General features: G+C 38.2%; 2 long non-coding RNA genes across 2 annotated transcripts, besides 2 other annotated features; one reads left to right on the forward strand and one right to left on the reverse strand.

The window, feature by feature from the left end:
* Nucleotides 1–5,568: 5,568 nt before the first annotated feature.
* LOC105378394 (uncharacterized) lies at nucleotides 5,569–32,145 on the reverse strand. Its single transcript, XR_946141.2, has 3 exons — nucleotides 31,969–32,145; nucleotides 7,354–7,810; nucleotides 5,569–5,707 (listed from the first exon to the last, which is right to left on the reverse strand). It is a non-coding gene; the product is annotated as an uncharacterized LOC105378394 (long non-coding RNA).
* On the forward strand, nucleotides 30,375–32,039 carry LOC105378393 (uncharacterized). Its single transcript, XR_946140.1, has 3 exons — nucleotides 30,375–30,513; nucleotides 31,137–31,297; nucleotides 31,966–32,039. It is a non-coding gene; the product is annotated as an uncharacterized LOC105378393 (long non-coding RNA).
* Nucleotides 48,597–49,098: an enhancer, noted in NCBI's record as "H3K4me1 hESC enhancer chr10:85324293-85324794 (GRCh37/hg19 assembly coordinates)". NCBI's record gives its function as "activates a minimal SCP1, AML or CMV promoter by ChIP-STARR-seq in naive H9 embryonic stem cells {active_cell/tissue: H9 hESC(naive)}" and the evidence as "EXISTENCE:reporter gene assay evidence [ECO:0000049][PMID:30033119]".
* Nucleotides 49,099–49,598: an enhancer, noted in NCBI's record as "H3K4me1 hESC enhancer chr10:85324795-85325294 (GRCh37/hg19 assembly coordinates)". NCBI's record gives its function as "activates a minimal SCP1, AML or CMV promoter by ChIP-STARR-seq in naive H9 embryonic stem cells {active_cell/tissue: H9 hESC(naive)}" and the evidence as "EXISTENCE:reporter gene assay evidence [ECO:0000049][PMID:30033119]".

A 63,699-nucleotide genomic window follows, 5' to 3' on the forward strand; every position in this document is an offset into this window, starting at 1 on the left:
AAGTGATTCACCCACCTCAGGCTCCCAAAGTGCTGGGATTACAGGCATGAGCCACCACACCCAGCCTTCTGGTCCCAGGCATTTGGATAAGAGATACTGAACCTGTACTACAGTTTTGGAAGACTTTACTATTGAAGAAAACCAAGTAAAGTATATGTTGGAATTTTGTACATTATTCCTTACAACAGAATAATCTACACTTGTTTAAAAATAAAACATTTAATTAAATAAATAAGCAGAGGATTGCAGACATAACAAATTAGAAGATAGTGTGTAGTGTGAAAGATTAACCATATAGGTAAAGCTTTATTGAACTGAGGAATCTAATGAAACTTAATTGACAAGGTTTAGAGAAGGCATCACAGAAGACTTGCTTAGAACTAGATCTGAAGAAGTAATAGGATCCTGAAAAGCAGAGGTTAATGGCCAAATGAAACCAAAAACAGCATCAGAGGAACATGAGGACAGGTGGAGCAATTAAAAACAAGGATTTACTAAGGATACAGTAGAGGCAGTATGGTGTGGAGGGAGGAATGGCAAAGGCATTTCTGTGAGGTAGCATCCACAGAGTTAGAAGAGACACAAAACTGGAAATATCACAGGTTTAGAAGAATATGTTCAGCGTTGAAAGGTATATCAGAACTCTGAGTTGTGAATGCTTTTAGAATAAGGACATTTCTTAATCAATATTGTGTCACCAAATCACAGTCTAATATCTGGTGCATAACAAACGATTCATTAAATGCTGTTGCTGATTTCACTGAAAACAATTTTAGTGTAGTGACGGGGGAAGTAGACAGATTTCAGTGTGTCGAAGAGTAAAAGAGAAGTAGAAAATAAACGATTCTTCTTAAAAGGCTTAGTTCTGAAGGTAAGAGGCAAAAAAAAAAAAAAAAGAGGCAAGGACACATTTTATATTACATTCTTTTTGTCATTTTAAGATGTGAGAAACTTGTATATACATCTTTGTTAGAAAAGGAGATTGAAAACCCAGGAGAAAAGATAAAGGTACATATGGAAATGAACCTTACGGAGGTAAATGGATACAGATGTTTGTAGGTGGAGTGGTAGGAGTGCACGCCAGATGGCCTCTATTTTTCAATTAAGTGGGAGGTGGTTCGTGCTCTGCTAAGAGAGAGGAGAAAGAATGGGGGCCAGAAGTCAGTCTCGAGTTTGGAATAGATGGAAAATGGGAATGGAAACTGAGCTATCAACATAAGCCCATTCCTCTTAAATATTTGTCTCCATGTGGGCAGCACCTTTATTCATTGAAGTGTTCTTCCTCACTTTGAAGCTGATATTTTCAACCCCAAATTATGCACTTCTCTTCTCAGCCAGGCTTTCTGCTAAGAATAACTAAAAACTATGTATAAATGTCTCTATATCCCAAATCATATTTAATCAGCATAGTATATTTTTGAACTTATATACACATGTTAATTTTTTAGAGACATTTCAACATTATGCTTTCTTCAAGGACAAAATGAATGAAAAAGCCTAGAGATGTGTTTTCTCACCTTTTGCATGCACTCTATTGAACACAGAATATCTTATAAGTCATAGGAGAGTGTTACCTATTTTTAGACAAGTGCTTTTGTAAATTTCATACACAATGGTAGAAGAATATTTTAAACCCTAATTGAACTAAACCATCTCATTATCTGGCTCTACTGACCAAAGCGTGTTGCCATGGTGATAAGGGAATCAAGTCAGCAGGTCCTACTGTGAGAATTTTCCACTCCAGATGCTTCATCAGTTCCATCTTGCTCATCTCCAGACACATTGTGATCAATTTAATGGCAGAGAAACAGGCTCTACAAAGGGGGAGAAAAGGAGTGTTTTTAGCAAACCTTATGCCAAAATATGTTGACATATAATTTACAAAATAAGCACTTTCTAAATACAATAACACTTTAGGTTTTTCAAGAACAAATGAAAACCTTTAAAGATATATGTATTAATTTAACAGTTTATGAATTTTTATACATATCCAGGTAAAAATCAAAGCTCAAGCAATAAAATGTTTCGTTGTCTGCATAACTGGTCTTAAATATAATTAAAGCTTATTTACATAAAAGGTTTGGAGCCCAAATAAGACTTACAGATTGGCGGAATTCAGGTTTTGGCTAAGGATAGGTAATTTCTATACTGAAAGATAAAATCTAAGAGCAAAAATTCAAAGTAGTTTCAATTTATGTCTCAAAATGGAACTTGGAACTATAAAGCAATGTTTTAGACTATAAAAAATGTTAAAATTTTGTTACTTCTACATGTTTGCTATTATTGCTGTTTGCTTAGCCGAAGTGGCATTACAAAGTCTCAAATTCTAAGGCATTATGAAATTGTGTTTAAGAGAAGAAACAAGAGACAGAACTAGAAAAACTGCCTCCCCGCTCCCCGTTTTTTGTCACTTGTGGTATGGGAGGAAAACCACATGGAATAAAATGCTTGTGACAGGATTTAAGTAAAAAAATTCTGGATAAAAATGGCAAGAGGCTAACCAAACCAATATGTGTCTTTCAAATTTCTTATTAAAGTGTTCATGAAGGTATACTAAAACATGATGCAAAGATGTACCATATTCTAAACCAAAAATAACACAAAACAATATCCCAGAATCTGGAATTAATTTATACTTGCTGGATTTTATCTGTTATACAGTTAGGTGTCTTCTCTGTTTTATTTTGCTAGTCTGTGCCCCAAGTCTAGGATATTCCTTGGCACTTATCAGGTGCTCAAAAACATTTGTTTTCCTCATTGTTAACTGTACAGTTTTTGGATATTGATTGAGAAGAACTTTTTAGACTACATACCATGTTTGGTCCTTTGGAAAATAACATCATAATGTGACAGTGGGTAGCTAGTGAGACACAAACAGGGCAGGAGACGGCCCCCACACCCCACCAGGAAAGTCAGGCGACCATCAGGTGATGATCAGGCAGTTGTCACACTGTCTCTCTAAAATAATTGGTCACACCAGTGCCAGGGAAAGTAGTTTCCCTATAAATAGGAAACACCTGAAACTGATGACCAGCAGTTTCCTGTAAGATCACAGGAGCTGGGTAAGTGGGTGCACACATATGCACTAAGAAGAGAAATGGCAGAATTTAACTCATATATGACCTTCCAGGGGCATTCTGTCAGAAAAGAGAAAAACACCTCAGGTGAGCATGCGTACAACTCCAGTAAACACACTGCACATGCATCCCGCCCAAGCACTAGTGGCCACCAGGCATGCGGACAGCCCACCCCAACAAAAGAATCAAGGGAAAAGGGATGCAAGACCCCAGAAGTATGCCAGCATATAAAGCCCCAAGTCAAAAGGTCAAACCTGGCACTTGTCCTTCAAGTCACCCACCTGACCCTCTCCCAAGTGTACTTTCCTTCCTCTTGTTCTTGCTCTAAAGCTTTTTAATAAACTTTCACTCCTGCTCTAAAACTTGCCTCTATCTCTTCTTCTGCCTTATTACGCCCCTCAGTTGAATTCTTTCTTCTGAGGAGGCAAGAAGTGAGGTTGCTGCAGACCTGTATGGATTCCCTGCCGCTAACAATAAGCTTCCAAAGAAAGTAGGTAAACAGAATGCCTCATCTCAGTGTACACAGGGACACACTAAGGAAAACCTACTATGTAAGTGCCATCGTCTGGGCCAGTCAGAACGAGAATCATCTCCCTATTTCTTTTTCATATTTTTTCTCATGTATACTCGTCTTCACAACTGCCAAGGTTCCACACAGCAGGAACAAGAGAGAGATGTAAGGTAGTAGGTTGCAACTTGGCAAACAGAAGCAGAGTTTGAGGTAAAATTTAGGAGCAATCCTTTCTGGGTTATTTAGATTTTCATATCCTGCATGACACAAAGGGGATTATAAACATTTGCTTCTTTGGATTACTCATAGAATTCGACTATCAGAGCAAAGTAGGTGCAACTAAAATTAATTCAACATACAAACACACAAAAAATAATATCCAGTGACATGCAAACTAAAATGGGGTGAAATACCCATTACACGTCACCCAAAGACCTAGCTCTAAGTAGGAAAATGTGACAGCATATATGTGTGCAGTAAGCACTGAAGGTAGGGTCTCTTTTTAAATGCTTTCTAAAGGCCAACATCAGAATTAAAAAGCATGATTGAAACAGAATAGTGCCAGGTATGGTTGCTCATGCCTGTAATCCCAGCATTTTGGGAGGCTGAGGCAGGAGAATCGCTTGAGCCCAGGAGTTCCATACAAGCCTGAGCACCAGAGTGAGACCCTGTCTCTAAAAAGAAAAAAAAAAAAGGATGAATACTGACCAAAACAATGCTAAATGGAACTGGTGAAATACTACTTTAAAACAAGAAATGATTCACATACAAAAAAATAAAATTGAAAATAATTTTTCTAAAAGAAAATGTATATGTGTATACGTGTATATACACACATATAATGTCTTATCAATGAAATGTATTATTTTCATCCAATTACTTTCACCCTCTAAACATAAGTTTATGAGTTTATTCAATAATAATTACAATGTAACATGCACTATAAAATTTAAACTCCCTTAGGTGAGGAGCGTCTCTGCCCAGCTGCCCCGTCTGGGAAGTGAGGAGCGCCTCTGCCTGGCCGCCCCGTCTGGGAGGTGAGGAGCGCCTCTGCCCAGCTGCCCCGTCTGGGATGTGAGGAGCACCTCTGCCTGGCCGCTGTGCAACCTTCCAAGTGTGAAGTGACAGCCTTTCTGCAGGTGTACCCAACAGCTCCGAAGAGACAGCAACCATCGAGAACGGGCCATGATGAGGATGGTGGTTTTGTTGAAAGGAAAAGGGGAAATTGTGGGGAAAAGAAAGAGAGATCAGATTGTTACTGTGTCTGTGTAGAAAGAAGTAGACATAGGAGACTCCATTTTGCTCTGTACTAAGAAAAATTCTTCTGCCTTGGGATGCTGTTAATCTATAACCTTACCCCCAACCCCGTGCTCTGAAACATGTGCTGTGTCAACTCAGGGTTAAATGGATTAAGGGCAGTGCAAGATGTGCTTTGTTAAACAGATGCTTGAAGGCAGCATGCTAGTTAAGGGTCATCACCACTCCCTAATCTCAAGTACCCAGGGACACAAACACTGCGGAAGGCCACAGGGACCTCTCCCTAGGAAAACTAGAGATCTTTGTTCACGTGTTTATCTGCTGGCCTTCTCTCCACTATTATCCTATGACCCTGCCATATCCCCCTCTCCAAGAAACACCCAAGAATGATCAATAAATACTAAAAAAAAAAAAAAAAAAAAAAAAATTAAACTCCCTTAAAATATCATTTTCGTAAAAATGATATTATAAATGTCCAAAGCACTGGTTCTTTGATCATTGATAAAACTCATCATCACCGTCTAATTATCAATGCTATTTCATGGAAATTTTGGCAACTTTATATAGCTTTTTACCATCTTTTAGATGTATTTTCCTCATTTCAACAAAGCACCCTTAGCAAAATGTGGCATATCATGAACAAAGAGAAGGAAAGATCTCAGTCAAAAATTGAAGGTGGTAGAGGCATTTTTATCACTGATCTATTTTAGCACCTACTGGCCTGTGTCCCCGAGAGGTACATCTTTATCCCCTCAGTCCAACCAATTTTCCATTCCTTTTCTCTGTGACAGCAACTGTGGCATGTTCTTTCCTTTCTTCCTTTCTCACTTCATTGTCTCACCGAGAAAGCCAAGAGGAATACCTGTTTGCCGTTTGGATTAGGAAACATTAATATAACTCACGTAAGGAAGAATAAAATGTTAATTTTCTTATCTCCTTACTTTCTCCTTGTTTTCTTATCTCCTTACTTTTCTATCTGGAATCACGTTTTCCCCCCATCTTTCAACTCACACCCTCTCCAAATTGTTATATGTAAATTTATTATCAACCTATCCATTCTTATTTTCTAATTTTCTCTATCTCCTCATAAATCTCCATAATTTGGGTTTTCTATTAGGCTTGTTTACATTCTTATTTGGATGACTATTTTAACACATCAGGTAACCTTTTCCAAAAATTTCTGTAACAGTAAGACAATTTCCTAGATTTTCCTAGGATATGAGGTAAAATTATCTCGTTTTTTTTTTTTTTAAGACAGAGTTTCACTCTTGTTGCTCAGGCTGGAGTGCAATGTCATGATTTCGGCTCACTGCATCCCCTGCCTCCCGGGTTCAAGCAATTCTCCTGCCTCAGCCTCCTGTGTAGCTGGGATTTCAAATGCCCCACCCCATGTCTGGCTAATTTTTTGTATTTTTAGTAGAGACGGGGTTTCACCATGTTGGCCAGGCTGGTCTTGAACTCCTGACCTCAGGTGATCCACCCACCTCGGCCTCACAAAGTGTTCTAAAAAATTTATTTTTCTGTCTCCACTCTGCTAAGCATCAAAAATATTCCTACAAAAATTCAGAGCAATAGCTCAGTTATAAAACCTAACTTTTTAAACTTTTTCTTATTCCTTTCCTCTGAACCCAAAAATCTATTAGGCTAAATAGTTCTTACAACTGATACTAACCTTGCAGTAAATAAAATTTTGAAAACATTTCTGGAATTAGTTTTATGAGACATAAAATTCAGGACTAAGTACTCCTTCAGAATCACCCAGGCTAGTCAATCTTTCTGATTTGGGAAAGTAAGCTCCCTTCTGATCTCATGATTTACAGTAATAACTTTGTGGTAAGAGCCAACAAATACTTAATTAGCCTACTTGTCATAAATGTGCTCTGTGGACAATTAAGCATGTCAAGTTTATACAGTAGGGGTGACTTACAGAGATAGAAAATGTGACTTTAAAGATTGTGAATCCATGGGGGAATTCTTTATGAGATGGCTTACTGCATTAGAAAAATGCAAACAAATCTTGCTAACAGCCCAATAAAATCTATGGGGCCATATTTCTGACTTGCAGTGAAAATCTTTAATTCTAAAATTTCTTGTCTCCTATGCACACCCTTGTTTCATTCTTCATATTAGCAAACTTTCCCCTACACCAGAGTGCTGGCTTGTGCCAGGCACAGCTTTTTCAAGGCTGCCTCCCTGCTGATTTGTCTCCCCTGACAAGATCCAGTTGGCTTCATAAAATGCTGTCTGCATAGTTTTGAACTTGATCGATTTCTTTGAGACATTAGCTCACATAAGAAATATGTCTTCCCAGATGCTGAGGCACATGCTTTCTCTTTCTGGATCCCTGTGAGGCATGAACTCTGGCGACCCAGCTTGGCAATTGGAATTTCTGAAGCAATGTATCATCAGCTGTCTTCAAATCATGGCAGCATCCAAATGCTCAAGCATTTGCCTACTAAAGTAAGAGAAATGTCCTTAGACCCATTGATACACCCTGACATCACTCACCGGCAGTGCCTTTTCTGTGAGGTCAGAGAGAACAGTCAGTGTCCCAGGCTGAGCCTCTGGTTGTCACAGAACCAGGCATAATCATAGCAGGTTTCTTTCATCACCCTCAGCCAGATGTTAGCCTCAGGATCTCCATTGTTTACTAAATGTAGTATCTTCTTAGTATTAGTAAAAGAAAACTATTTTTTAGAGCAGATATTATATATTAGGCACAGGATATAAGAAATGTGCTTATGTTAATACATTAATATCAATGACTTTTTGTTTTAGTCTGTTTTTGTATTGTTAAAAAGGGAGACCTGAGGCTGAGTAATTTACAAAGAAAGCAGGTTCATTTAGCTCACAGCTCTATAGGCTGTATAGGAATCATGGTGCCAGAATCTGCTTCTGGAGAGGGACTCAGGCTGCTTCCACTCATGGCAGATGGTAAAGGAGAGCCAGCATGTACAGAGATCACCTGGTGGGAAAAGAGGCGAGAGAAAGCTGAGAAGGTGTCAGACTCTTTTCAACAACCAGTTCTTGTGGGAACTAAGGGTGGGAACTCACTCACTTTCATGAGAATAATACCAAGACATTCTTGAGGGATCTGCTCCCATGATCCAAACACCACCCCCCAGCCCCCACCTCCCACAATGAGGATCAAATTTTAACCTAAGACTTGGTGGGGTCAAGCAAATGATATTCAAACCATAGCACATTTGCAAGAAAATATGATTACGATTTTACAGATAGAAAAACCAGAGCTCGGTGGTATTAATAGCTGAATCAACCACACCACTCCCCATTTTGAATATAGTTTCATCTGTTGTTACCATTTTTAAGGCTCCACCATCCTCTCCAACATTCCCTGGAAGCTTCAAAATCCCATTAACAATTTTTATTTCAACCTCAACCCCTATAATTATCCTGAGACATTTCAATGCTTAGAATTACCCCTCATCTCAATCATTACATCCCCTTAAACTCCTTAAATCTAGCAAACTTTATATTCGCTCCTTGGAAATTCACTAACTATATTGGCATCTGGATGTGCTCCACTTTAGAATTTCACACTACTGTTTTAATTTTGGCCATGACCTTTCATCCTGACCTTTCATCCTGCTCATTCTCTTTTCCTTCACTCACATCCATGTGCACACAACTGCATCATGCCCTCCAGCACCTCAACTCTTCTATTGCTGTCTAGTCTTCCAGATGGATAAATCATCTCACTGCTTCAGCCTTCTCTCCAGAGACCTACCTCTGTAACTGCCCTTTGTTGATCTCTGTCAACTTCTTTATGCATTAACACCTTTGCTGTTCCTGCTACAAAACCCTGGCCCTGTTTACCGGACGTTTGTTCCTACTCACCACTTCTGGAGAACAGAGACATCCTAGTGAAAGTGACTAAACTGACCAGCCAGGCTCCAATACAAACACGTGGTTTCCAAGTCTTTTGAAACTCAAAATTAGATTATCTGGTTCTTTATTTTGTAAATCTATGTTCTCTCTCAATATATGCTTCCAATTGGCATAAGCATGCTCCTGTTTCCCCCTTAATAAAATACCCACAAAAATATTGGAATTCTATAATTTTTTCTAGTCCCTGTTATTTGTCTCCTTTGCTTTGCATCCAAATTTCTCAACTGTTCATACATATTTGATGTACTTATATGTATTCTGGATTTCTCTCCCACTCTTTTGTTAAAACAACTTCTGATTATGTCACCTGTTGTTGAATCCAGCAGGTGTTTTTAATCTTCATCTTATGGCATCTATGGCATTTTGTACCATGAACTCCTTTAGTCACCCATGAAACAGCACTCTACTGAATGTCTTTCTAGCTTTCAGTCCTTTCCCTTGCCTCCTTTTTAGGCTCATTCTATTCCTCACTGTTATTAAGTGTTGGAGTTCCTCAATATAAGGCCATATTGTAACTATTTACTTTCTCCTAGCAAGCACATCAATACCTATCTTTTCAATTTCCCTTGTATACAACTGACTGGCAAATAAAACCTCTATACAGATCTGCTCAATAAAACTATTTGCAATGTTGAAATGTTCTATAATCTTTGCCACCTAATATGGTACATATATTGAATAAACCTTTCCATTTCTCCAGCTGCTCAAGATAATCACCTTAGCATACATTCAAGATCCTGTGGGGTCATGTCTCATTATGCTCCATCTTCCTTTAGCAGCTTATGCTAACTTTTTTTTCTGGAAACATCATAACCAATTTTCCCCCCATTGAAAACCTTTGGACACTTCCTTGAAGTAACCTTTCTCAACTCCTGGTATCAATTTTCTCAATTATCTTCTGGAAATGTATATTAATTTGTGTGATTCTTTGATTAATATCTGACTCTTTAAAATAAGAGCAGAGGCCTTTGCTTTTTGTAGATGTTTTGTTCACCATTTTAATCCCAGGGCCTAGTTAAGTTGCTGGAATATAACAGATGTACATTAAATATGTGTTGAAATAGCATTTTCCTAAGTTCTGGATTTGTAGATAGCTCCAACTTCTTCTTAGATATTTTTATATGTTCCAAAGCCATCTTAAAATGATTTTACTACTCTGCCCCATACCTCTTACTATTACTACACACACACACACACACACAAACAACCCTATACAGACATACTTAAGATATATGACAACATACTTAAGATATATGACACATTCGGTTCCAGGCCAGAGCAATAAAATGAATATGCAATAAAGCTAATCCCACAACTTTTTTTGTTTCCCAATGCATAAGAAAGTTATGTTTTAGGGGGCTTTAAGATGGCTGGCTAGAGGCATCTGGCACTCACCTCCCCCACAAAACAAACCCCAAAATAGTAAGTAGGTAATCACACTTCACATAGATCACCTAAGGCAGAACAGTGGAATTCAGCAGAGAAGTGACAGGAAACACTAAGGCATAGAAGGAGAGAGAAGCAAGGCAGCCAGCTGGGCCAGGATTGGGTGGGAGACTGGAGAGGCTCCTTGATGCAAGGAAAGGGTGAGTAAAAGATTCACAGTGATCCAAATTCCCACCACAGACTCATGCCTGGAGTTTGGGCGATGGCATTGCTCCAGAGAGGGAGCTCATGCTAGGGGGAGCTCATGCTAGGTCCCACATCCCCCTACCAAACCCAAGCAGCTGTATAGCGCCATCCTGACAGTCCAGACCCTACAACATTGCATCTTGCCCTGGGGTCTAACAGCCCCTGCACCTCTATATCCCTGAATCCCCACTGATATACCCTCCACATCCACCTGGAGGACTACAGTGGTGCCATTGCCCATTGGACCCAGCAGTGTGGCAGGGACCTCAACACTGCAGCCCACACAATGTCCTACTGGGAACAGGTGGTGCAGCACACCAGGGAGGCTGCTCCAGACAAAGGGAGTCTAAGTGTGCACTCCCCAGAGCCTGAAAACCACTTGCCTGGGGCTGTTGCCACTGATGGCAACCCTGTCTCCCACCAGCAGCAGAGCCACTGCACTCTTGCACATATCCTGAGAGTCCTGAGAAGAGGCTCTCCCCGCCCATTACTGCTGCTGTTGCTGCCACCTGAACACACCACTGGGCCCTGGAAATAGCCTTGTCCTGCCCACCACAACCCGGTGGGATTGCATCAGCAAGGCGAGTGAGAATAGGCCCACCCAGCCTGGTACAATCCCCTCAGCACCACCCGCTAGGGGCTTGAGATTGCCCTTCTCTGTCAATGGCCTTGGGCATGCATACAGAACATTAGAGGGCCCAACAACAGTCTCAGAAAACTAGCTGCTGGTGCCCAAACACATGGTCTGAAAGTCTGGGGATTGGCTTGGCCCATCCTCCACCACTGGTATCTGTTCACTCCTTCCAAAAGATTGAGGATGGGCACCCACTCTGCCGCCACCACAACTGCGGGCACCTACCTGCACAGGCCACCTGACAGCCTGGGAACTGGCCTGCCCAGCCAGTTGCAGCCACTCTTAACACCAGCACAGGCTACATGGGAGCCTGAGTGTTGCCCTGCTACTGCTACGGCCATCACACATGTACCACACATGCTGCCTAGGGGCCTGAAGATCCACCCACCAGTCCAGCTTACTGATGCCATTGCTGGCACCTGAGCAAGCCACATACAGGCCCAAGAATTGGCCTTCCTGGACCCATTAACTCCAGTAACTCCACACGCCACCTGGGGGCCCAAAGATAGGCACACTTCACACACCACTGCCACCAATGGAGCTGAAGAATTGGCCCACTTGGCATCCTCATCCCCAGCACCCAGCCTCACCACATCCTCCACTGACAACTGTAGTTCAAACCACTGAGGAAATCACAGACATCAATGATACTGTTTGCAGCTGAAGAAATCATTAGGGGATTACACCATAGCATGCACCCAGAATCAAGGCCAAAGGGCCATACTCAACCAACACCATAATATATCTATAGAGAAAAGTCTTCTCCTATTAAAGCCAATCCAAAAAATACAAAGAAGGAATTGTTACATCAGATACACAGATATCAACATAAGGACACAAGAAAAATAAAAAAACAAGGAAATATGACACCTTTAAAAGAACAATAATTCTCCAGCAACAGATTGCAATGAAAAAGAAATTATGAAATGTCCGAAAAAGAATTAAAAACATTTATATTAAAGAAGCACAGGCAGATGTAAGAGAACACAGATAAGCATTACAAATAGATCTGAAAAACAATTCAGAATATAATGAGAAATTCACCAAAAAGATAGATATTACAAAGAAAAAAAACAAACAGAAATTCTGGAACTGAATAATTCAATGAATAAAATATAAAATACAGTTGAAAGCTTCAACAATACAGTAGACTAAGTAGAAAAAAGAATTTCAGAACTTGAAAACAGATATTTTGAAATAACCCCATCAGAAAAAAGCAATAAAAAGAATAAAATCAATGAATAAAGACTGAATGTCATATAAGAGACCACAAAGCAATGAAATATTTAAATGCTGGGTGTTCCAGAAGGAGAAAAGAATGGCAAAACTTAAAAATCCATTTAATGGAATAATATTGCATGTTTTCACTCATATGTGGGAGCTAAGATAGTTGATTTCATGGAGGCAGAGTATAGAATGATAGTTACCAGAAGCTGGAAAGGGGAAGTATATATGGGGAAGCAGAGGAGTGAGGTTGGTTAATTGGCACAAACATGCAGTTAGAGAGAAGGAATAAATTTTACTATTCAACAGCAGAGAAGAATGACTATAGATAGAAACAATATATTGTTTATTTCAAAATAGCTAGAAGAGAGCACTTGAAATGTTTCCAACACATAGAAATAATAAATGCTCAAGGTAATGAATACCCTAAATACCCTGACTTGATCAATACACAATTAGTGCATGCAATGAAATATCACATGCAACTTAAAAATATTAGGTATACATTTAAAATATAATGTATACATTTAAAATTTTAAAATATATGAAAGTTATGTTTACGTTATTCTGTAGTCTACTAAGTGTGCAATAGTATTATGTCTAAAACAAAAATGTACATACCTTAACTAAAAATGCTTTATTGATTAAAAAATGCTAACAACCATCCAAGGCTTCAGCAAGTCATATTCTTTGCTGGTGGAGGGTGTTGCCTTGATGTTGATGGCTGCTGACTGATCAAGTTGTTGGTTGCGAAAGGTTGCAGGGCTTGTGGAAAGTTCTTAAGATGAAACAACAATAATGTTTGCCACAGAGAAATTTTTTCTTTTCATAAAAATTTTTCTGCAGTATGTGATGTTTTTTGATAACTTTTACATGCAATAGAAATTCTTTCAGAATTGGAGTCAATGATCTCAAATATTGCTGTTGATTTATCAAATTATGTAATAGTTGTCATCTTAACAATGTTAACAGTATCTTAACCAGAACTAGATTTCATCTCAAGAAATCAGTTTCTTTGCCCATCAGTAAGAAGCAACTCTGCATCTCTTCAAGTTTTATCATGAAATTGCAGCAATGCAGTCATATCCTCAGGCTGCACTTCTAATTCTAGTTGTCTTGTTATTTCCTCGACATCTGAAGTTACTTCTTCCACTGAAACCTTTAGTACCTCAAAGTCTTCCATGAGGGTTGAAAGCTTCTTCCAAACTGCTGTTAATGTTGATATTTTGACCTCCTTTCATAAATCACAAATGTATTGAATGATATCTAGAATGACGAATCTTTTCCAGAAGGTTTTCAATTTACTTTTCCCATATCCATCAGAGGGATCACTATCTATGAAAACAAGAGCCTTGTAAATAATAAGATTTACAGGTCAAAATTACTTCTTGATCAATGGGCTGCAGAATGGATAGTGTGTTGGCATGCATGAAAACAATATTAGTCTCTCTGTACATCTCCATCAGAACTTGAGGGTAACCAGATGTGTTGTCAAAGAGCAGTAATATTTTTTAAAAGTTTTTTTTTCTGAGCAGTAGGTCTTAATAGCAGGCATAAAATATTCAGTAAACCAGGCTATAAACAGATGTGCCATCCCCCAGGCTATGTTGTTTCATGTATAGATCTCATGCAGAGTACATTTAGCATATTTCTTAAAGGCCCTTAGATCATCAGAATGGTAGATGAGCATTGATTCAACTTAAAGTCACCGGCTGCATTAGCCCCTAACAAGAAAGTCAGAAAGTCCTTTGAAGCTTTGAAACTAGTCAGTGATTTCTCTTCTCTAGCTATGAAAGTCCTACATGGCATCTTCTTCCAGTAGAAGGCTGTTTTGTGTACATTGAAAATCTGCTGTTTTGTGTAGCCACCTTCATCCATTACCTTAGCCAGATCTTCTGGATAATTTACTGCAGCTTCCACAGAAGCACTTACTGATTCACCTTGAACTTTTATGTTATGGAAATGGCTTCTCTCCTCAAACATCATAAACCATCTTCTGTTAGCTTCTAGCTTTTCTTCTGCAGCTTCCTCACCTCTCTCAAGTTTCCTATGAAGAGAGTTAGGGCCTTGCTAATTCTCTAAAGAAATAGGCCCTAGGGTCTCTATCCAGACCACTCAAACTTTCTCCATACCAGCAATAAGTCTGTTTTACTTTCTTATCACTCTTGTATTCAGTGGAATAGCACATCTGATTTCCTTCAAGAACCTTTTCTTTGCATTCACAACTTAGCTAAGCGTTTGGTGCAAGAGGCCCAGCTTTCAGCCTATCTCAGCATTCAACATGCTTTCCTCACTAAGCTTAATCATTTCTAGATTTTCTGCTAAAGTGAGAGATGTGTGACTCTTTCTTTAACTTGAACACTTAGAGGTTATTTTGGGGTTATTAATTGGCCTGATTTGAATATTGTTGCTTCTCAGGAAATAGGGAGGTCTGAGAAGAGAGAGAGTGATGGGAAACAGCCAGTTGATGGAGCTGTCAGAAAAAACTGAACATAAAATAAATCAACATTTATGATTAAGTTTGCCATTTTTATGCATATTTTTGTGGTGCCCCCAAACAATTACAATGGTAACAAAAAAGATCACCGACCACAGATGACCAAAACAGATATAATAATTACAAAAAGGTTTAAAATATTTTGAGAATTACCAAAATGTGACACAGAGACACAAAGTGAGCACATACTGTGGAAAAATGGCACTGATAGACTTGCTGAAACAGGATTGCCACAAACCTTTGATTTGTAATAAGATACAATATTTGCAAAGTGCAATAAAACAAGATATGCCTGTAGAACAGCATCATGGACCTTGTCATTCAGAACCAAAATTTGCAAGTTTTCTTTAAATTTGCTCTGTCTTTAGGCAGCTACAAAAAAAATTACAAATCATTATTGAAAATAATTAAATAAAGAATGGAGGAATATACCATGTACATAATTTAGTACTGTAACTAATGCTGTATAATTTACCCCTAAATGACCTATGGATTCAATGCAATCTCAAACATTATACCAGCAGGTCTGTTGTTACTGTTGGGTAGGAGTTGACGCCTGATACCCAAATTGACACTGAAATACAAAGGTCAGGAAATATTCAGAAAAGAAAAAAATGTTGAAGAAGAAAAAGTTTAGAGTAATTACAATAGTAGATATTAAGCTATGGGCCAGGTGTGGCTCATGCCTGTAATTCCAGCACTTTGGGAGACTGAGATGAGAGGATCATTTGAGGCCAGGAGTTGAAGACCAGCCCGGGCAACATAGTCAGACCCTGTCCCTACTAAAAAATAAAAGGGGGGGTGGGGGAGAGAGATATATAAAGTTCTTACACTTAAGACAGTCGTATTAACAGAGGGATAGCTACATCATTTAATGGAAGAGAACAGACTACAGAAATATACCAACATATACACAGACCCCCCAATTTATGAAAAAGATGTCATTTCACAGTGGTCTTTTATGCTATGATCCTTTAAAAATGTGGTCCTGAGTCAGACAGTTATGCATATTAAAAAATCTGTGCCCCTATATATACAATTCAACTCAAGGGAGATTATACACCTAAATGTAAAACTTGAAACACATTTTTTCTAGAAGAAAACATAGAAAAAGAGCTTTATGACTTAGAAGATAGGAAAAGATGGTACAAATAGGGCACAGAAAGCACTAACCTTAATGATAATCATTGATAAATTAGTCTACATCAAAATTTTGCTTATCAAACATCAGCAAGAGCATAAAGGAGCAACCCAAAAAATGAGACAGAATAGGAGAAACGTAACTGACCAAGGGATCTCACACAGAATATATAGAGAGAATTAAGAAAAAGATAGACACACAACAGATAAATGAGCGAAAGATGCAGGCATTTTAGCAAAAGTGATATTCAACTGGCAAATAAACATACGAAAGTTGTTCAATGTTAATGCAAACTGGAAACACAATGATACCACTATATCCCCACAAGAATGGTTAAAATGAAAAAGACCCATTACATCAATTGTGGAAATGTGAGGCAACCCAACTCTCATAGTGCTAAAGAGTGGGGGTGTATTTTATAAAATTGTGTGAAGTTTTCACTGTGTATACTAAAGCACATGCATGACCTAAAAATTTCATTTGTTGCTATTTTATAGAATTGCATGCATATTTATAACAAAAGATATATACAAAAATATTCATATCAGGCTTATATATTATATTTAATATATTGTATAATATATTCTGTATATATAATATATAACAGAAGAGCATGCATATTTATAATATATACACAGAATATATATAATAAATATATTACAGAATTGCATGCATATTTATAACAAAAGATATATACAAAAATATTCATATCATCAGGTTTATTATATATACACATATATATGTGTGTGTGTATATATATATATATATTCTAGTCAGGGTCTCCTTCTGTTGCCCAGACTGGAGCACAGTGGCACAGTTATAGCTCACTGTAACCTCAAACTCCTGGTTTCAAGCAATCCTCCTGTATCCTGAGTAGCTGGGAAGACAGGTGCACACAACACACCCAGGTAATTTTTCATTTTTAATTTTTTGTAAAGATGGGGACTCTTTATGTTGTTTTGCAGGCCTATCTTGAACTCCTGGCATCAAGCAATTCTCCCACCTCAGCCTCCCAAAGCGCTGGGATGACAGAAATGAGGCACCACACCCAGCCCATATCATCAGTTTTTACAAGAGTTCCCAACTGAAAGCTACCAAAAATGTCCATAAACAATAGAATAGATAAACATGTTGTGTGATATTTACACAATGAAGGAAACTATGAGAAGGAACTGTCTATCACAATGCACAAAATCCTTGAATTTGTCAAACATAATTTTGAGCCAAACAAGTCTTACACAAAAGAGTATGTTTTGTATGATTACATTCATGTAAATGCAAAACCAGATAAAACTAATCTATGATTTTGGAGGTTCAGTTGGTGGATAGTGACTAGAAGAGGGCACAAAAAACACTGCTGAGGGCTGGAATCTTCTAGTTATTGGTTTCGGTGTTAGTTACATGACTGTGTTCACTTTGTGAAAATTCACAAACTATACACTCGTGATTTGTGTATTTTTTGGTCTATATAATACTAAAACGACATAGTTTATTTAAATTAAAAAAATCAAACTCATTTTTCTCAATTTACCACATGCACATTAGTTGAATTCACACTGTAATATTCTACTGTCATTGTCTGAAGTCTCTCATGATCTCTCACCTTCAAAATAGTAGTAGCTTGACCACTGGTCTCCCTCTACTCAAAGCTATCCTTATGCAAAACCCTTCTGAAAGCCATCTAATGACAAACATAACCACTCCTGTGGCCTATGTGAAACATCTTAGTGATTGTCTACTTACAAAATCTAGCATTCAAGCTCCTTGCTGACAAATCCTACATTGTTTTGATTTGCCTCAAACTGCCTATAAGGCCAGTACTCATCTTCCTGTTTGTATACTCAGTATATACTAGGAACTGACATATACTATTTTATAATGATCAATAGCTAATAATAACCAAGTTGGCATCTGAAACTACATCTGTATAGATCCATAACCCATGCTCTTTCTATAACATTACAATGCCCACTGCTGTACACGTGGGGAACAACTTGCTTATTATAGCATCAGTGTTCTTTAGCTTAGCAATCTCTAACTTGAAAGAGCTGGATGAAAAGGAGTGAAAGGAAATTACATGTTATCATTATTTGCTAATGCACATTGCATACAATCATAAATTGGTATTGTTCTTTCTTAAGGCAATAGGGAAATGCAATTTCAAGGATGTTTACTTTTTAATGTAAAAGTAATCATACTTAATATAATTAATATCCGTGATATTCATGTTACTGAAGAAAAAAAAGTATAAAAAACTTGTTTCACATAGAACAATCTAGGAAAGAAGAGCAATAAAGCCTAAAAATGTGAAGTATATAATAAAAGGGCAAAATTATAATAAAACCACCAGTTATCAGAGTTGTTATAAATTAATTAAACTCCTCTTGTATTGGTAAAAGAACCTAAATTAATTATATAATCTTGATAACAGACTCAATAAAATGAAATTAAGAAGAAAAGCAAAACATTAAAAGAGGGAGAATTGTATACCAGGCAATAACAAATGCAAAGAAAACAGCCTTGGCAATATCAGTATTACAGAATCCAAGACAAGAGCATGAAATAAGAAAATGAATGTGCTTTATATGACTACCAAATGAATGAATAAATATTTATGGCAATTATTAACATTTATGTATCAAATAATTTGACACTAAAATATTTAAAGGAAAACTTATAAATGTAAGGTACAGTTGACAAAATTAGAGTCATGGGGAGAACTTGAATATATCTTAATATTTAATACAGAAAACAGAAAATATCAGTAAGCATAGATGACTTGAATAATATACCACAATGAAAAATAACACCTATAGTGTTTACCATGTCAGGCACTGCTGTATTTATTATATATATCATTATATTTACTAGCTCATTTACTGCTCACAATAAATCTATAGAAAGATATTATTAGATACTACTACAATCTCATTTACAGATGAGAGAATTAATTCAAAGAAGGTTTAGTAGCTGGACTAACGTTACATAGTTTGAAATTGATTGAGCCAAATATTGAACATAGGCAAAATGTTTCCAGAGCTTTAGCTCTTAATCACTTTGCAATGCTCTCTTAATTAATAAGCCAGACTGAAGAGGTATGAATAGGATTTGTGCCTAGATGCCCATTATACATATTCTTTTAAATGTCTGTAATACATTTACATAAATAATCAAAAAATTTCAAAACATGAAAAATATGCAATCTTTTTTGCCTCAAAGCAATAAACAAAAAATACAAGCAAAACTAAAAACATGAAATACATTAAAATATGCCTTGATAAATAAGTGTTGGGGCAAAGAGGAAATTAAAACTGGTATTACAGACACTTTACAATGTGAAAGCAACAAAATGTTGGGTTCTAGTCAAAAAAATCCTCAGAAAAAATAAATAAACTTAAATAAATTTAATATTGGATAAGACAAAATATATGAGAGAAAGAGAGGTAGGGAGAAATCAATATAAACAAATAATATCCAATCTCAAAAATAATAAAAATAATATTTATATATATATTAGTGTAGGAACAAAACTACTGAAAAAATGAATATTTAATAATTTAGAAAATACAACGCAATATCAAGTGAGAAAGAAGAATGTATGTCTATATGCATGATTCCAATTGTAATTTTATAAGTAAACAATGTATACAGATTTTTAAAAACTGTGACAGGAAAACATTAAATTCACTGTGGTAATATTGTTAATGAAATTATCAGTAATTATAATTTTTTTTTTGCTTTAAAATACTTTTCTTTCTTTTCTTTTTCTTTTTTTTTTTTTGGGGAGACAGTCTCACTCTGTCATCCAGGCTGGAGTGCAGTGGCGCAATCTCGGCTCGCAGCTACCTCTGCCGCCTGGGCTCAAGCGATTCTCCTGCCTCAGCCTTCTGGGTAGCTTGGACTATAGGCATGCACCACCAAGCCTGGCTAATTATTTTGCGTTTTTAGTAGAGGCAGGGTTTCACCATGTTGGCCAGGCTGGTCTTGAACTCCTGATCTCAAGTGATCCGCCAGCCTCGGCCTCCCAAAGTGCTAGAATTACAGGCGTGAGTCACCGTGCCTGGCCTAAAACACATTTTAAATGCTCTATGATGAATATTCTGTCTCATTCAATTTGCATGTAAAGTCATTACTGGTTGCATAATGCTGGGATCAGCATGGGTACACAACAATGAATGTAAAGGAAAACAAAAACTAGAATATGAAGAAAAAATTAAAAAAGGAAACCAATAAACTTAAAAGAACATGTATGCATGCAACAGTATGGATTATTCTGAAACACATGATAGTAAAGAAAAGAGACAGAAATGAATTTTTGATTTTGTGTATCCAAAAATATACCAACACTTACAGTGTTAGGAATCAGAAGGTGGTCTCCTGAATAAATAGGAGGTGGTGAGAAAAGGAATCAACAGAGAACACAGGAGAAATTTCTGGGTTGATGGAAATGTTTTATGCATAGTTTGGAAGGCAGTGATCAGGCATTTCCAATTTTCAGTAGAACGCTTAAGAGATATCTATTCTTCCAGTCCTTGAATCTAGGCTGGCCTTGTTATTTGCTTTAGCCAACAGAATTATGCTGAAATGATGCTGTGCCGGTTGTGAGTCCAGGCATCAAGAGGCACTTTTCTTTCTCAGAGCCCTGCTGCTGTCATCTGAACAAGCTCAAATTAATCTTTTAGGCAATGAAAGATCATGGGAAGGAGAGCCTAGTTTTCTCAACCTTCCTAAGAGTGGCCATCCTAGACTAAATTGCTCACAGTTGGCTCACAGCTGACCGTAGATGCCTGATTCTTTCAGAGACCAGAACTATGCAGCAGACCAATAGACTAGTAAGCAGTAATAAATGCTTATTCATTTACGTCATCGAGTTCTAGCCTGGCTTACTGTGCAGCAATCACCAGCAAATACCTATGAGAACAAAATTTACAGTCTTTCAGTTTTGTCGTAAAGAATAAATGGGCTAAAGGACTTAAAGGAGCATTGAAAACTGAAAAGTACTAAAAATATAAGAATTGATCAGACATATGTCTATTTTACAATTTTCCCTGGGCCAAAAAAAGTTATAAGGAAAATAATCATAAAATGTTAGGGCTATATTTGAGATCTACTATTGATCAATAACACATGGATTTTATATCTTAGGCAAAATCTCATTGAATAGTGATAGCTTCCTGAGTGCTGAGCTATGAAAGATTGTTCAGTTACATCTACATTCAGGAGAAAAAATGAACTAGTAATGCTTGCATTAGGCATAGAATATACAACTTGCTTCTGTTCTGATGTTGTCCAATCTTCTCATTTTGGGATTAGAAACTCAGATTTTGAGAGAGATGATGTTTTTAAAAAGTCATTCAGAAAATTAGTGGCAGATGCGAGTTTTTAACCAATGTGTTTTGAGTAAACTAATTGAAAGTTTACCGTATCCATGGGTAGTTTTAAAACATTGAAGTCCAGGCAATGGTTCCTATCTAATACTTTTTGAAAATAATTAATTCTTGAATATTAGAAATATTATTGCTAAGAAACTTGAAGTTTTGTCAAGCAATCAACCAGCTCCCCTATCCCCTCCCACCTCCATGGTTTAAGCCTATTATAGAAAAAAGGATAAGCAGAGATATGAAAGAACAGCTCACCTACAACCCCCAAGTAGTGTGTGTTGAGACTATCGTCCATTTCTGAGGACAATTGGTCCAACATTTATCATGATCAATACATTTGTTAACAAGCAGAAGCCCATTCTTACCTCTGACAGATTTATTTGTAGAAGATGCTGTGTCACCCCAATGTCCTGGCTGCTGGTCAATTCAAGTTTTCATCCCATAACTAGTAGAGCCCAAGGCAATCAGTAAAGAGGACTCTTAGAAAATCATTGACTTTGGGCACAGGAGGAAAGCAAGGAGAGGCCTAAAGGAAAATTGAGCCTGAAAAGTCAAACGGATTTTAGCTGAGCAAGTTTTAAATTTGGAGAGAGATATCAATTTATAGGCAATCTTTGTGGTGTCCTCAAAAAATATGCCACAGAAATTGGCCAAGTTTGGGTTAAAAAAAAAAAGAAAAAAATCCCTGTGATAGTCAGGCTCCGGGGTGATAGTGATTAACAGAATACATTATGGTATTCAACAAATTGGACCCCAGATCATATCATCTCATCTCCTCTGAGTATGAATAACTTTTCACATAAAAGGCAACCAGAGGAAACCATAAACAGGGATTCATCTAAGGTCTCTTCATCTCAGAGAATAGCAAGATGTCCTACCAGGAGTCCCAATTTGGATGGGAGGAACCCTGAAGTAAAACATTTAAGGATATTATTCTCAGCTGCCTGTTTAATCATAGGTGAGAAAGAACAGGCCTTCTTGCCTTGTCATATAGTCTTACAGTGGGATAGCCTCATTCATCAAAGTTATAGATTTCAGATATGAAGACATCAAAGACAATTTGCAGGCCTCTTGGCAGAAGCCATTCATATATTCCATCTAGTCTGCCAACAGGTAACAGATGTGTCCAGTGTCTAGTCCTGGCACATACTCTTGTTCTTGCATGGGATCTGGCAGATGTCATGTACTTCTTCAAAGTGATGAAGTGGAAACACTGTTGACTTGAGATCAAACAGACATGGATTTAATTCTAGCTCTGACATAAACTATATGACTTTGCTCAAGTATATTAACCTCTTGGAACTTCATCATTTGCACAATGTGAAAAATACTTCATAAGGCTGCTTTGAATGTCAATAAGTTAATGTAAGTAATGCAAGTCAGCAGTGAATATGCATACAAAAAATCTAACTTATATTGTGTGGTCAATAATGTCAGTGCTCTTCCATCTAAAAGGCCAAAAAGCATGCCCCTTCCATCATTTCTTTCACTGATTGATAGAATGAAATATATCCAATATTTAACTAATAACAAAACAGCTGTCTCTATTTCAAACATTCATACTTTCATTTGAACATGGGAGGTTCTGAATTTTCATCTTTCTGAATCCCTTATTAACTATAAAATCAGTTGAGTGGAGTTTCACCTTAAACTCTGATTGGATAAACATCTAGACCTCAATCATGTTATATGTGGCCAGTGTGCTTGTTGTTGTTATAAGTTAGAGTTGTTAATTTATGAAAACACTGCATATGTTTTGGGACTAAATCAGAAATCATTTTTCAGTATCCAGAGCAGTCAAGTAATAGCATAAAGAGATGGTTTACAGAAATAAAAGAAAGAAAATTGTTTCAATTAGCTACCTCCTGTATGCTTTTCTAAATAAATACCAAGATTCACCCTATCATATAGTTTCACATTATGATAGTCTCATTCTTCATTTATAGATATTATATATGAAGATACCAAAAAGAATATGCAGGATCCTCAGTAGAAGCTGTTGGTGTGTTGTTACTCATAGGTACACTATGGTAGAAGAACACCCACGTCCAGCTGAAGGGCCATTGGGCTAACATCCTGGCACACCCTGGCCCAGGTGCAACCCAGAATCTTTGCATCCCTTCCACCCAGCTTGTCTAATTCCTGTCCCTATCCTTAACTCAATAGGAGCCCAGGATATAGCTGCTCCCTTTTGATAACCATGAACCATTGACATTTCTTTCTTCTTAACTTCCCATTGTTGTAATATTTTCAGAGATAAGTAAGGGTGATCTTGACCACAAAAATCAGGCTAGATTTAAGATTCATTGATTCCTCTTCATCTTGAAATTTTTGGGGTCTCAATGAGTAAATCAATTAGCAAATCAATTAGCTGATCTAGATTAATTTACTTTTCTGAGCCTCAGTTTCCCCAAATGTAAAGACAGTGAAAAGACTAAACTCTTTGGTGTTGAACCAGTTCTGAGGTCTTTTATGATTCATCACAGCTTCCAGCTGTGGGCAGCTGGGGGCAGGCATAGAAGAGCCATTCTATGATGTTTTCCTCTTGGCATAAGCTACTCAGTCACATATTAAGAAATCTCTGCTACCAAATTTTCCAAACCCAGATAGGCTTCCCTTTGGTACCTTAGTACCTCTCTTTCAGTCTCCACTCTGAAATTCTGGGTTTTGATCATACTTCTATTTTCACATAGATTGTCGCACATTCTTTTTGCCCAAGCTCTTTACTCCGGGTTGTTACAAGCTGTTCTGAAAGCTCTGAGTACACTTTTCAGAAACAGCTGTTCTGAGTCAAGGTTGTTTCTGTTCCACAGCAGTGATTTAGCTCAGACTAACTTTTCTCCCCACAATTATGAGCTCATTGCAGTCATCCTGTGGGACCTGTATCTGGCAGGGGAAAGTCTGTTGGAAGAGCAAGAAGAGGATATGGAACAAGCCTGCAGCCCTGGATGACAGGTCTCCCCAGAGATCCCTCCCCCAGCTGGAGCCAGCCAAGCCTAGCCTTTCTGCTGACAGTCATTCCTGCTTCCTGCTTCACCCATGTGGCTCCTGACATGCTGTTTGAAAAGATCTGTAAGGTAGCTGTGTGGCCTCATTTCTGTAAGGATCTCCAGGGAAGCCAGCTTTCTTGGTAACTGCATAATTTATGTCATTCACCTGCTTAAAGGCTCTCAGAGGCTCCCTATCACTGAAAGAATAATATGTAAACCTTTTAAATGACTCCCAAGGCCAGCTTTCTCAACTGTAAAATGCGGTTCAAAACACCTAATTTGTGGGGTGGTTCTGAAAAGTAAATAATTAAATATGCCTAGGTTTCTGTGTAGTAAATAGGGTACAAAACAATTATCAGTTTTCTTCCCCTTCCTGATCTGGTCCTTATCTATGTTATAGGATTATCTCTTATTACTCTCATTCTTCATTTCAGTTATCCAGTCTACTTTCATTCTTCAAGTATTCTTTAATATTTTTATTCAGATTGTATGTGCCTGTTCATATACAATCTTTCTTGAAACTTATGCTTCCCTTTTCTTTTCAGAAAAAACAGCTCATACCACAGCACTCATTTTCACTCTCTTTCAAAGTATAGGTAGTCCCTCTCTTCTTTTCCTCCAGTGTTCCACTGCCCTGGTACAGTTCTGTGACCGTGTTTGGTATTTTGTCATTAATGTAATGATAATAATAGCTATCATTCCTAACATGCTTATTATATACCCAAGACTGCATTTTCCCTTTACAAACATTAGCTTTACTTTTCAAAGCCAGCCTACAATTGTTGATATTTAGCCTCCAATTTAGATGAGAAAAATGACACTGAAAGGGGATGATGTTGCCCAAATATACAGCCTAGTTTGACATGTGCCATGTTGACTAGACAGTACTTCTTAAATAACTATATAAGAGACCTGGCCCTCAGCAAATAACTGCTAAGAGATGAATGACTCAGAAAAGTCTCCCCTTTGATTCTTGATTCTTTTCTCACCAGCATCATGAGCTTCTCTTTTCCTTAAAGGACACATCTGTTCAACCCAGTCGTGTTTCAGTATGTACCATCAAAGAATTGCAGAGGAATGCAATAGATCATTCAAATAAAACTTTTGTTTGTATTACAGACATTGAAACAGACTTGGAGTCATTCAAACCTTTCCTGAGGTCAAAAGTGAAGCAGTGAGGGAACTGGAATTCCAATGACATTCACTTTATTCTCAAGCTGGTGTTCTTTGCACAGCTCTGTTTAGCAGGTTGGGGAAATGACTGGCTGGTTTTCAAATCTATAAAAGCTGGAGCACAACTAGAGAGGCTTCAAAACCCAACACAAGCATCACTTCCTCCAGGAAGCTGTCTGTTTAGAGCTGATCTAAGTCAATATGGCCATTTATATTTAGATCTTTGGTAAATATTGGTATCTTCTCCAAACTTAGAAGAAGGTAGAAACTATATGTCAGCTCTTTCCACAAGCTCAATTGAGTGGTATACAATGAAAGAAAGTATACCACTTGCTTTCAGACCAAATACTGACACCCAAAGTGATGTTTATTATCTAAGCAGGCATATAACAACTTTACAACCAATTCTTGTAGACTTGTTGAAGTCTTGACTTTCTGTCAAACACAGAGAATGTGTTTGAAAGACTGACCCAAGGCAAATACAACAAATATTTTGATAGCAAGATCAACCATTATTCTTGTAAGGTTCAGTGGCAGAATCTTTTTTAAGTGGAATAAAACAAGACCAAATGAAATTCTAGTTCTATAGCACTAGTGTGAGGGACTCAAGTGCCTGGTTCATCAAATTCTTATTTACCCATTAAACAAAAGTGATGTAAGGACACAATTATTCTAGTCAAATAGCCACGCACATATCTTAAACACTGTTTCACTCATAAAAACATTATTTCTAATCTATATTATGTAGTTAGCAATCCCCTTTGAGCATGTTCTGATACCAGCATTTGAAATGCATGCCCTAGAGTGTAAACCTCTCTGTGTAGAGGTAACTCAATATACATAGAACCTAGATTCTTCATTAGAATTATTTGGGTGTTCTTCCAAAGAACCCCTGATCTTCATAGGGTACAAATTAAATAGATTTATATACACATGCATTACCTTGTCTGTAGACAAATAAATCACAGATGATATACCACCACCTCCTTTGTGGTCCTGCTGCAAGGTTCATACTTGTTAGAACCTTCAGTGCATGGAGTAATTGTTCAGGTCAGGCATTTGCCTCTGCCACCAAACACTAGTTATTTCCATTCTACTAAGCACCCGTTTTGCATGGTGACTGGCATAAAGTTCACATGCAATAAGTGTATGTGATCTTTTAATAAATGACTGGATCAGTTAATAAATTAGAATAAGCAGATGTTGGAATTATCACTCCCACCTATTGCCTCCACTGTGGTTATTCTGACTAAAGACAAAGCAAAAATGGTGGGGAAGGAACTTTTCTCTGTTATAGCATAGCTTGTGACACAGAACTAGATGGGAAAAACTAGAGTCCCATATAAAGTTAGGTTCTACCTGCATCTGACTTTCTCTTCCATCAGGCAAGCCAATATACCCCTTAGAGGGCTGGTCCTTTAAGGCAGGCTGACCTCACTAGAGAAGGCAGAATCTTTGTGGTCAGCTGTGACTTGCAGCTGAGGTATATGCTAGGGAAGAAAGAGGGCCTAGGTTAGTAGACAACCTCCCCACTCAAAAACCAACTTTGCGCATTCTCGCTGTGTTTGCTTTACTTCAAAGGCTGTTTTTATTGTCACCCAGGCATAGAAACTAGCCTTCAGGGTTTACTGCATGTCCTGACATGAAGCTTCTCACTGTCTAATTTGCATTCTAAATAGGTGCACAATTGATTCACAAAACCTCTGTGCTGCTTAACAGGACAAATGAATCATTTACTTTCCAAATTGCAGGGAGCTTTGAGGTCAGTCAGCCTGGGAAGCCACAGAGCCTCTCCCTCAGAGACACAGAGGAATACAAACAAGCAGGCTCCAGCTTTGGGAACCATCTCCATTTGAGTGGCCAGTGCCATCATCCTCTTACAACACTCAGGGGATGCAGGGTATTAGCATGCTCAAGCCAGCATATGGTACACATCTTATTAACGTAATCGCAGGACTCCAGCAAGCTGTTTTCCAGATGATTTGGACCCCTGTGAATATTCATCTCTATTCTCTGCCTCTGCTCATCTCTGGAAGGAATAATGCATACACATTCCTTTTGCCCAGTGGACTCCAAAGAAATCTTTCCAGTGTTTATAATACCTGTAAAACCCCTCTGTAAATAACACTCAGGCCACACTGAGCAGATTGAAGCCAAGAAGCTCAGTTCTGCCTGACAGCTTTTCCCCAATTGGTTATTTTTAATGTTAGAAAAGAAGAACGGCTCCTGAACAGAAGATTCACACTAACCTTAACTTAGACATTTTTTATGGCTCTTTAGTGAAAGGCTATTTTTACATTTTTGAAAGATTAAGTGAATTCAGCTTCTTCATCTAAAAAACTGTTTCTTTTTATGCTGGCCAGTGACAAGTTTAAATTTAAAAACAAAGAATAAGAATAATGATAAAAGTGGGCCTTAATTAGAAGATGTACGTTGTTTTCTGTTCAGCCAAGACCTCCCTCCCTCACCCCAGTCTCTGTCTCTCCCCTCAATCCTTCCAACCATGAATGCCAAGCATTGCAAAAGATTCTTTAGCTAACAGTGACCTGGGAAACATCTGGTCTGGAAATTAAGAAATATATTGGGGATATATCTTTAAGATGAAATGAGAGGCTTCATTCAGACTGCAGAAGAATTATTTGTGACTCATTCATAAAAGTGAGAAAGAAGATCAACAAGGATGTTTTAGTACCCACCAGTAGGGAGAAATGGAAATGCAGAAGAAGCTAATATTTATTAAGTACTTACTTATGGAAATAAACAAAGACCAACCAAATGAGAACAAGCATAGCTATTTTATTCAGAGCTTGCAAAAGCAAGGGAGTCAGCCATCTTGCATTTGGCACAGACTCAAAGGGAAAGCAGCAGGGTGGGAAAGCTTTATAATGGAACAAAGGGAAGGCTTCCTATGTGCCCTGATTGGAAGTTGTTGGCGTGGGGAGGCTGAAGGAGGGCTGACTAGATGTGGGGCATCCTATGTGATTGGTTTGGAAAACATATTTGGCTTGCTCTGGTTGGTCCTGAGTTGGCAGCAGAGACAAAAATTAGAGAAGCTGGCAATCATTGAGCAAGCCTGTATTCTGGACTGATTGCTGCAGAGGCTACAATCTGGCTTCCTAGACAGGTTGCTGAAGAGATTGTGGGTCAGGGTTGGTTCTATAGTCATATATTTTGTCCTTTTATCATGTTGTCTCGATTGCTATATACATTTTATATTTGTATATTCATTCCCTTTTTGGATGAATTTTTTTCTTTATTGCATTATATTTGAATGTAGTTATTCATCAAATCATAATTAAGACTGATATGCAGACCTAATTCATTACCATAGCACTTACTGGAACTCAACATGTGACTTGTTAATATTCGTTCTAATTTAAGGGCAAACAGAATTATTCCATTTCAGATATTGAAAGGTATTTTAAATACTTGAACAAACTGAGATTGCTCTATTTTGCCTTAAATTTATTTTCCTTCAGCTAAATATCCATAGAAGTTTAATCTAATATGGTTCACAGATTATAATATCAATTTGACTTTTTTCTGTTTGTATGGAATTTCAATGAGAATTTGTGATACATATTTTATTATTGCCTCTAGAAAATTTTATTTTACAGCAGAGGAGAAAAACATGTTTTGCTTTTTTATCCCCAGGCAAATAGTTTAATATATATACATACATATATAATATATATTAGTTTAATATATATATTATATATTAGTTATAGCTATATATTTCAATAGCTTTGGGAGTACAAGTGATTTTTGGTTACATGGATAAGTTCTTTAGTGGTGATTTCTGATATTTTGGTGCACCCATCACCTGAGCAGTGTACACTGTAAACTGTACCCAATATGCAGTCTTTTATCCCTCACTTTCCTCCAACTCTCCTCCCCCAAGGAGAGTTCCCAACATCTATTATATCATTCTTATGCCTTTGCATCCTCATAGCTTAGCTCCCACTTATAAATGAGAACATAGAATTTTTGGTTTTCCATTCCTCAGTTACTTCACTTAGAATAATGGCCTCCAGCACCATCCGATTTGCTGCAAAAGACATTATTTTGTTCCTTTTTGTGGCTGAGTAGTATTTCATGGTGTATGTATACCACATTTTCTTTATCCACTCATTGGTTGATGGGCACTTTGGTTGGCTCCATATTTTTGCAATTGCAAATGTGCTGCTATAAACTTATACCAAAAGCCAGGTACTGTAATTTCATTTAATTACCACAGAAATCCTATGGTGGGGGAAAAGACATTGTTTTACTGTCTCAAAAGGTTAAAACCTGAAACAAGTGGCTCAATATATTGAGCTAGTGTTGCAGTCTTGCAAATGCACCTTTATGTAGCAGTTTCTCTTGTGAGGTATCACCCTGAGTCCTTCATCTCACCTCCAAGATGACTGAGGAGCACTGACACACGGGTGAGGTTGGAGCAAAACTTTTATAAGCGAAAGGAGAAAGCTCTCTGCAGAAGAGTCTGAGTGGATTGCCGGGTCACAGCTGAATGCAAAAAGCTTTTATAAAAAACTGCTCTCCTCCCTGTAATTGTTTGAGGAGTAACTTTTCTTATCAGTAACGCTGTCTGTGCAACTCCCTTTATCCAGCTGTGGGATGTTTCTAAGTAAGCACAAAGTGCTGCTTCTCTTGTTCATGTAACTGTGGGTTTGTTTTAGGTAAGCCTCCTTCCTCCCTGTGCAAGTTCCCACGGAGCCCACTGTGTATATGCCTGAAAAGGGGAGGAAACGTTTTCCTGGAGCTAATTATACAAAGAACAAAAATGCTTCTATGCCTCACTGGCTCCTTATCAGCCCCTGAGCTTATCTGTGCAGCTGCAGCAGCTGTGATTTTTCAGGCAGGCATTTCCCCCGGGGCCCAGCCTTAACTATTTACCTAACTGGTTTTTCCCTACCTTCTCCCTCACTAGTGAGTGGCAGGACTAGGTTTTGCATATTAGGAAAGGCTGATTGAGAAGCTCACACTCTTTCCCACAAGTCCAGTAAGCCTCATTGGCTCAGGTGGAGATGATGTTTACTCCTGGAGGTCCGTGTTGGGAGCATCTGCAGAGATCACAGAGATTTAGGGTATGGCCAACTTTTATGTTTCTGTAATGTTCAGTCTAGCCTCGGCTTCAACATGGCTTTTGCTTCCATGAGCTGGAGACGAGGCTCCAAAGTTTACATGGAGATATCTGGTTGAAAATTACAATGAATAGCTAGCCAAGTATGGAATGCCTATTCTTGAGGTCATTTTCACAAATAACATGCCATTAAGATCTTTTTTAAATAATTGTACTTTTATAAACTGGATTATGCTTTAAATTGCATTAGTAGAAAGAAATATCTTAAAAATAATATCCCTTAAGAAAATTCACAGGAGACTAAAAGATACAACCAATTATTTGCCCAGGGGACTAAAAAATACACCCAAAATATATGCAAAAAATTATGCATATGAGCATGTTTGCATTTTTTGCCTGAATAAAATGTTGACATCTTCATAAGATTCTGAGAATATTTATTTTCTTCCAAAAGAAAAATTCTGAGCATCTGTAATTTAAATAAAACAATAACAAAAGCACTCCTCCATCTATGGTGATGTGCAGTCAAAATTGAAAACAGCTGCTCTAAAAGAGAAAATCATCTTTAAAATAGCCATTTAAAATACGGCTAACTGTGTCATGTCTCTGCCATCTTTGTTAGTATAGAACGTTGCAAGTAGAGTCATCTCCAAGATACCCAGGAGGTATCAGCCATACACTGTTGCAGACACCGCTGACAAGGAACGAGCTTCTTTCTGCTTTGGTCCTAGATACGTGGAAGAGTTTTCAGCTTCCTAGTTTGCATTAAATTTCCAGAATACATCATGGTAAGAAGGGAACTTGGAATTCTAGCTAAGATACCTAATAGCTGGGGAGCTTGGACAAGTCACTTCCTCTTTTGAATCTTTGTTTTTATATCCTTACAGAGATCTGCTGAATAACAGCTTTTTTTTTTTTTTTTTTTGAGACAGAGTCTCGCTCTGTTGCCCAGGATGGAGTGCAGTGGCTCGATCTCGGCTCACTGCAAGCTCCTCCTCCTGGGTTCGTGCCATTCTCCTGCCTCAGCTTCCCAAGTAGCTGGGACTACAGGCGCCCACCACCACGCCTGGCTAATTTTTGTATTTTTAATAGAGACGGGGTTTCACTGTGTTAGCCAGGATGATCTCGATCTCCTGACCTCGTGTTCGGCCCACCTCGGCCTCCCAAAGTGCTGGGATTACAGGCGTGAGCCACCGCGCCCAGCCTGAATAAAGGCTTTTTGACAATGGTCCAGGCAGCCCTAGGTTTTAGATATGTTTTTCTACAGTTATAGAAGGGCACTCTTATCCTGGCATTGATGAGAACAGTATCACATGTGTTGGCCTTATGTATTTAAGTTTTAGGTAAGATTGTATTTGAAAAGTGAGCTCTAGTGCAAATAAAAACTTTGAAAACTATTAAATGAAATGAGCCTTAAGGAGTCTTTTAACTTTTTAAGAAATATTACGTTTTACAGCACCTCTTCTTTAGTTTCACCCATGGAAGCACCAGATGAAGAACCTTCCCAGAGAACAATGTGTGTGACATGTCCATCCATTCTGCCTTCTCCTAAGAGTTTGGACAGCTAATCCGTTCACCGTCTAAAGGAGGGAAGGTAGAGGGTTAGATTCTGCTGCTGGATCTTTTTTATTAAACAATTGTCATATAACTGTGGTTCTCATGGATAAAACCACTCTCTCAAAATTAGGAAAAATCAAAATCTGTCTTTCATGAATTTACTTTCTCTTTCCACATATAATACTCTCAGTTGTCAGAACCACCAGGCCTCTAGATATGAAGATTTTCAGTGAGATTAAATAATGTAATGGAAGGGGTTAGGGAATCTGTCGGCCCCCCAACCCCACCCCACCCAACCTTGTCACTTTTGACGCTATGTGTTCACAGCTGCCTTGAGGGCCTACACTACGGATACCGCATGTCCTTAAGGTTACTTTTATGCTTTTATCTTTTTGACCTTTTGATACAAGACAGGAATTTATCTTTAATATTTTTAAAGAATATTAAAAATCATTCTTTTAGTACTTCTCACCTTTCTTTCCTTCTTCTCTTCTCTTTTTAAACAGCTTTGTTGAGATATAATTCAAATGCCATACAATTCACCCATTTAAAATATATAATTGGGAGGTTAAAGTATACAATTGAGAGGTTTTTAGTATATCTGCAGATATGTGCAACAATCACCACATATCTGCAACCACCACCACTCAATTTTAGAACATTTTTATCACCTCAAAAAGAAACTTTGTACCCTTTAAATACAACCCCCCATCCCTCACTCCAACTTCCAGCCCTATGCAACCAAGTTAACTTTAATCCATCCCTATAGATTGCCTATTTTCAACATTATGTGAATAGAATCATATGATATGTGGCCTTTTGTGACTTTCTCCTTTCACATCATATAGTGCTTTTTACAGTTGATTCATGTTGTAGCATGCATCAGTATTAGATTTCATTAGCCAAATAATCCCATTATATAAATATATGATATTTTGTTTATCCATTTATCAGTTAATAAACATTTGGGCTGTTTCCATCTTTCAGCAATTATGAACAATGTTACTTTCAACATTTGGGTACATGTTTGTGTGTCAATGTATGTTTTCATTTATCTCAGGCATATACCTAGGAGTAAAATTGATATATTATATAACACCATGTTTGATAAATTGACTTTTTAATAGCTAGACTGTTTTCCAAAGTGGTTGCACCATTTTACATTCTGACCAGCAGCGTAAGAAGGTTCTGATTTCTCCACATCCTCACCAAAACTTTTTGTAATCTGACTTGTTCATTCCAGCTGTCCTAATGATTGTGAAGGAGTGTCTCGTTGTGATTTTGATTTGCTGTTCCTGAATGATGACTAATTAAAATGGGCATCTGTTTATGTGCTTATTTACCATTTCTTATTTCTTTTTGGAGAAACAGCTTTCTATTCAGATGCTTTGACCATTTTTAGCTGGGTTACTTGCTTTTTCATTACTGATTTGTAAGAGCTCATTATATATTTTGGATACAAGTCCATTATTAGATATCTGATTTGAAAAAAAATTCTCCAATTCTGTAGGTTTTATTTTTCAGTTTCTTGACAATATGCTTTGAAGGACTAAGTTTTTAATATTGATGAAGTTCAATTTATCTATTTTTGATGCTCATGTTTTTGGTGTCATATCTAAGAATCATTTACCAAATTCAATGTCATGTGTATTTAGCCCTGTTTTCTACTAATAGCTCTAGAGTTTTAGCTCCCACATTTAGTTCTTGATTGATTTTAGTTTTTGTATAGTATGCAAAGTAAGGGTCCATCTTCATTCTTTTTATTTTGCATGTGACTATCCCGTTGTCCCATTACTATGTTGAAAAGGCTAGTCTTTTCCAAATAATAGTCTTGCTGCCCTTGTTGAAAATCAATTGACCGTTCATATACGGATTTATTTTTGGACTCTCAATTCTATTCCACGTATCTATATGTCTATCTTTACACCAGTTAAAGATAGACATTTAATTTAATTATTTAAATTAAAATAGTACATCAGAATTTTTTCTTTCCTTTTCTTTTCTTTTTTTTTTTTTGAGGCTGAGTTTTGCTCTTGTTGCCCAGGCTGGAGTGCAATGGTGCAATCTCGGCTCACCACAACCTCTGCCCACTGGGTTCAAGCAATTTTCTTGCCTCAGCCTCCCAAGTAGTTGGGATTACAGGCATGTGCCACCACATCTGGCTAATTTTGTATTTTTAGTAGAGATGGGGTTTCTCCACGTTGGTCAGGCTGGTCTCAAACTCCCAACCTCAGGTGATTTGCCCACCTCGGCCTCCGAAAGTGCCAGAAAATATTTTCTTAATGCAAATACTTTCTTCGTGCATACTTTCTTGATTGTCATTGCTTAGTAGAAAGTTTTGAAATCAGAAAGCCTGAGTCCTCCCACATCATTCTTTTTTAGGATTGTTTTAGCTATTCCAGGTCCCTTGTCAAGTCCATTTGAATTTAAAATCACCTTTTAAATTTTTGCAAAGAAGTTAACTGGGATTCTGATAGTGATTATGTCAAAAGTTGTAGAATGTTTGGAAAAGTATTGCCATCTTAACAAGGTTAATTCTTCTAACCCATGTATTTTATTTAAATTTTTATTGACTTTTAAATAATGTTTTTGTATTATTTGATTATAAGTTTTGAACATCTTTTGTTAAATTTAATCTTAAATATTTTATTCATTTTGATACTATTGTGAATTAAATTGTTTTTCTAATTTCATTTTCAGATTGTGTCTTTCAGATGTATAGAAATACAATAGATAAATAATTCTGGCCATTAACCTTTTATGCTTCAACCTTGCTGAACACTTTTTTTTTCTTTTCTTTTTTTTTTTTTTTTTTTGAGACAGGGTTTCACTCTTATTGCCCAGGCTGGAGTGCAACGGCACAATCTCAGCTCACCACAACCTCCGCCTGCTGGGTTCAAGCAATTCTTCTGCCTCAGCCTGACAAGTAGCTGAGATTACAGGCATGCGCCACCACACCTAATTTTGTATTTTTAGTAGAGACAAGTTTTCTCCATGTTGGTCAGGCTGGTGTCGAACTCCTGACCTCAGGTAATCCGCCTGCCTGGGCCTTTCAAAGTGCTGGGATTATAAGCCACATTTTTAATTCTTAGTTTTTCAGTAGATTCTTGAAATTCTTAATATAGAAGATTATGTATTTTTGGTTTCTCTATTCCTCCTTTACTGGTTTATTTGCATTAAGAAAATATTTTCTGGCACTTTCAGAGGCCGAGGCAGGTGGATTACCTGAGGTTGGGAGTTTGAGACCAGCCTGACCAACATGGAGAAACCCCGTCTCTACTAAAAATACAAAATTAGCCAGACGTGGTGGTGTATGCCTGTAATCCCAGCTACTTGGGAGGCTGAGGCAAGAGAATAGCGTGAACCCAGGAGGCGGAAGTTGTGGTGAGCTGAGATTGCACAATTGTACTCCAGCCTGGGCAACAAAAGCAAAACTCAGTCTCAAAAAAAAAAAAAAAAAAGAAAGAAAGAAAAGAAAAAAACTCTGATGTACTATTTTAATTTAATTAATGATATTTGATATTTCCCCTCCAGTTTTTTAGTTCTTTTTTTAGTGGTTGCTCTAGGTTTTACCACATACATCTTATCAGAATCACCCTCATATTTGTAATAGCCCAATTCAAGTGTAATCTAATACTACTGTCTATTCCCTTTTCTACCTATGGTATTACTTTTATGTATATTACAGCTATTAATGTTGCAAACTCAACAATACATTGTTATAATTATTATTTTAGCATCTGCAGTCATTTCTTAGCTTATTGAAGTTTTGCTTTCACTTGTCCTCTTTGTGGTATTACTGGCAAATACCTTAACATAGATTACATTTTTATATGTTGGAAGCTAAACAATATTTATATACATGTTATTTTATACAATCGATTTTTAAATCAGTTAAGTGAAGAAAAGCATACATTTTTACTGTCTTTTATATTACATAATAACTTTTATCATTTTGTGTGTGTTTGTATTATAATTACCATCTGGGCTCCTTTGCTTTCAGTCTGAAGAACTTCCTCTAGTTTTTCTTGTAAGGTCTGCTAGAAATAAATTATTTCAGCTTTTGTTTATCTGGAAAAGAATTTTGCATTTCGCTTTCATTTCTGAAAGAGAGCTTTGCTGAATAGAGGATTATTCATGCACAGAATATTTCTTTGAACATTTTGAATATGTTATCCCACTGCTTTCTATTGTTTCTGCAGAGATGTCAGCTGTTAATCTTATTGAGGTTCCCGTGTAAGTGATGCATTTTCTCTTGCTACTTTCAAGATATTCTCCCTAGCTTTGACTTTCAGCATTTTTAGTACAATATGTCTATTTGTGGGTCTCTTTACATTTGTTCTACTTGGATTTTGTTGAGCTTCCTGGATGTGTAAGTTATTGTTGTATAATAAATTTGGGAATTTTTCAGCCATTATTTCTTTGAATATTTTTCTTCTCTTTTCTCTCTCTTCTTTCCTGGTACTCTCATTATGCATTTGTTGGTGCACTTAATTTTCTCTGACATTTCTCTGAGGTTTTTATTTCATTTTTCTTCACCATTTTTGTTCAATTGGCTTGGCTTACATAGTCTCTACGGACCTATCTTTAAATCAGTTAATTCTTTCTTTGGCCAGGCCAAATCTATTGTTGAGCCTCTCTAGTATTTTTTTTATTTCAGCAATTATACTTTTAAAGACAAGAATTTTCATTTTTAAAAATAATTTTCCTTTACTAATATTGTATTTGTTCATTCTTGCATTCTTATAAAGGACTACCTGAGACTGGGTAATTTATAAAGAAAAGAGGTTTAATGGGCTCATGGTTCCACAGGCTGTACAGGAAGCATGACTAGGGACACCTCAGGAAACTTACAATCATGGCAGAAGATGAAGAGGAAGCAGTCATGTCCTGCATGACTGGAGCAGGAGAAAGGGGTGAGGAGGTGACACACACTTTTAAACAACCAGATCTCATGAGACCTCACTCAATATCATGAGAAAAGCAAGGGGGACATCCGCTTACATGATCCAGTCATCTCTCACCTGGCCCCAGCTCCAACATCAGGGATTATAATTTGACATAAGCTTTGGGTGGGGACACAAATAAAAAGCACATCAGATATTTTCTCTTTGGTGTGATATTGTTATCCTAGCTTTCCTTATTTTTTATTAGGCTTTTTTTTAGTTCTCTGAATATATTATAATGGCTACTTAGAAATCTTTCTTTAAGTCCAATATCTTACTCTTTCACAGGCAGTTTCTGTTACTTACATTTTTCATATGTGTAAGTCATAATGTCTTGTTCCTTTGTATGCCTCATAATTTTTTAATTTACTTATTTATTTATTTATTTAACAAAACCATGGTTTAGGGCTTATGGAGGCTACAAGATTTACAACTTTCCCAATTGCTCCTACAGATAGCATCACTATTGTAAAACCTATGATTGGTGTTTGAGGTATTTTTCAGACCCTTAATTCTGATGCACAAGCTGGTGCCACTTGGAGCAGTAAACCATACCGAGAAACTGACTCACCTGATCTTGTGATGCCCCCAACCCAGGAACTGACTCAGCAGAATATGAGAGCTTTGACCCCTTATTATTTTATCCCTGACCTAGCCAATTAGCCTTCTCCATCCCCTAGTGCCCTGCCTGCCAAACTATACTTGAAAAACCCTCACCTCAGAATTCTCCAGGAGGCAGATTTGACAAATATTTCCTGTCCCTCTGCTTGGCTGACCCTGCCATTATTTAACTCTTTCTTTGCTACAAAACCTTCTGCTCTCAGTGCATTGGCTTTCCTGGGCAGTAGACAAGAAGAGTCTATTGAGTTGTTACAAACCTATGGCTTTAGTTGTTACCTATGTGCTGATGAATCACAACTTTTTATTTCCAGATCAGACCTTTCCTTTGATCTCCAGACCCAAATATTTAACTGTTTGTCTCATCACTTCCAATTCAACATGATCAAGTCCTAACTCGTGACCTTGCTTCTACTCCCCCCAATAAATATCTAGACCTTGGAAAGTCTTTCTACTGCAGTGAATAGTTTCTTTGTAAGTATGCAATTCTTACCTCCTATTCCCTCAGTCCTTCACTATGTTTAAAATCAAGTTCTACTTATTTTATCTCAGCTGTGAATATCTCAAATGTATTCACTTCTCTACATTTTTTTCCTGCCACTCTGGAGTGTTACATCTTCCCTGTACAATAGCCATTGTGTTAGTTTGCTAGGGCTGCTATAGCAAAATACTACAGACTAGATGGCCTAAACAAGAGAGATTTATTTTCTCACAGTTCTGAAGGCTAGAAGTCCAACATCAAGGTGTTGGTAGGCTTAGTTTCCTCTGAAGCTTCTCTCCTTGGCTTGGAGGTGGCGCTCTTCTCTCTGTAACCTCACATGGTCATCCCTAGTGTCTCACATGCATTCCTAATGTCTTGTCTTGTTTCCAAATTTGCCATTCTTATAAATATCCAAGTCAAATTGAATTAGACCCTATCCTAACAAGCTCATTTTAACTTACTGCTTTAGAAGTCCTGTCTCCAAATACAGTCACATTCTGAGGTACTGGGGGTTAGGGCTTCAACATATCAATTTTGAGGGGACACAGTTCAGCCCATAACAGCTAGCTAGCCCATGTCCCACTCTATTCCACCTGTCAACCCACCTCCACCAGTCTGTACTCCAAGTTGTAGTCAGGGTGATCTTTAAGGAAATGGAAATTTAATGAACAATGGATGCACATAGAGCCTTTCCATGGTTTCTATTTACCTTAGGATCAAAATATAACCCTCAGCGAGACTTACAAATGTGCCAGTATAGCAGTACCATTCTTAATATAGTCAACTCTGAAGTTTGACTGTTAGATTAAAATCCTGGTTTACCTATTGACCAGTCCTTAACTTGATAAGTTAGTTATTTGTCTTAGCTTAAATTTTTCATCTAAAAAGCAAAGTTTTTCTTTTATTGTATGTTAATATTATTTTTGAAAATTTCTTGGCACTGGTTAAATAACATAATCCGTGTAAGGTGCTTAGCACAGAGTAAAAGTTTTAAAACAGTCATTTATTATTATTTAGTTCTATATGTACTTGCTTATATTTTTATCTTATATCTTTTTCCTCTTTATTTCTGCCATTCTACCATATTCACCTTATTTTAATTCTTAGAAAGATATGCCAGAATACATTATTTTTGCTTATTTCAGAATGTCATGTAAATGGAATCATATGGCATATAACCTTTCGAGACTGGGTTCTTTCATTTAGCATAATGCATTTAAGATTCAGCCAAGTTGTCACATGTATAAATAGTTTGTTCATTTGCATATCTGGGTAGTATGTCATTGTCATTTGTACCACAGTTTGTTTATTCATTTACCCACTGAAGGCCATTTGGTGTGTTTTCAGTTTCTGGTGATTATACATAATATTACTAAAAGCATCTGTGTACAGGGTTTTGTGTGAGCAGAAGCTTTTATTGCTCTAGTATAATTACCTAGAATTAGGACTGCTGGGTCATATGGTAGGTATGGATGTAACTATGTGGGAAACTGCCAAACTTTTCTGAACTGACTACTATACCATTTTTTACTCCCACCAGCAAGGTATTTTTTCAAGTCATTCTAATATGTGTAATGGTATCTCACTGTGGTTTAAATTTGAATTTCCCTAATGACTAATGTTGAGCATATGACATTCATTTGCCATCTATAACTTCTTTGGTGAATCGTCTATCCAAATATTTTGACATTTTTATTGGGTCCCTTTTATTGTGGAGATTTTATAATTCTTTATATATTTTGATATATGTTGCAGGTATTTTTTTCCCAATTTGTGGCTTATTTTCTAACAGGGTCTTTAAAAGAGCAAAGGTTTTTAGTTTTGATGATTTTGATTCCATTTTATCATTTTTAAAAATCAATCATTATTTTGGTGTTGTCTCTAAGAGCTCTTTGCCTACCCAAGGTCATGAGGCTTTCCTGCTATGTTTTTCTCTAAGGGTCCAATTATGTTTTAATCTTAATTATTCATTACTCTTCAGGTCATATGTCACTCTCTCAAGGAAGCCCTCTCTGACTACACAGACAAGATGAGATTCCTGTGTTATACATCTTTAGAGTGTTTTTTACATTTCCTCCACATATATCCTAGTCTATAATTATACATGTTGTATGATTATTTGCTGTTGTATGGTAGACAACAGTGTCTACCAACACTGTTGACTATAGCTTCTTGGGGTCTGTTTCTGCTTACTATTATATCCTTAAGTATAGCACAGCTTATTTCACAGGAACTGAATGAATGCATGAAAAGAAGAATAAGCACATGTGTAGGTTGCACTATATACCATAGAGGACCGTATGGAAAGAAAGCTAGTGTTGCTGTCTCAAGTCCCTTGGCTACTCGAGCCCAAAAATTTCAGAGCCCAACAATATCAGAGCCCAACAATTTCAGAGCCCAACAATATCAGAAAGGAATGAGGTCAAACTGAAGTTTTTATCACATTTTTGCTCTAGGGCCCATTCTGGAGGATAAAACATGACAAAACCACAGAAGAAATGGGAGAAAGCTAACTTTTTTTAGAGCCTAATATGTCTCAGTCACTTCATGTGGGAAAAAAAAGCTGAGACTCAAGGGAGTTGGCCTTGACATTGACCAAGGTCACTATTCCAATAAATTGAGAAACTGGGACACAGCCTGAAACATCAATCTAATCCAAACTCAATACTTTCTTCTTATTCTGTGCTGCTTCTCCCTACCCCACCCCAGCCAATAAAGACATTTGGTTAATATATGCTTAACAGTTATCTTTCAAAAGCCTATGTTATCAGAATATACCAATCTAAAGGCCTATTAGATCCATCTCAAGAGGGCTGTGGATCATTATTTTTTCCTTTTAGATGTTCCTTGAAAAAATATATATATATATATATTTTTTTTTAGACAGAGTCTTACTCTGTCAGCCAGGCTGGAGTGCAGTGGCACAATCTCAGCTCACTGGAACCTCCGCCTCCCGGGCTCAAGCAATTCTCCTGCATCAGCCTCCCGAGTAGCTGGGATTACAGGCGTGTACCACCACGCTCAGCTAATTTTTGTATTTTTAGTAGAGATGGGATTTTACCATGTCAGTCAGGATGGTCTCGAACTCCTGGCCTCAGGTAATCCACCTGCCTAGGCCTCCCAAAGTGCTGGGATTACAGGCGTGAGCCACCACTTCTGGCCCAAAAAGATAAAATATCTTAATAGAAAGGGTATAATTTTCTATTGCCATACCTTCTAGGCTGTATGCTTCCATAGTCAATCTGAGTTATCTAATGATGGAAATATCTTGGAGTCATGGCAGAAGGTAAGACTGTGGAAAAGCTGCTTCAAATGATGAGAACATGTACAAACTCTTAAACCTTATATAAACTATTGAATCTTATATAAATTTGTTAAAATGTAATACCCACTTCATAGGATGATTGTGTGGAATAAGGTTATGAGGCACGTAAAGAAAAAGCATTAATGCATCACACATACAGAGCTAAGCAAATGAAAGTTTTCTTTACCCTTTCCTCAGGACAAAAGGGGCTAATTTTACTGATAAAACGGCTGTAAGAAAGGCTCACAGGATGGATAAATGAAGGACTGACTTGCTAGTCCCTCAGCCAATTTCTAACACATCATTGAGAATTTCTGCTAAGAAGCCTCACTTGTTACCATGAGGCTATAGCAAGTCCAGCAATGAGAAGGAAGCTTCCTTCTAAGGTTGAAAAGACATTATTGCTCAGGAGTCTTCAGGCCATTTCAGTGTTCCAAGCCCAAGTCTTATTTATATCCTAGGGAAGGGTAGAGACCATAGGTGTTTCTAGGTATGGTTTTCCAGGCAGGAGGTTCAAACACCAACTCAACCATGGCTCAGTTCTGTTCAGGGTCAAGTCCTCTTGAGAGGGAAAGATACACAAGTTCTCCATATTGTCTGCTTTGCAAACACTTAATGCTTGGGGGTACTATCTACAGTCTGGCATAAGCATTCTAAGCCAGTGCTTCTCAAACATTAGGTACACAAGAATTATCTGAGAATATTGTTAACAAGCAGATTCTTATTCAGACCAAGTCTGCATTTTTAACAAGCTCCTTGGATCACCCTTTGCATATCAAATCTCTAAGCCACTGATTCTTAAAGTTTAGTGAGCATCACAATCACTTGTAGGTTGTTAAAACAGATTGTTGGGCCCCATTCTCTGAGTATGTAATTCAATTGGTTTCAGACAGAGCCCCTGGATGTGCATTTCTAATGAGTTCTCAGTTAAGGCTGATATTGTTCTTTTAGAACCACTGCACTAAACCAGACACAAAAAGACCATCATAATGCATAATTTATTCATATGATTCACCTGAACTAATGTGCCTACACCTGTGCATTTTTCTGTCTTCCTGTGACCACTCTGCTTCTAATTCTACAATTTTTCTTACATCACCCTTGTCTTCTCTCTTCCACTTTAGTGCCTCAATTTTCTGACTACTTCAACTTCTAACTGAGAACTTCGTCTCCCTTGCCCAAAACCTACAATGTGGGAGGGACTGCAGAGAACATGGATACTAAATGGTGTGTTTCACTGGAAGACCATCTTTGCAAACTAGATACCATGTCGCTCCTCTGTCCTAACGAACTAGACTAGACAATATAATTCAATGAAGACACATCTCAAGAGAGAGTACCATCATATAGTCCTGAAGTTAAAGGTAGAAAGAACACCTAGAAAAAGAAAGAGTAGGCCAATTCCATCCTACCACCCACCAAGGGCCTTTGTTCCATCCCAATTTTTTAACATTGTTTTCTTCATTTTGTCAGTGATCACTGAGAGGCAAGATGGAGTGGGGTCAAACAACATATGTCCATTTATTGAATAAAAGTAAAAGTTGTTATTTTCCTTTAACCTGTCCCCCATCCACTGACCCCAGAAGGCTCCTCAAGTGCAGCCTACAACTTGCTCTGAAATTCCCAGACCTGTCACTGCAGCACCATATGGCTACTGGTAACTATTGAGGGAAGTGACAGACATTTCTACTCGAAGCCTTTAATGTGGAACCCCTCTGTTCTGTCAAATCTGTCTGCCCTTAACCTTTCAGTGAAAAGCATGTAGCTCTGTTGACAAGCACCTCCTGTAGAAGAAAAACTAAATTTACTCCTACTGCTCCAACTTCTACACTGTGGGTGCCCCATCCCTGAGGCCTCAGGATACAAAATTGGGTGCCATTTCAGGCATATATGCAGGTAGGCTTCTCTCAAATTGTGTGTACAAACTCAACTGGAGGAGGAATTCTCCGTATCAGAGAAGTATTTCAAAGTGCAATAATATTTAGCTCCCTGATTCCTCTTAACAATCTTAATTATTCTGCTCCCTGGAGAGTCAAACAGAGTTGGTAATTATAGAAAAGAAAGTGATAAAGATCAACAATTCATTTCCCCCCAAAACATTCTCAGACTAGCTGATTAAATCTTTACTAGGATCTCAGGCTTACAGTACCATAATACCAATCTTGAAGGGATTATATATTAATAAAACATATGTTAGTAATTCTATAAATAATTAACATTTTGAAATAAGTGACAAACCCCTATATTTCACCTTCTGTGTACCAAGCAGTGTTTTAAATGCCTAATGTATTATAATTATTTTAATTCTCAGAATTTAATAAATTTGTCACTATTATTAGTTCTATTTTGTAGAAAGATTAAGTACCTCACCAGGATCACACAACTATTGAGTGCTACAGGCAGTATTTAAACTCAGCCTCTCTGATTTATTATCTTGTGTATTTTACATCTCCCAAATCACATGCATGTCTTCTACCTGCTTTAGGAGGCAGCGAGTATTTTTACATTTTGCAGGTAAGGAAGGAAAGATTGGGAGAAGCTATATGATATCTCAGAGTTTTGTGCAGAACATTTCTGGAGTTAATTCAAGGCCTCTCCTTATACAACCACTTTAAGGGCACCTGGAGTTTTTAAATGCATGCCACCATCTCCTCTCTGGCACAGAACAGAAGTCATTTCCCAAACGTAGTTTTGTGTCCTTCTTACCCGCTCCCATCACCCTAACATTTGCCTCTCCAGTTGTAATTTTTGGTTTATTCATCTGTCTCCCACACTAGCTTGTAAATTCCTCTGGGGTAAGAGGTAATTTTCTCTTTCCCCCATCTTAAAGTGGTTTTCCTGGGTTGTAAACTGTATTAGAAAAGATTGCATTTTCAGCAACTAAGTCTAGTGGAGACAGTGGAACTCTAGGGTCAGCTGAATCTGGGTGAAATTGTAACTTTTGCAATTTGATATTTCAGTGGTTTGGACTAGAGCCAGACAGGTTATTTTTCCAAATAGGCCACGTCCAGGTAGTTCCTGATATTTTAAGCATCATGATGAGAGTGTCAAGTAATATGTTACATCCTAGACTTAAAAATCTCAATAACTGCAGAGCAGATGTGAACTTTTTCTTTCCTCACACTTCCAGGCTCAAGAGCATGGATGCCAAATCTATACTCTCTGGTTGAAATGGAAATGTGTGGGGATTGGCCTAAGTTTAATTAATGAAAACAGCACAAAAAGAACATGTAAATATTTACGACAACTAAAATTGTAAAGTGTGGTTTAGAGTTGGGGATAGGCTGGCTTTCAGTGAGGTCAGATGGTGGAAGAGAAGCCCAGAGAGGAGAGGCAAGGGCCACTCACACTGTCTCTCCCTTCTCTGGATCTTCCTTCCTCTTGGGTCACCATCTTTACACTCAAAACACAGAGACTGCAGAAGTCACCGTGTGCAGTGATTAAGCATGATTAATTCCACATCTTATTCACTGGACTGTAGAAAATGTTGCGCATTTAAGTCTGGCTCAACATGTCACCACTTAATACAAGTCAATTCTTCCTTCACAGTTGAGTCACAGAGTAAAAGACTTGTGAGCACAGGACAAATTAACAGAAAAAAAAAAGATTTATGATTTTTAATGGTGAAAAGAAAGATAAGAGCTCATTGAGGCAAGTGGAAAAGAGACAGCTGTAGGCAGCTGTGGGCATCCTGCCAGTTCCAAGACCAGAAGAAAACTGTTCCAGAGAAGGGTCTGCCAGACCAACAGTGAAAGCCAGGGATGGCACCATTGACAATGTGTGCAGATCACTCTTCTACTCTCCACAGTTGTACTCCTTAAGTTCAGTATGTTGACATTTGACCAGCCTCATCTGTCTCACATCTCTAAAACACACACACACACAGGTGTGAGCCTTCAGCTTGATGGAGGAAGACAGAGAGCAACTGAAGTTTATTTGACACAAGTAGAAGAGATTGAGCCTCTCTTCAGCAGAGTAAGGTCCATTTATGGGGAACTGTGGTGACCTGCTGCTTGTAGAAGTTTTCCCTTAATTGCTGAGATCCTGGGTCTTCTACTGGAAGATAATGAATGGGTTTGTGGCCCAACATTTGTCTCCAGTTAAGCCTTGGGTAGACGACAAGGGTAACCTAAAAGCAAGGTTGATTCTTGCTTGTGTACACAGGAAGCACAGTTGCTCTGACCAAAGGTAGTGGCAAAAATGTCTCCACACATAGGTATTTTTCTCAGTGGTGCTGGCTCCTCCAAAGTCAAAGAGGGTACATTGGGTGGGTGAGCTCCCGATGTTCTGACCTAGGTGAGACTAGAAGAATCCCCTAAAACTGTAGGGCATTTTCTCCTATGACTGCAACAGATGTGCTCTGGCCATAAGCTCTCCACATGCTCTGAATGTTGCCGGGAACAGTAGTATCTCCCAGCACAGGTGTGGTGCTGACTGTTCCTATTCACTACCTGTGCTCTGGATAGGTGAGCCCCGGGTGCTCTAAGTGTACGCAAGAATAGTGGTACCTTCAAGCATAGGTACACTGTCAGATATGTTCTACTCAGGCATTAGCCAGGGATCCCCAGGTATTCCAACAAAAAGTGGGAAGATAAGTATTTCCAAATACCGGTATGGTGGTGTCCCTTCTAGCTGTAGATGTGCTCTGATCACAAATGTCCCCAGTGATCTGCGACAAGGAGAAACAGCATTGTCTCCTCTGGCACCTGTTTTTTCTTAGTGTTATTGTCTTCTCCCATAGTAACTGGTATGCTTTGAATGATAGGGAAGGGGCTTCTGACCATAAGCAGGAAGAAAACGGTCCCCCAGGGCAGATTTGCTTTCTGTAGAGTTGGCCTTTCCAGCTGTAACAGGGGATAGAACATGATGCTCAAGTTAAGACTCATCAACAAGAGTAGTAGTGCTGGGTGTCCTCCTCAGTCCTCAAGCAAGCTGAGTGCTCCAGATGCAGAGCTGGAGCATGAGGCAGCCACGCTTACCCCAAAGCTGCCACTACCCACAGGGGATATGGATCCTGTAAAAGTAAATGGGTCTGCAGTGGTGTTGGCTAAAGGCGACTGCTAGGCATCCTGATTAGACTCTAGAGCTAGAAGTAGTAACTAAGCCAATGGGGAAAATATCTGGGATGTCATCAAATGCCAGCTAGGTAATGTCAGGGATGCCAAAGGTGGAATATTGGGAAGGCAAACCCTCAGATGGAGTTATGTGACCAGTAGGGGGCTGTGCTGCAAGGAGGTTAAGTCTGAAGCTTTTGTTGAGAAAGAGCCATCACAGCTGGTGGCTTCAGGCTGCAACTTACTAGGGAACCCAACTCTGGACTGAGAGGTGGCTCCTGGAGCAAAGGAAAAGCTAAAACTTGCAGCTGAGCCACTGACTGACTGTACAGGCAGCGGGTGGGTGCTAAGGCGGAAGTAATGCTGATACTGGGTGGAATGTTCTCAGAACAAGGAAGCACCATGGAAAACGGAAAGAAGCTCTCACTGAAGACTGCAGAAGATATGATGGGAAAAGGGAAATCTGGGGAGGGGGCATGGTATGTATATCAGTTCCATCAGCATCAAAGGCAGGCTTGGATGTAGAATCTACAGAGGTGCTGACTACTGGAGTGGAGGCTTCTGGAAAGCTGTGCTAGGTAGGCCAGTACAGATAGGGTCACTGGGGAGAATGACTCCTGACTAGCCCCCATCAGGGAACCCAAATATGGGCTGAAGGGTGACTCCTGCGCCAAAGAAAAGGCTGAAAGTTGGGGTGGGGCTGTTGACCATGAATGCATATAAGCTGGGGATATCTGCTCCACATTACAAATGACCTGGTCAAATGGGAGGGAGCCCAAGTTCATCCCAGAGCCTGAAGGAGACCCGAAGAAGCAGCTTAGCGGGGAATGGCGTTCATGCTAGTCACACCAATGTCCAAAGCTGACTGGTGGGTCAAATTTGCAGATGCGCTGGCTGCAGGGGTAGAAGTGACTGGGAAAGCAGAGATGGAATGGCTGGTAAAGTAGGGGATACTGGCAGAAGTCTGGTGGAGGGGTCTGCATGAGTAAGGTGGAGAATCCACACACATAGGTGTAGGTGACTCTTTGCTGTCAAAGACTTGAAGGAAGGGTTGAGGTGCTAGAAGGTACAGGGAAGTCAAAATCAGAAGACCCAGCATGTATAACTGGAAAGATATGAATGCAAAGGGCTTCGATGCTTGTTCCTAAGTGAATTTCCCAAATATGGGCTTGAACTTAAAGAAAGAGATCCACGGGGAGAACAAGAGAAGGAAAGTTAGGAATTGTGCATTTTATTACACAATCGATATCTGGTGTGGGGGTAGGTAGAGAGGCAGACAGGATTGGGGCCTGGCAAGCAGGTCAGGCAAGTCAGTAATTGAGAATGTGCCTACAGCTGGAATCTGCAAATGAAAGTGGCTGAGGGCAGGGAGTGTGCAGTCTCTTCTGAAGACAGAGAGAAAGCACAGGGGGTCTGAGTGGCACTGTAGTCCAAGATGGACTGTTTTATCCTCCAAGGGGATAATTTTCCATTGGTACTCAGCTTTCTTCTCGAAGCTCAGGTGCCAGCAACAATTATACAAAAACACTTACGGCAAAGGAGCAGTGGCAGACAGCAGCAGCCCGGGCAGCATTAACAGCCTTGACATTTTCCATTTACAAGGCCTTCAACTCAAGATGTGGGTGGAGAATTCTTCCTTGATGGAGTCTTTGTTTAGGGTTTCAATTTCTTCCTGGTTCAAACTTGGGAGGTTTTATGTTTCCAGGAATTTATCCATTTCTTCTAGGTTTTCTAGTTTGTATGCATAGAGATCTTCATAATCATCTCTGAGGGTTTTTACCTTGACCGTGTCTTTGGAAGCTTTTTCTCTGCATCTTCTTCCCTGGCTCAGCAAGGCTGGGGAGCTGGACCCATGGCCGCTTCTAGCACTTCCTGTGCCCATCTCTTGAGCAGCAGGCAGCACGATGCCATAGGCAGAGAGCCCTGCTGCACCTGGATCACTCTGCAAATGCGCAGAACACCACCAGCAGGGCTGTATGAGCTGGTGATGGGGCCGCCTTTGGTGAAGGAGCTCCTGGGTCCACAGTCTTCATCCAGCACTCCTTTCTTACCAACGCCGTCTTCTGGGAATTTGGAATTGAGATTTCCCGTCAGAGGCTCAAAATTACGCTGAAGAAAGTGAGGACTCCGGTGGTGTCCAGAGGCCTAAATGATAATGGTACACTCCCACTGTATGTGGGACCGCTTCTCTTACCGTCCTCCTGTTTTGCTAGGCCTTCCTGGCACTCTCCTAGGGCTCTCAGCTCATTTTTGAATGGTCAAAAATGTGTGGGTGGGGGATCCTGGATGGCAGTTCACCAGGCAAAGACAGTCAAGTCCATTCGTGCCCTGGAGGAGGAATCTTGATTGTTTCTGAGTGGCAAAGAATCTTGTTGCCAACAAACAGCGCTGGCTTCTTGTGAGAGAGGCGCCAAGACACCAAAGGAAGGCTCCGCGGAGAGGAGCACTGAGCCTGCTGCATGGGACACTGCTCTCAGGGGTGAAGCCAAACCTAGAACCTGTAGACTCAGGACCCTGGTTTAACAGTTGGTGAACGGGCCGAGGGCAGGCTCGGCTCAGGGCAGCGGGGTGATGCGGGCCAGACCGCGGAACACAGCAAGCAAGGAGAAGGCACGGCAGAGGCGCAGCTTACTGGGGAGGTCACAAGAGCAGTTTGCGCCTTCCGCGGCTCTCGGAGTGCTGAGGGAAACTCGCAGAGGTATCCCAGCTGCCCTCTCCTCCTCCGAGGCCAGCATGCACTGTCTGTCGCATGCTTGTGACGCACCACTGGACGCATGACATAGAGCGCGCCAGCAAAGGGCACGAAGAAAATGCGCCAAGGGTCAAAGGCACGGGCGAGGCCCAGCCCTGGGCCTGTGGAGCCCTCATCAAGCAGGTCCCTCAGACTCCTGCCTGCCGCCGCCAATCAGGCAACACCAGCCTTCCTTTTGGATGATGGAAACAGTTCTATCTTATTTAAGTTGGTGCTTACGTTTGTTAGAACTTGCCGAACTGAGGATCGCTTGAGCCTGGGAATTTGAGGCTGCAATGAGGTATGAACACGCAGGTGAATTGCCATTGCACTCCAGCCTGGTAGGTATAGTGAGACCCTGTCTCAACAAACAAAAAACGTACCGACTGTATACAGCAAATGGGTGCCTTTATTTTATGTAAAATTTACCATTAAAGGGTTAATTTGAAAAACATTTGATGCAGGAGATGCAGCCTATCATTTCAAAATCATTGGTTTATGGGTAGATTTGTTACACAGATGAAACTGACAAAAATACAGCAAACAAGGGTAAAGCCTGTTGATAACTGTTCTGGGTTTATAAGACATTTTAGAAGATTCAGTCAGAAAAGATTAATGCCCATGTAGTGGCATGGCAGGCAATGGGAAGAGAGGATAGCTAGGCAAGACAAGGAAAACAACACAGCAAGTGGAAGAGGTTTTGTGAACATATACACCAAGGTGGCTGGCCCTTCTCAGAGCATCCACTCCTACATCCACGGAGAAGGCTATGGAGAATAACATCCCAACTCCTGATACACATGCTTAGACGGAGGGGTCCTGACTCAGGCTAGATTAATCTAATTTCTTTCTAGATTGAGCTAATCAGCACACAGAGATAACAGTTCAGTTCTTAGAGAGAATCACTTATGGGTGGGGCTGTCTTGGCTTCTTTAAGCTAGCAAGTCCCTGGACACTAGTTTACCAAGATACCCTCCCTACCACCACCAATACTGATAGGTCAGGGCTCAGGACACTGTCTCCTCCAGATTGACAACGTGCTAAAACAAACCAAAATCAATATTCTCCAGAAGAGTTTTTAAAGGACCCAGGGTCTCATAGCATATTATTCAAAATATCCAGGACATAATCCCAAATTACTCATTATACAATGAATTAGCAAAATCTAATATTCAGCAGGTGCACACCCTGAGATGACACAACTGCTAAAATTATGAAAAAAGACTTTAGAGAAGCTATCATATTTGATAAACCAAGCTGGTTAAGAAAAAAAACAAATAAGGAAGCCACCATAACTATGTTCCATGATGTAAAGATGATAATTGTTAGAAAAAATGGAAAAATAAAACTTCCCAACGAAGAAACAGTATTAATGGCTATAATTCATGGTTTATTTTACCCTCCTTAATGGCACAGTTAGACTTCATTTCCCAGCCTTCCTCCTTACAGTTAGATGTGACTGTGCAACTAAGTGGGAACTAAATAATGGGTAGATATAGGCAAATGAAGGATAAGAAATTACTTAGTGGGTACAATATACACTATTTGAGTGATGTATGCTAAAATCCCAGACTTTACCATGATGCAATATATCCATGTAACAAAACTGCATTTGTACCCCCTAAATCTATACATGCAAAAAATAAGATAAATGGCAAATTTAAGCATGCTTTCTTGAAGAAAAATGATTTGAATAATACAGTAGATATGCTTGATTCAATAAATATTGATCTTTTTATTTTACAAAGAACACAATTTTTAAAAAGCTTGAATTATTAAAAAGAACTGATGATGCATTAGGCCTGATAATTTCCAAGTAGATTAAAATAAACCTGTGTACTGAAGAAAATGTCAAGATGTTGTTAATTAAATAGTAAGTGAAAAAGAAGAGCGAAAACATCTATTATCCTGGAACATTTTTTAAATCATTTTAAATAATTAAGTTAAATTTGAAATCAAATAGAAATTAAAACTGGTTTTAAATTGATAAAAATAACTGTACTATATATAAACAACCAAAATGACATATTCACTAGGAAAAGAATATAAAAAGTGAAGTAACTATTTTTTAGCTTAATAAGATAGAAAAATAGCAACAAAATGAACAACAAATATTAGATGATGGAAATTAGTGGTAAAATATTAGCAAAAAATAACAAAATGGAAAATAAAAGGTAGAATTGATCAACAATATCAAAAGTTCCTTTTCTGAAAATCAAAAACTTCAATAGAAAAAGATTTGATAGAACCAATCAACATGTATAATGGACAAGAAAATAGTATCCCGAATGCCTAAAGTATACCAAACAATCTTGCAGAAAATAGGCAAAGGATATCAACAAAGAATTTATAAAAGAAAATAAAAAGGAGAGATATATTTATCATTAGATTATCAAATATTTAAAAAGTATTTATAATATAAAGAGATAGTATGGTAAAAAATAATACTCATAGCTGAATTTTAGATTTCCATTTTGTGTTAATTAAAAATGAAATTCACAGTTTAGTTCTTTCAAATCTACTGTATACTCCTAAAGAAACAGATCCACATGGAGGAATGCAAAATTATTTAGGGCAGCATTGCTTATGATAAAATATTTTGAAATTTTTATAAAAATCCACTGATGGAACAACATTGAATAAACTATGATATATCTTTATCATGGAATGCTTTGCTACAGATACAAATAAAGTTTATGATATCTATATATTAACATGAACACATTTTAAATGAAATACTGCTGAATGACATACCATCCATTCCTTCAGAAAACTTTCTCTTATCACCTAATATTGTGTTATATGTGGTTCTTATGTGCTATCTCCTTTTAGCTCCATCTATGTTGAAATCTGTTACTTGTCCAGTTATTTCAATGGACTGTTAATTTCATGGTTGTAAACACTAATCTATGTTGCTTATGAAGGCTTAGATTTTGATCCTCACTCAATCTTTCAACTAGCTTCAGTTTCTTCTCTCCTGATTGGCCTTCTTCACAGTCCAGCCACCAGGGCACCACATACCTCTGTGGGAATCATGGAGAGATCATCAGGTGGGACCTCAGAATTTCCTTCCTAATCAGGACAATGGCCACAGAAACCCACAGATTTAACACAATGGTCATTAGCTTTTAAGAGCACATACAGAGTTGATTCAAGAACAGGGTCACAGTGCTCCTTCTCAGAGGGAAACTACTTCTCTTGTGGACAGCTCAACTTGTGTCCTGGATCACAGAATGTTACCTGATCTGAGTTCCTCTTCCAATCAGGTCACTGAAACCTCAATTCAGTACAGCCTGGAGTTCATTATAATAAAGACTAAGCCTCTTTCCCTTAAGGAAATCTTGCCAATTAATAAATAGCAATTTATTTTTATTAAGCTACAGATTTGAAAAGCACAGGAAAGTTGCATTTTTGAGTCTCTACAGCATGACAGATGCTGAGCTATGCATTTTACCTACTTCACAGAATTTAAGAACCCTACGAGACAGGTCATCCTCATTTTAAGTGGAAGTCTGCAGCACAGAGGTTAAATGGTTTTTTCAGGGACACATTACTATTATTGATCAGATTCATAATTTAAACTCAGAGCTATCTAATTCCAAAGCCTGTGATTTCTTCACCAGATACTAAGATCTATGTACAACTAAAAGACAAGGATATGTCTAGGACCTTGCTACTCAAAGTATGGTCTGAGGAATGTTGGCATCATCTGGAAGGTCACTAAAAATGAAAGCAACTAAGTCATAATTAACATTTTTAAAAGCATTCACACCCAGATTTTTATGCACATTAAAGCTGAAAGAGCATCTATCAATGATACGTGCCAGATTTGTAGATCAGGTCACCAAATAGATGACTGGGTGTAGTTTGGGTGACCATCCACTAAGGTAAGGCAAAGAGGTACATGAACACATTGAGGAAGGGGAAAGAGTGGCCCAATTTTGAACATTTGGAACTTATGTAGGAGACATTCAAGCGGAAGATTACAGAGGAGAATTGGATATAGTATGTTGGAGATCAGAAAGAGAGCCCGGTTGGAGATGTGGATTGGTAATCATAATCTAGTACGGAATGTAGGACCATAAGTGTGCATAAGCCTTGAGGGAAAAAACATGTGGAAAGAGAAGAGAGCCAAGGACAATGGTACCCCAGATGCTATTATGTGAGAATTTGCAATTCCTCTGAACTGTTTGTCTCCAAGATGTAGAACTAGAAACTATATGTTTAAAGATGCTGGTTCAATGTGAGACAGCGACTTTCAACAATTGGAGTTCTGTGAATAAATGGACTTTCTGGGGAAATAAGGAGGAACACTTCTTGTATCTCATCCAGCACAATACACTTGTTAGGGATGCTACAGAAAGAATTTAAATTCTGAAGCACTGGGACTATTCCTACCCTGAAATTCCACCATAACCAAGGCTAAATGATTCTTTTAAGGGTAAATGTCCCAGCATGTTCAAACTCTAGCATGCTTAACTGCAATTGCAACAAAACAGCATCAAGTTTTGATGTTAATAATATAGAGAGAATAAAAGGAGATAGCTGCCTCAAGTTTTGTGTGGCACAAGAATTTGATATCTTTCAACCCTTACAAGTTGCTGTTGTAATTTTTCTGCCACTGTCACGATGCAGACTTGAGTTGTGTTAGGAACATAAAGCAAAGAGCAGTAAATTAGAATTCTTAGAAAACTCTATGATCTCTTTTCTCCATAATCCCCAATATATAACCTTTCCTCCACTCTATTGCTAAAACCATCATTCTAAAACAAGATCTTACCATGCTAGGTCTTCGGTGAGATAATGGAGAAAGATTACTTTTGAGGAAACCCTATTGCCTTCAGTCTAGAATCCAACTTGTTGTATTATAAATGGCATGCCATAGTCTGACCCATCTCCTTCTCTAGGCAGTTATTGCTATGATTTTTTTCGCTCCAAAATGGTGTTTACATTATTCTTCATCTGGGAAACTCCTTCTCATCTCTCAAGATCCAATTTAAATGTCCTCTTCTTAGTAGTGCCTTTTCAATTTTCCAAATTAGATTTAATCATCCCACAACAATCTGAACGTACTTCTAATAGAGCAATTGAGACAGTTTTTGGTAGTGATGGGGGTTAGCCATCTTTCTGGTAGCATTGTGTTTTAGGAGCAGATTCTGTCCTTTTCATCTTTTGTCATCAGCACATTGACTGCCCTTAGTAGTGCCTATGGTCCCAAATGTTTACCAAAGCTGTGCCTGACAAGTGTGTGTGCATGTTTGCCAAATTGTACATATGTAATTGTATACACACACACACATTCCAAATCTATCTCCCTCTTTTGTGTGTGTGTGTGTGTGTGTGTGTGTGTGTGTGTGCACTGTTGGAGTTCTAATCTGGCTTTTGTCTTACTAAGTGGGCTCTTAAAAAGATACAAAGAAAATGAAACAAAACATAAATCTGTTTTTCAATAATCTAAAATAGATTATAGTTAGTTATTTGTTCTGGAAGATAAACAAAAGGGACTCCTTGTTTGTCTCTGCCCTCTTCTCACTAGATGATAGATGTTTTCTCCACCGTCTTCATTTCTGTCATCACCTGCATTATGTATTAATCAAGGATTCAGAGGCACAGAAAAAAACAGTAGCCAAAACCTATGATGGAAGTCTAACGAGTAACTACATTTTCCCCTTTCATTATCTGTGCATAACTCAAAGTGGGGGTTGGGTGATCAATTGTATAATATGCACAGCATAACCAATGTCTGATTTAAGTGAAATATTTTGTCTCTAAGTCTCCGTCTCCTTGTCTGTAATATAAGTAGATTTATAACTGCTATACAGAGTTACTTTGGAAATTAAATATTCTAACATAGGCCGGTGCTGTGGCTCACGCCTGTAATCCCAGCACTTTAGGAGGGCGAGGTGGGAGGATCATTTGAGGTCAGGAGCTCAAAACCAGCCTGACCAACATGGTGAAACCCCATGTCTACTTAAAGTACAAAACAATTAGTTGGGCCTGGTGATGCATGCCTATAGTCCCAGATACCTGGGAGGCTGAGACAGGAGAATCCCTTGAACCTGGGAAGTGGAGGTTGCAGTGAGCCGAGATCATGCCACTGCACTCCAGCCTGGGTGACAGAGCAAGACTTTTCTCAAAATAAAAAATAATAATTCTAACATAAATAAAAATTCTGAATACGTAGAAATAGTAGTTACCTTGTTCCCAAACACTTGCTACAGAGGTCTGTTGACAAACGTAGCCCTGTGCCTTCACCTGCTCTCTGTTCTTTCAAGATTCTCAATTCCTACATTATATGGCATACTCTATACAGAGCACTAAACTGAGGAAACCCCAAGGATAACAGTGTTTCCTATTTGATCAATTTATATCACCATGACTCTTGCAGGTTGTGTTCCCTGGAAAACAAACTCCAAGATAGAGATTAAAATATAGGAGGTTCACTAGAATGTGTTCTTGGGATTGATATCTATGGAGGCCAATTGGGAGAAGAGAGAAGTTGGGCTGCAGTGAAGTCTCAATCAAGGTCTCAGCTTATTTCACTCAGACCTCTAAAAATGGCCTGGTGCTTCAGAATTGTCCTGCACTGGGACAAAAGGCTCAAACCATTATACCATTATATGAACCAGTTACTCCATGCAGGTTACCATGAGAAGAAGGTACAACCATGGAAGTCAACTCTCCTTAGGTAAGTCAATTCCCAAAAAGTGTGGATGCTGAGCACTGCCTATGAGAAGCTGCCTTTCCTGCAGAGGGAAAAATAAGTCTTTCAGTCTTGAAAAAGGATATGGGTGGAATGTAATAATGTCCACTATAATGACATCATTTACAGAGCTCAGTACTGCCAAAAGTACTTAGGGGGAAAAGTTGGGAAGAATTGATTTCTGAAAGTTAAAAAATTATAAGAACAGTTACAGATTTGATTATTTTTTAAAATAATCAATTTTGAAAAATAAAGAAATGGTAGTGGAGAGGAAAGAGAGGGAAGAAGGCCATTTGTGGGCTGACAGTTAATGTTGAGGGCAGCAAAATAAAATGTATAGCCAAGGATTTGAATCTTTACTCTTACTTAGTTGCTATGTGGTTCTGGGAAGTCACGTGACCCCTTGGACTTCTCCTTTCCCACTTGCAAGTGACAATAGCAACTATTTCACATGATAGTTATGAAGATTATGAGATATTGTAAGTGTAACCCATCATGGTGTAAAGGAAAGATGGCATGGAAAAAATGGTATTAGTATTATTTTAGGATTGGCTCTTATATAGGTAACTAAGGGAGTCACTGTGTTAGTCAGGGTTCTCCAAATAAGATAGATAGATAGACACATAGATGATAGATAGGTAGGTAGGCAGAGAGATGAAGAAAGAAAAAGAAAGAAAGAAAGAGAGAAAGACAGAAAGAAAGAGAGAAAGAAAGAGAAAGATCAATCAATAGATCTCACATACACACACATACACACACACACACACATACATACACAGATTTTATTATAAGGAATTTGCCCAAGTGAATATGGTGGCTAACAATTCTCAAGATTCTCAATCGCCAAGCTGGAGAACCAGGAGAGATGATGATGTAGTTTCAGTCTGAGTCCAAAGGCCTGAGAACCAAGAGAGCTAATGGTATAAGTCCCAGCCTGAAAGCTTTAGGGCTCAAGATCCAAGAAGGGCAAGTTTCAATCTAAGTCTGAAAGCAAGAAAAAAACCAATGGCCCACCTGGAGCAGTCAGGGAGGAGTTTTCCTTTACTTACAGGGTCAGCTTCTTGTTCTATTCACACCCTCCATGAACTGGATAAGGCCAACCCACATTAGAGTGGGCAATCTCCTTTATGCAGGCCATCATTAAAATGTTAATCTTATTCAGAAATACCCTCACAAACACACCCAGAATAATGCTTGGCTAAATGCCTGGATATCCTATGGTCCAGTCAAGTTGACACGTAAAATTCACCATCACAAACTTTTCACTCCAGATTCAAGCATTGTGTTACAACTCTTTAGGAGTCTACATCATAGAAGAAATTCTGGAGTGTATCTCTAACCAACTGATCTAGTCTCCATGAACTGTCTCTGGCACTGAGCCCCAAATTAATCTGACAGCTACCCATCTCTAGACATGTCAGTATATTCTTGAGGCCCTGTCATTAAGGTGAGATTCTTAATCTGTTATTCTTCTGGTTTACTTTCCCAACATCCTGCTAAATGCAGAGTTATTGTCATTTATTTCTAGGCTCATGGGCATTTGGAGAGGAAAGACTTCTTCAATCTAAGGGTAAATAGGAGGAACGAAAGTCCATGAGAAAGAATATAAAAATAAAACTAGATCTTTTGTCATTTAAGAATTAATTGCCTCAAGTCTTTCTCCTATATTTCTATGAACTAGAAAAAAATGGTGTCTTTCTTCTCCGTAGCCAATGAAATAATGAGCTTGACACTACCCTAGCATCTCTAGAGATCAGGCTCCCAGGTGCCTTCCCATCACACAGGGACGGTACCTGCAATTAGTAGAGACTCAGTGGTTGTTGGCTATATGCACAGTTTGATTGTTTGAGAGTAACTGTTCACCTTTTAAAGACCTTGAGCTTTTGGCTTCATAGACTCTAAATAGTGTTAACACAATTTATTTGAAGAGGGTCATTGCCCAATAATGCTGATCTATTTTTTTTCCACTCAGCAAATGCATTATTTGATTTTCTCTTCTTCCCAATTAGCATCAATGGTGGATTTTCTAACGGTGCGATCTGAGCTTGAAGGTTAAACATGGCATGCTTGTCTGTTGTTCAAATCAATGCTGTTCTGACATTGCTATTCCTCACCTTAACTTCCATTGATGATTTGATTTAAACCAGCTGTTTTTGCTAATTCTGTAATTAGTGACTTGGCAAAGCACTAATTATGTTGGGAGGTAGAGAAAAATAACTCAGATTTACATATGTAATGAAATTTCAGCATGAAAATGTTGTTCCAAAGAATGATAATATATAATGTGAAACTCAAGTTTACACAAAATAAAAATAAGAAACTCACAAAATGCTCTAGTACCTTAGATCCATACAGTTGTATTTCTCCATTTTGTGAACACCTAGTGTATGCCAGGATTGTGCCAAGTGCTATACATACATTACTATATTTTCCACAGTGACCCTAAAAGATGTATTATCAGTTGCATTTTACAAATGAGAAACTAAGACCCAGGGATGCTCAATATTTTTTCAGTGTCTCATGGCCAAAAAAGCAAAGAGCAGAGATTCAAACTTAGATCAGTTTAATCTCAAATTTCATATTCTTCAATTTTTTTTCCACAACTCTTAGCTATTTTCTTCCACTCCTGATGAGTAAAATTCTACTAAAGTCACACCTATCACAGTTCAAGCAAGTTGAATGTTTTGTCCTTTTTATGGTTGTTCATGTGAATGGCTGGAATGTTGTGCCTAGTGTCCCTACAAAATAAGTTGGGTATATGGAACCTGGTCTCCATTTAAAGATCAAAAATTATCTGTGCATTTGGCCATGTGTTATAAATTTTTTAACTATGTTGGAATTTCTGCTATTAATTGTGTGCAACAGCTTATATTACAGGTCTAGAAGTGTCAATTCCACATGCATGTAATTGCCATGGATGTACATTTCTTTGTTCTCAGCATTCTATAGCATTCCCTATATTTTTGTTCCAAGAAAAATTCTGATGATTAGAAAAATGTGACCTTTTTTTCTATTATTCTATGCTAGATTTGGAAACAAACATCTCAATGGTGGCTCGAGCTACAATATTTTACAGTTGTTTCCTCTTAGCTGTAACCACTTTTCTGCTTTTTCTGGTTTCAGTTATCTGTGGTCAATCAAGGTCTGAAATAGGTGAGTATAGTACAATAAGATATTTTGAAGGAGAGTGTGTGTGTGTGTGAGACAGACCACATTCACATAAATTTTAATACAGTATATTGTTATAACCATCCTATTTTATTATTAGCTTTTTCTAATACATTTTCATCTCCATTAATAGTCAAATTCACAGACTTTGCTTTTATTAAAAAATAGACATTCAACTTAAAATGATACATAAATGACAAAGAAGAATAAAAAAGTAGGATAAATATAGTAATATACATAAATTATGTCAATATAGTTAAAAGTAAACAGTACTGAACTAAAAATGGAAAAAAAAATCATAATAAATTCAAGTACTTGGTCTTTAAATAATTGGTTTAAAAAACCACTAGATTATCTAATCAAGTATAAAGAATAAGAATGATAATAAATACATAGCAGGAATGATTAATATGATTAAGCCACAGATATTGAGATTAGAAAAGTATGAGATATTTTATTATTTGCATCAAAATGTTAAATTTCAAAATGTTATTTTATTTTATTTTATTTAATCATTATTTTGTTTTGTTTTTGTTTTTAAATTTTATTTTAGGTACAGTGAATATATGTGCAGATTTGTTCCATGAGCATATCGCACCAAGGTAGTGAGAATAGTACTCGAATAGATAATATTTCGACCCATTCCCCTCTTACTTCCCCCCACCCCTAGTAGTCTGCAGTATCTATTGTTCCCTTGTTTATGGCAATGGGTGCTCAATGTTTAGCTCCCTGTTATAAGTGCGAACATGCAGCATTTGGTGTTCTGTACCTGCAGTAATTCACTTGGGATTATGGCCTCGAACTGCATCCATGTTGCTGCAAAGGACATGATTTCATTCTTGTTTATAGCTGTGTAGTATTCCATGATGTATATGTACTACATTTTCTTTATCCAACCAACAACGTATGGGCACCTAAGATAATTCCATGTCTTTGCTATTGTGAATAGTGCAGCAATGAACATACAGGTGCATGTGTTTTTCTAGTCTAATGATCTATTTTTGAGGTATATACCTGGTAATGAGATTGCTGGGTCAAATAGTAGCTCTGCTTTAAATTCTTTGAGAAATCTCCAAACTGCTTTCAACAGTGGCTGAACTAATTTATATTCCCATCAACAGTGTATAAGCATTCCCTTTTCTCTGCATCCTAGCTAGCATCTGTTGTTTTTTTGTCTTTTCAATAATAACCATTCTGACTGGTGTGAGATGAATCTCATTGTGGTTTGATTTGCATTTCTCTGATGATTGCTGATATTGAGCATTTTTTCATATGTTTCTTGGTCACTTGTAAATCTTTTGAGAAGTATCTGTTCATATCCTTTGCCTATTTTTTTTTTTTTTTTTTTTTGAGATGATGTCTCGCTCTGTCACCCAGGCTGGAGTGCAGTGGTGAGATCTCGGCTCACTGCAACCTCTGCCCCACTAGGTTCAAGAGATTCTTCTGCCTCAGCCTCCTGAGTAGCTGGGACTACAGGCATGTGCCACCTGGTCCAGCTAATTTTTGTATTTTTAGTAGAGATGGGGTTTTGCCACGTTGGCCGGGCTGGTCTCAAACTCCTGACCTCAGGTGATCCACCCGCCTTGGCCTCCCAAAGTGCTGGGATTATAAGTGTGAGCCACCGTGCCCAGCCTCCTTTGCCATTTTTTAATGGGGCTATTTGTTTTTCATTTGTTGGGTTAAGTTCCTCATAAATTCTAGATATTAGACCTTTGTCAGATGCATAGCTTGGGAATATTTTCTCCCATTCTGTAGGTTGTCTATATACTCTGTTGATTGTTCCTTTTGCTGTGCAGAAGCTCTTTAGTTTACTTAGATCCCACTTGCCAATTTTGTTTTTGTTGTAATTGCTCTTTGGACCTTAGCCAAAAATTATTTGTCAAGGCTGATGTCACGAAGGGTATTTCCCAGGTTTTCTTCTAGGATTTTTATACTTTGGGGTATTAAATTTAAATTTTTAATCTATCTTGAGTTAATTTTTATATGGTGAAAGTAAAGGTCCACTTTAATTCTTCTGCATATGGCTAGCCAATTATCCCAACACTATTTATTGAATAGGGATTTCTTTCTTCATTGCTTGTTTTTTTTTTTTTTTTTTTTTTTTTTTTTGCTAGCCTTGTTGAAGATCAGATGGTTGTGAGTATGTGGCTATATTTCTGAGTTTTTTAATTCTCTGCCATTGGACTATGTGTCTATTCTTGTACCAGTACCATGCTGTTTTGGTTACTATAGCCTTATAGTATAGTTTGAAGTCAAGTAGTGTGATGCATCCAGAATGTTCTTTTTGCTTAAGATTGCTTTGGCTATTTGGGTTCTTTTTTGGTTCCATATGCATTTTAGAATAGTTTTCTGACTCAATGATCTGTCTAATGCGTCAATGGGGTGTTGAAATCTCCCACTATTATTGTGGGTTGTCTAAGCCTTTTCATAGGCCAATAACAATTTGTTTTATGAATCTGCATGCTCCAATGTTGGGAACATATTTATTTAGGATGGTTAAAGCTTCTTCTTGGATTGTACCCTTTATTATTATGTAATGTCTTTCTTTGTTCTTCTTATTTTTTATTGGTTTAAAATCTGTTTCGTATGACATAAGAATAGTGACTCCTGCTCTTTTTATTTCCAATTTGCATAGTAGATCTTACGTCATCCTTTTATTTTGAGCTTATGGGTCTTATTACATGTTAAATGGGTCCCTTGAAGACAGTAGAGGGTTGGGTCTTGTCTTTTCATCCAGGTTGCCATTCTATGTCTTTTAAGTGGGGAATTTAACCCATTTACATTCAGGATTAGTATTGATATCTGAGATTTTGATCCTGTGATCGTGTTGCTAGCTGGTTGTTATATAGACTTGATTGTGTGATTGCTTTATAATGCCTGTGGGCTATGTCCTTAAGTGTGTTTTTGTGGTAGCTAAACAGTTCCATGTTTAGCACTCTCTTAAAGACTTCTTATAACTGGTCTAATTGAAATGTATTTCTTCAGTGTTTGCATGTCTTATAAGGATTTTATTTCTCTTTCACTTATGAAACTTAGTTTGGTAGGATATGAAATTTTTGGTTGGAATTTTTTTAAAAAGATGCTGAAAATAGGCCCCTAGTCTCTTCTGCCTTGCAAGGTTTCTTCTGAGAGGTCTGCTGCTAGCCTAATGGGGTTCCCTTTGTATGTGACTTGACCCCTCTCTCTGCGTGCCTTTGAGATTTGTGTGTGTGTGTGTGTGTGTGTGTGTATTGATCTTGATGAATGACCACCTTGGGGGTGGTCATCTTGTATAGTATCTCACTGGGGTTGTCTGTAATTCTTGGATTTGCATGCTAACCTCTCTAGTAAGATTAGGAAAATTTTCATAGACTAGATCCTCAAGTATATTTTCCAAGTTGTTTATTCTCTCTCCTTCTCTCTCAGGAATGCCATTGAGTCATAGATGTAGTCTATTTACATGGTACCATATTTCTCAGAGATTTTGTTTACATTTTTTTCTTTATTTTTGTCTGACTGAGTTGATTTGAAGAACCAGTTGTTGAACTCAGAGATTCTTTCCTCAGCATAGTATATTCTACTGTTAATACTCTCAATTGTATTATGAGATTCTTGTAGTGAATTTGTTTAGCTCTAGAAGTTCAGTTTGGTTCTTTCTTAAAGTGGCTCCTTTAAGCTCTTGGATCATTTTACTGGATTCCTTAAATTCCTTGGATTGAATTTCAACTTTCTCAATGAGTTTCTTTGCCATCCAGATTCTGAATTCTATGTCTGCCATTTTAGTAATTTCAGACTGGTTAAAAACCATTGCTGGGGAGCTAGTGGGCACATATGGTGGTAAGGGGACACTGGCTTTTTGAATTGCCAGAGTTCTTATGCTGGTTCTTTCTCCTCTGGGAGGATTAGTGTTCCTTTCACTGTGGTGTAATTTAAGTATACTCAGTTGGCTTCATAGATGTTTCAAGAGGGCCAAGGCCCTGTGCAGAGTCTTTATTTGTGGCTGAATTCTTGCCGTTGGTTTCACAGGGGCATATATTAGCAAAGTATTTTTGGCATTGTAGTGTGGGCTGAAATCCAGTACATGGCTCCTAAGAATAATGGCTGGTAAATAGGCTGAGTGCCACATGGCTGCATTGTATTTCCCCCTGTTTGCAGCCATGTTCTGCAGTAAGACTGAGAGAGAGGTGACTTCCTCACCAGATCCACTCCTGTGCTTTGAGGGAGACCCCTCAGATCACTGGCGCTGCACCCTTGTTTCTTTTATTAGGTGTTCTGGGCTGCAGGGCTCTCTTGGGCAGAGGTCATGGCAGGGAGATAGGCCACACCTTTTCCTGGCCAGCCTTGTGGAGGGAGGCAGCCCTGCAGCAGCCCACAAACCATGCAACTACCCCCGCTCAGTGCTCTGGGAGTGTATTAGTCCATTCTCACACTGCTATAAAGATACTTCCTGAGGCTGAAGGAGGTTTAATTGATACACAGTTCCACATGGCTGGAGAGGCCTCAGGAAACTTACAATCATGGCAGAAGGTGAAGGAGAGGCAAGTACCTTCTTCACAAGGTGGCAGGAAAAAGAACAAGAATGAAGAGGGAAGAGGCTCTTATAAAACCATCAGATCTTGTGAGAACTCACTACCATGAGAACAGCACAG

The sequence above is a fragment of the Homo sapiens genome, chromosome 10, assembly GCF_000001405.40.
Source record: "Homo sapiens chromosome 10, GRCh38.p14 Primary Assembly".
Classification (NCBI taxonomy): Eukaryota; Metazoa; Chordata; class Mammalia; order Primates; family Hominidae; genus Homo; species Homo sapiens.